We start from the raw sequence: 71765 nt of genomic DNA, 5'->3' as shown, positions 1-71765 counted from the left end.
GAACCTGTTTAGCATTGTTTTATGACTACAGTGGACGCTCGGGTTGCGAACGTGATCTGTGTGGGAGGCACGTTCGCAACCCGCAGTGTCCACAACCCGCAGCGCCACGTCTGCACACGCGCCGGTTGCGATTCGGCGCCTCTGTGCATGCGCAAAGCATGATTTAGCACTTCTGCGCATGCACAACCGCCGAAACCCGGAAGTAACCCGTTCTTGTACTTCTGGGTTTCGACACGTCCATAACCCGAAAAAAACGCAACCTGCAGCGTCTGTAACCCGAGGTATGACTGTACTATTAAATGTACCTTTTGATTACATAATATGGAAGACGGAAAGTTGCCCCCCAAGAGATCCTATGGATATGGGGTGTGTGTGTAGGGTGGAATTCTGACTCAGTGTTGTCTTGTGGGCGGCACCTCTCTCTCCTGCCTCTCCCAAAATAAGGCAGGGTGGCAGGATGATCCGTGACTCAGGAGCTCAGAGGATGGTTGCAAAGCTGAGTGACTCACAGCTTGGCTGCCAGAATCCTACCCTTCTCCCAGGGACCACCTCCTCCTTCGGCACTCGTCCTTCTGTGTGGCACAGTTCTGGTCTTCCTCCCTTCCCACTCCTCAGTGACGTCAGGACAACTGCTACATCAGACAGGCATTCGGCGTTTTATTTTCACCATTCACCGCCAATTAAGGAGAACGGAAACAGCATTTTAAAAAGCATCAGGAGAGAGAGAAAATTTCAGTGGAATTCTCGTGGGTGTGGTGAAAGCCTTTCCTTCCCCTTTTCGATGCACTTTGAGGTAGAATCGTAGACTTGGAAGGGAGCTGAAGGGTTGTCTAGTCCAACCCTCTGCAATGCAGGAATCACGGCTGATTTCAGTCCTATGAGACTGAAGGGTGTCTGTCAGTGTCCTTTCTTTTGCTTTGTAATAATAATAATAATAATAATAATAATAATAATAATAATAATAATAATTAATAATATATTTATATATTCCCTGCACATCTGGCTGGGTTTCCCCAGTCACTCTGGGCGGCTTCCAACCGAATATTATAAACACTACAGCGTCAATTTCCCTAAACAGGGCCGCCTTCAGTTGTCTTTTAAAAGTAAAATAGTTGTTTATTGCCTTGACATCTGCTGGGAGGGCGTTCCACAGGGCAGACGCCACTACCGAGAAGGCCCTCTGCCTGGTTCCCTGTAACCTCACTTCTTGCAGCCAGAAGGCCCTCGGAGCTGGACCTCAGTGTCCGGGCTGGATGATGGGGGTGGAAACGCTCCTTCAGGTATACAGGACCAAGGCCGTTTAGGGCTTTCAAGGTCAGCACCAACACTTTGAATTGTGCTTGCAAATCATCTCCCTACTGGCCTGGAACGTATCACGAGATATCCACCCCCATCGTTCAGCCCAGACACTGAGGTCCAGCTCTGAGGGCCTTCTGGCTGTTCCCTCCCTGCAAGAAGTGAAGCTACAGGGAACCAGGCAGAGGGCCTTCTTGGTGGTGGCCCCATGGAACGCCCTCCCATCAGATGTCAAGGAAATAAACAACTATCGGACTTTTAGAAAACATCTGAAGGCAGCCCTGTTCAGGGAAGTTTTTAATGTTTGATGTTTTATCATGTTTTTAATATTCTGTTGGGAGCCACCCAGAGTGGCTGGGGAAACCCAGCCTGATGGGTGGGGTATTATTATTATTATTATTATTATTATTATTATTATTATTATTACTGCTCACATGAAGGCTTCTTCAGATCAGAAAGGACAAGAGGTTTGGTTTATGTGTAATAAATCAAACGAAGAAGCAAAAGGACACAGTGTAAAATATGAATAAGGCAAGGCAGAGGTCGAGGTCGGCAGAAGGACAACACAGAGCAATGATAGTAGGTTAACACGCCCATTTTACAGATGAGGAAAACTGCCTGACTTGTCTCGGGGTCCTCCAAAGAGTTAGTAGCTGAGTTATGAGCTTCCAGGTCAACCTGCAAAACTGGACTTTAAATAATTATTATGCAAAACTGCATTCCTCTAGAGGGGTTTTCCCCAGGCCCGTAGCACACAAATAAACTCTGAAAAATTCCCTGCGAAAGAAATTGCCTGCAACCATCTAGGCCCCAGGAAATGAAGGATTCCTGATGGCAGGGGAGCGAAGGGCCTCTGTCCTCATTCCTTACTCCGAAACCCAATCTCTGAGATGCCAACAGGTGCGAGGGAAAGTGATCTAGGGTGCAAGCTGCCGTCCCACAGCCGGGGAGTTCTGTGCAGTCTGCCCGGCGGGATGCGGCGAGGAATTTTGTTTTTGCTGTCCAGCGTTCAGTCTCCTCCGGAGGCGATGAGATTGGCTATTGATCAGAAGATCTGGTCCAGCCTGCTCCTGAGCCTTACACAGAAACAGGGTGCCCAACACCTCAGAGGTGTCATCGCTTTGCGGTGGGTGCAATTAGTGCCAGCACCGTCCGTTAAGAGTTTGGGTGTAATCTTTGATACCTCCCTTTCCAAGGCGGCGCAGATTGCAGCTATAACAAAGGTGGCACTTTTTCATCTCCGCCAAGCTAAGCAGTTGGCTCCTTACCTCTCACGCCCTGACCTAGCCACTGTGATCCACACGACGGTCACCTCCAGACTGGATTATTGTAACTCGCTCTACGTGGGGCTGCCCTTGAGACTGACCCAGAAACTCTAGCGGGTGCAGAATGCCGTGGCGAGACTCCTTACAGGGTCTTCGCCACAGGATCACATTCACCCGGTGCTATACCAGCTGCACTGGCTCTTGGTGGAGTACAGGATCAGGTTTAAGGTGCTGGTTCTAACCTTTAAAGCCCTATACGGCCTAGGACCCTCGTACCTACGGGACCGCCTCTCCTGGTATGTCCCACAGAGGACCTTATGGTCTTTAAAAAAACCATCTTGGAGGTCCCAGGCCACAGGGAGGTTAGGCTGGCCTCAGCCAGAGCCAGGGCTTTTTCAGCCGCGGCCTCGATCTGGTGGAACGCTCTGTCACAAGAGACTAGGGCCCTGAGGGACTTGACACCTTTCCGCAGGGCCTGCAAGACGGAGCTGTTCCACCAGACCTTTGGCCAAGGCACAGCCTGACCCCCTCTCTCCTTCTGTAATCCTCACAGAACTCTAGTCCAATGCTTGCCATTAATTTGATTTTGAATTGATTTTAAAATGAATTGATTTTAGAATGCTGTGTTACTTTTATTGTTGTTAGCCGCTCTGAGCCCAGCTTTGGCTGGGGAGGGCGGGATATAAATAAATTATTATTATTATTATTATTATTATTATTATTATTATTATTAATTTATTTTTATTATTCATTGGCTATTGCAGGGTAGAATGCCAACTTCAAATCAAAACACGAACTTCAGTGAATTTGTTTAGTCCTTCAAAAAAACAACCCCCCCACACATATTCCAAGTTAGCAGATGTCCTCAACAAATCTTGTGGCAGTGAGTTCCATAAGTTAACTACTTCTTATTTGCTCCTGCCAGGGCCAAGCTTTCCGCCTCCATAGTTTATCTATCAGTTGTGTGCAGAAGAGCGTTCTGATTGCACCCAATCAATGCAGACAAGCCCCTGCCGACCTAGTAAATTTTAAATCAGCACACCAAACGCCCAGATTTCTTTGTCCATCTTGCAGACAAGGAGATGCATCGGATGCTTTTGAGTCAATGGGCCTTGGAGAGTGGGAGTGTTTTTAAATGAAGAAAGTAGATATTTGTATCCAGCAGAGATCGTGGCTTCTGGCTAAAATTAGACCCATTGATCCTTAGGCTCCAACCCAGCAGTAAGCTGATCTCAGAGGAAGTCTGGGAAGAATTTTCCATCCCTCAACAGCATCTGGGGAGTCACAGGGGGTCAAACAGGAATGTCTGCACTCTCTGGTCTGTGGGGTGGGAGTCAGGACAGGATTTGACAATATGAGGCAGGGTTCGTACCCAGAGCTCCTTACAGTGCCAACTGTGGAGTGGAGGGCAAGTTAACAAACTGTTGTGGTTTTGGTGGGGTCAGTCTAGATGATTCCCTGAGTCACTTCCAGTTCTTGGAAGTTTCTACCCAAATGTGATTTTGGTTTTAAACGCATTGTAAGGAGTCTGTATGGGAGTATAGTGTATTTAAAAATGGGGCATCAGAGTTTTAAGGGGGCTAACCAGGCTGGGATAGCTGGGATAGCAGGCTTGTTGGGTTTTGAATGTCTTATGTAGATTTTTAAATTCTGTTGTTCTGTATGGGACAATGACAATAAAGATTATCGTATTATAGTATTTTATCGTATTTGGGGTCCTGTACCCAGAAAGGCATAGGACGCGGGTGGCGCTGTGGGTTAAACCACTGAGCCCAGGACTTGCCGATCAGAAGGTTGGTGGTTCGAATCCCCGCGACGGGGTGAGCTCCCGTTGCTCCGTCCCTGCTCCTGCCAACCTAGCAGTTCGAAAACATGTCAAAGTGCAAGTAGATAAATAGGTACCGCTCCGGTGGGAAGGTAAACGGCGTTTCCGTGTGCTGCTCTGGTTCGCCAGAAGCGGCTTAGTCATGCTGGCACAGGACCCGGAAGCTGTATACCAGCTCCCTTGGCCAATAAAGCGAGATGAGCGCCACAACCCCAGAGTCGGACACGACTGGACCTTATGGTCAGGGGTCCCTTTACCTTTACTTTACCTTTACCCAGAAAGGGTTAGAATCTAACAGGAGATTCCATTGCTGACTTAGTCACATAAGTTTCTTTGTAAGACACTGGCCTTAACTGGCCACTTATATAATAATAATAATAATAATAATAATAATAATAATAATAATAATAATAATAATTTATTATTTATACCCCGCCCATCTGGCTGGGCCTCCCCAGCCACTCTGGGCGGCTTCCATAAAAACCAAAAATACAGTAAAATATCACATGTTAAAAACTTCCCTGAACAGGGCTGCCTTAAGATGTCTTCTGAATGTCAGGTAGTTGTTTATCGCTTTGACATCTGCTGGAAGGGCGTTCCACAGGGCGGGCGCCACTACTGAGAAGGCCCTCTGCCTGGTTCCCTGTAGCTTTGCTTCTCGCAATGAGGGAACTGCCAGAAGGCCCTCGGCGCTGGACCTCAGCGTCCGGGCAGAATGATGGGGGTGGAGACGCTCCTTCAGGTATACTGGACCGAGGCCGTTTAGGGCTTTAAAGGTCAGCACCAACACTTTGAATTGTGCTCGGAAACGTACTGGGAGCCAATGTAGGTCTTTCAAGACCGGTGTTATATGGTCTCGGCGGCCGCTCCCAGTCACCAGTCTAGCTGCCGCATTCTGGATTAGTTGTAGTTTCCGAGTCACCTTCAAAGGTAGCCCCACGTAGAGCGCATTGCAGTAGTCCAAGCGGGAGATAACCAGAGCATGCACCACTCTGGCGAGACAGTCCGCAGGCAGATAGGGTCTCAGCCTACGTACCAGATGGAGCTGGTAAACAGCTGCCCTGGACACAGACTTAAGTGTCCTCATCAGCATCCCAAAAGAATGCGCCATGTTGCAAGCATTATAACAGGTGAATAGGTGGGCATTTCTTCCACCTAACTCACCTAGGTGCTAGGTGGGAGACAAGACCCAGTGTATGTGTGAGACCTGAGCTGGAAACAGGCAGGAAGCTGGAGGCACAAAGGCCTTTTTGCTCTGTGCTGGATCTAATGGAGAAGCGAGATTTGTCGGGGTGTTATTGCTGATAGCCCCTCCATATAATAATAATAATAATAATAATAATAATAATAATAATAATAGTTCATTATTTATACCCCACCTATCTGGCTGGGTTTCATCAGCCACTCTTGGTGGGTCCCAACAGAATAATAATAATGTGACAAAATATCAAATATTTAAGTCCCTAAAAAGGGCTGCCTTCAGATGTCTTCTAAAAGTCAGATAGGTGTTTATTTCCTTGACATCTGATGGGAGGGCGTTCCACAGGGCGGGCGCCACCACCGAGAAGGCCCACTGCTTGGTTTCCTGTAACTTGGCTTCTCACAGCAAGGGAACTGCCAGAAGGCCCTCGGAGCTGGACCTCAGTGAATGATGGGGGTGGAGACGCTCCTTCAGGTATACTGGGCCGAGGCCATTTAGGGCTTTAAAGCTCAGCACAAACACTTTGAATATTAGTGAATCATAATATGCAAAACTGTGTTATGGTAGGGGAAATCGCTTTCAAAAATTTATTGGGCAAAACCACACACAAATAGGTAGGTTTCCCACAGGCTTTTGGTGGGCCACTGTGAGAACAGGATTCTGGACCAGATGAGCTGCTGGCCTGATCCAGAAGAGTTATTCTCAGCGCTATTTTCCTAGAAAAAGAGATGCTGGAGTTCACTATGAATGCCTCCCTTGTTCTCTTAGAATGGCAATGGTGCCTACCTGAGAGGTGCCAGAACTGAGCTCTGTTGAGTTCCGGTGGAATAAAAAAGCCCTGGCTGCATTTATGTTATGATACTTTTGTTAAGAGAATAAAATGCAGGTTACTTTTTCTGAGAACTTCTTTTTTTTAAAAAAAACCCAAACAAAACCTTATGCAGAAAATAGCTTGAGGCTGAATTTAAGATTGAAGAAAATGGTGTTAAGATTGGGAATTAAAAGAGAGAGAAACCAAAATTAACAGATTTATATGTATCTTTCTATTACTCCTGTCCTCCCTGAATTTGGAGGATATAAAAAGTGGAAGGTCCATGATTGCTTTGACCAGTGTTTTTTGTTAGTTAGTTAGTGTTTTTTTTAAAAAAAACAACCCTCAAAAACTCCTCTCTGTGTATTGGGGGCATTGTGGCACTGGGGTATGTGTGTGTGTGTGTGTGTGTGTGTGTGTGTGTGTGTCTGTGTTTAACCCTTTCCTTCCATCCCATTTGCTCAACCAAATTCACACAGAGAGACACATCAAACTGCTATCAGCTCTACGGGTGGGTGAGGGTTACATGATACGATCCTGCAATCCCCTGCTGTAGAAGGACTTTGCACCCAGACCGGCTGGGTTTTGCAATGGGTATCTCTGATCTCAGCTTTGCAGAACTCACAGGCTCCTCTTCCCGCCTCCTCAGGAGCTCTTTAAGTGATCAGAGGAAGGAAGGAGAACCTGTTTTTAAAGTCCCCAAGTTACGGTAAGAGGAGACTTCAAAGGGAAAGGGAGAGTGATGGGCATCCTTCAACACCCTTTCCTCCCCATGGCCAGAGGCAAGAGCTCATTCTTCCCAATGCAACATGTTTTGAACTGGTCGCATGACGCGGTTTCTGGACGTCTTCTTGCCGCATGCCAGGAAGGCTAATTAGGTTGTTTGGGTTTATGATGTGGCCTCGTGCAATCAGCACTTTGAAAGAACAAAGTCATCTGCAAACATTGTCCTAGAAGGAGCGTGGATGAAGGATAAACATTCTTAGGATATCTGACAGCCTTCTCACTTTGCCAGTGACACCATGTTTCCACCCCATAGCTATGCTACTGAGAAAATGAGTCTGAATTCCTGGACAGTCTTGACGACAGAGAAGGGATCAAACAGGACAAAATTAATGGACTACGCAGAATTGGATAAAATGACAGGAAGGATTCGAAGCCTTTCGGGACCAGAGATTTACAGAAGATTGGAAGAAATTATTTGAAGAGCAACTGTAATCAACAAATTACGCTAGTTTTGTAATGAGAAATATATGAAAGATTGCAAAGAAGAGAAAGAAGAGAGATATTAGTTATGAGATTTAAATGTAATAGTGAAGATAAGAAATGTAAATTAAGTAATTAGATTGGAAAATTTTCAGATGTGATTGATGGATGTCAAAAAAAATGTATAAGATGCAAAAATATGTTTAATTATTGTTGAAAATGTTATGTTGAAAAACTAATTAAAAATTTATACAAAAAGAGAGAGAAGGGATCAAACAGAAACATCAAGCGACTAGTCCCCATTGTTGCATCCTTGAATTCTGAGAATGCCTCTGGCTTCCCTGGGCAGAGGTGTGTGACGTCACAACACAAAACACATTTTTTGCTTTGCCTGCTCTTTCCTCTAGCCTTCCACTGGCATGCGGCCCCTGGAAATTCCCTTAAAAATTAATGTGGCCCTTGCGTCTGAGAGAGATTCCGCATGGCTAAGGAAGGTGCACAGATTAAGACTTGGTGTCAGGCAATTTTGTACATAAGAGATACTTCGGCCTGCCTTGACCACATCAGTTCACTACCCCAGCTTGGTGACCTACCCCAGCTTGGTCACTCACTCTCAGTTTAACCTACCTCACAGGGTTGTCGTTGTGACAATAAAATGGGGAGGTGGAGAATGATGTATGCCATTATTATTATTATGTGGTTCAGCTGAAAGGCAATGGCTCCGTTGCAGCTTGCTTTGCTGTCTTGAAGCTCACGGCCCGGACTTGCCTCCTGTTCCTGTCCTGCCCCTTCTGGGTCGCTGCCAACAGGAGCAAAGAGCAGCGAGCCTCATTCAAACCTCCCCTCCCAGCCCAACGCATTCTCTGAGCCAACTTCGGCTGCAAATATTGGGGATCAATCCTAAGTACAATTCAAAGATCACAATTCAAAGTGTTGGTACTGACCTTGAAAGCCCTAAACAGCCTCGGTCCAGTATATCTGAGGGAGCGTCTCCACCCCCATCCTTCTACCCGGACACTGAGGTCCAGCTCTGAGGGGCTTCTGGCGGTTCCCTCGCTGTGCGAAGCCAAGTTACAGGGAACCAGGCAGAGGGCCTTCTCGGTGGTGGCACCCGCCCTGTGGAACACCATCCCACCAGATGTCAAAGAGAAAAACAACAACCAGACTTTTAGAAGACATCTGAAGGCAGCCCTGTTTAGGGAAGCTTTTAATGTTTAATAGACTATTGTATTTTAATATTTTGTTGGAAGTTGGCCAGAGTGGCTGGGGAAGCCCAGCCAGATGGGCGGGGTATTAATAATAATAATAATAATAATAATAATAATAATAATTAGTGGAGTTGCCTCTTTGGGGTGCATAGATTTCCCTCTTTCATCCAACTCTTGATTCCTGAGTTTATGAAAGCAAAGAAAGGATTGGGAGAGCTCTGGGATTTGCCCTCCAGAAAGGATGGAGCAAAACCTTGCTTTGTGTTCATTATACTTTCTAGCAAGTGAAGGCGGGTCCCGTCAGGGCAAGTGGAGCGCTGGCCTGTCAATCTCAGCCTGCTCTCAACCAGCCTCGCCTGCCTGTCAGTCCAGGGGCTGGTGGTGTCAACTGCCAGCTTCCCTCTGCAATGTTTTGGAGCAGAGGGGAAGTGTGGTGTAGTGGTCAGCGTGTTAGGCTAGGACCTGGGAGACTGGGGTTCGAATCTCCACTCGGCCATGATGCTCACCAACTGACCTGGGGCAAGTCACTGTCTCTCCACCTAGTCTACCTCGCAGGATTGTTGTTTTGATTAAATGAATGGAGAGAACCATGTACATCACACTGAGGTCCTTGGAGACAAGGGTGGGAGGGAAATCCAATCAATCAATCAATCAATCAATCAAAATGTACAGGCACTGTTCCTCTGATTTTGGGGAGGAGGGGGAGAAATGGTTTCAAAAACGGGACAAGAAACAGGTGGTGATAGGTTTAAGAACAGGGACCAAAAAGCTGGAAAAGCTTGTTGAAACAAAAGCGTCTTCAGTTATTTCCAGAGTGCAGATAAATACGGGAAAATCAGAGGCTCACTATGTCAGGTTCCTATTGGAAGACCGGTATCGGTGGTTGCAAGAACCAATGATCCCTATCGTTAAGTCTGAACAAAATGCTTGTTTAACCTGGAGGTAGGCTGTCTGAATTGTGCATTGCTTTGTAACTATTTGTTCGGTCTCTGGACCATAATAAAGATTGATTGATTGATTGATTGATTGATTGATTGGTGCCTGTCCTGTCATATCTCACAGGGATGGTATTCCATAGTACCAGGACAACCTCCCTAAAAGCCCGGCTCCAAGTTAACATCCAGTGAGTTTAGGAGGCCATCTCCTGCAGAACGCAGTTAGTCCTGGGTATATACAAACTGGGCTCTGAGATCTTCAGGGGAAACCCTTCTATCGGTCCCACCACTGGCACACTTGGTGAGGATGCAGAATAGGGCCTTCTTGGTGGCTGCTCCCAGACTCTGGGACTCCCTCCCTGGAGAAGCCAAACTGGCTCCCTCCTTTTCCTTCCACCAATGTGTGGTGTAGTGGTTAAGAGCGGTCGTCTCATAATCTGGGGAACCGGGTTCGCGTCTCCGCTCCTCCACATGCAGCTGCTGGGTGACCTTGGGCCAGTCACACTTCTTTGAAGTCTCTTAGCCCCACTCACCTCACAGAGTGTTTGTTGTGGGGGAGGAAGGGAAAGGAGAATGTTAGCCGCTTTGAGACTCCTGAAGGGGAGTGAAAGGCGGGATATCAAACCCAAACTCTTCTTCTTCTTCTTCTTCTTTTCCAGGAAAGGGCTTCAAATAGTGCTGTTTTACTCTCTGTAGTTTAATAGATTTGTTTTTTTACCTTGTTCTGATCCAATATTATTATTATTATTAGTAGTAGTAGTAGTAGTAGTAATTTGTACCTCTCCCATCTGACTGGGTTGCCCCAGCCACTCTGGGGTTTTTACACTCTGGGGTAAACCCTTCCCTTTTATACGCCGTTAGCTTTTTTTGTATTTTTATCGGCGTTTATTTTTACTTTGTTCAAGCTGCCTCGAGCCCCCATCTGGGACGTAATTGATGGACTGATTAATTACATTTAAGGAACGAGGTGGTCTCTCAAGTAACCCAGCTGCCCAAGCTATTATGTTCGTACCAACACCTCAGATTTGGCTTGGTAAGAGATTGGCAGACAGTGGACTCAATGAAATCACATTTTGTGTGTGTGTGTGTCTGTGTGTGTGTGTTTGTGTATCGCTTCCTGGCCGGCTGTTGCCTAGATGGGACTTGTGCAGCACTTCTCTGAGGACGGAGGGGGGGAGAGGGAAAGCGAGGCTGCAGGAAGCGCTAATGTGTTTCTAGCTCCAAATACGCCCTGAGTGCATTAATACAGGATTTCCCTCGGCTGCCTTTGCAACCACGGCCAAGTCATACTTGGCAAGTGGTCAGCGAGCACAGCCAACCTTTATGGAGGAGCTCAGGGGACACAGATTTCTGGCCCAGACAGGGGCAGAGGAGAACAGCAAAATTTCAGGGCTGGGTTACAACACAGGGCGAGGTCTTGGGAGGGTGCTAAGCTGCGTTGCGGAGCTCCCACGCGGCTCTGACTCACAAGCCAAGTCTCTGCAAGCTATCCTCCGAAAGCTAGTGCGGTGTAGTGCTTAGAAGATTGGGCTGGAGGTTCAAATCCCGACTGAGCCATGGTGAAAAGGTACCCACTATAGAGGAACGGCTAGTGAAAAGCTATTGGACTCGGTTCAGATGGCAAAGTGAACATGCTTAAATAGAGAAAAAATCATTATTGACATATATTCAGGATTGGAAACTTCCCATGGGCTTTTTTCATGAACGAGAAAACCTGCAATTTTGGTATTTGAAGATTGAGAAAATACTGGTTCACAAGAGATAGAGTGGTTGGGTTTTAATGAGTTGGATACTATATTTAGCTGCAGGACAGAGAACCGGAAGTCCTTTAATCTCTCTCTCCGCCTCTTCTTTTGTTTTCTGTCTTTTGGTCTCTCCTTTTTTCTGTTTTTCCTTTGTTCTTAACTAGATTAAGTGGTGTAATATAAAAATATGTTTTGCAATGAGCATCAACTTTTGTACATTTTTGAATAAGTATCAATAATTTTTTTTAATCCCAGTTTAGCTATGAAGCTCATTGGTCGGCCGTTGGCCAGCTGCTCACTCTAAGCCTCACCTCCCTCATTGTAAGTATAAAATGGGTAGGAGGAGAACCACGCCTGCCACCTTGAGCGCCTTGGAGATGTTTTGGACTACAACTCCCATCAGCTTCATGGCCGTGTGGGGATGTGAACTCTAGTCTCCCAGGTCCTAATCCGACACTCTAATCCAGTGGTTTTTCCCCCAACCTTGGTCTCCAGCTGTTGCCGGACTACAACTCCCATCATCCCTAGCTAGCATGGCCTGTGGTTATGGATGATGGGAGTTGTAGTCCAACAGTCGCTGGAGACCCAAGTTTGAGAAATGCTGCAAAAACACTCCACAATCCTGGCTCTGTTTTATGCTTTGTTTTTAAACGAAAGCTGGGAATTTGGGGGGTTCTGCCGCCACCCCTGTGGACACTCCAGCCCCTATCAGTTTTGGAGGTGCAGATCAATTTCTGCAGGCCCCCTGGCCACCAATCCTGATTGTCCGGTGGTGGAGTTTATGCTCTCATTTCTCTCTTTCCCTCCCTCTCTGCGCTCCCTCCGGGTCCATTCTCAGAAATGAGATAATAAGGGCCGCTTCTCACAGCCTGACCTTTCCCGCTAATGCCTCTCGAGCAACCGTGAGCCAGGGAAAACCTTTCTCTTTCCCCAAAAGCGGGTTTCTGCCAGAGGCCCACGGCTGAAATTTCAAACGGGGGCACGGCGGCAGGCTGGCACAGAAGGGATTAGGCAGAGGGCAAAACAGGCTTTGCTGTTTTTAATGCGCACTTAGCAGATTTCGTACGAGGCATATTTTGGTCTCCCCTATAAGCTCAGCTCTTGGGACAGAAGCATTTCCCAACCGAACCACAGAACTGTAGTCAGAAGGGACCCTAATGGGCCATCTAGTCCAACCCCCTGTATGGAAGAATCACAGCTAAAGGACTGTATGAACAAAGGAGACATCCCTTTTCCCTTGCCTCACTATGCGTGCTGTCCTGGATTTGGGGGGAGTTTATCATTTCACAGGGACGTGGTCCACAGGGACGCGGGTGGCGCTGTGGGTTAAACCACAAAGCCTAGGACTTGCCGATCTGAAGGTCGGCGGTTCGAATCCCCGCGACGGGGTGAGCTCCCGTTGCTCGGTCCCTGCTCCTGCCAACCTAGCAGTTCGAAAGCACGTCAAAAGTGCAAGTAGATAAATAGGTACCGCTCCGGCGGGAAGGTCAACGGCGTTTCCGTGCGCTGCTCTGGTTCACCAGAAGCGGCTTAGTCCTGCTGGCCACATGACCCGGAAGCTGTACACCGGCTCCCTCAGACAATAAAGCGAGATGAGCGCCGCAAACCCACAGTCGGCCACGACTGGACCTAATGGCCAGGGGTCCCTTTACACTTTACCTATCATTTCATCCTTTAACTTTCACTGGATCACGCAGAGAGATAGCAAGGAACAACAAGGCACTTAATTTGGCCAGCCAACAAGTCATGAAATAGTATGCCAGCTTTGGAGTTCCACAGAAGTCTTCTTCAACAGGCTAGATGTTTTTAAAAAATGCAAGCGAGTAGCAGAAAGGTAAGGCAAATGTCTGCTGGCATTGGTCAAGCCATGTGGGGAATAGGTTTTCAAATTGTTTTGTGTTTTCTTAATAGCAACCACCACCACCACCCCCAAAATATGGTGCTGGTTTTAACTTTTAAATCCCTGGGTGATTTTTGAGACCTGGTTATCTGGAGGATCACCTTCCCTGTTTAGGGAAGCTTTTAATGTTTAATAGGTTATTGTATTTTAATATTCTGTTGGAAGCCGCCCAGAGTGGCTGGGGAAACCCAGCCAGATGGTCGGGGTACATATAATAAATTGTTATTATTATTACCTATATAAGCCTGCCTGAACTTTAAGATCAGCATCAGAGGACCTGTTCTGTGTCTCGATGTGATAAATGGCACATACCCAAAGGCAGTGGCTCTTCAGTTGTGGATCCACACCTTTGGAACTCCCTTCCTAGGGAAATATGCACAGCCCCTTCATAAACATCCTTTAACTTGTTTGATTTTTTTAATGCTTCTTCTAAATTAATGGATTTGATGGCTATTTTATGCATTGTTATTATTGCTTTGAATTAATTCGCCTTGGATGGGCAACGGGCCCTGAAAGGCAGGTTGTAATTCATATTTATTGAGAGCAGAGAAGAAAAGTGCAGAAATGAGGGGTGTCAAAATAATAATGAAATATCGAAATATCATGTCCTGTTCCATCACGTTTGTTAGTTAATAAATTTGTTAGCTGAGATTCCTGCATTGCAGGGGGTTGGACTAGATGGCCGCTGGGTCCCTTCCAGCTCTGCAAGTCTATGATTCTAACACAGCAAGAGTCGCTATGCATTTTGATTCATAATGTGAATTAACACAGCAAAATTGGGGCGATGGTGCTAGCACCAATTTCTTTGGGCCATTGTGCTTTTTGGGAAAACTTGCAGTGAAGGCCACCAGTTTGGATGAGTTTGAAAGAGGGTTCGGCAAATTCATCGTAAATAATAGTAATAATTTTTTATCTATACCCCACCCTTCCCGGTTCAGAAAACCAGGCTCAGGGCGGCTAACAACAAATTTAAAACATTTAATTGATGCAACAAAAAAACCGCATAAAATGCAGTATAAAACGTGAATAACAATAAATTCAGAATTCAAAAATCAATTTAGGGGGGAAATCCACTCAATAAACATTAGATGATCACTAGGGCTAGCTGGCTAAATTAGTCCTATTTGGGCCAGTGAGGAGACCAGGGCAGAATTAGCTGTGGGATCCCAGAGTGGGTAATCTTCATAAAAAGGGGAGAGGGAGGGAAGGAAGGGGAATAAAAGATCAGGCTAAGTTCAAATTGAAAGCCAGGCGGAATAGCTCTGTCTTACAGGCCCTGCGGAAGGAGGTTAAATCCTGCAGGGCCCTAGTCTCATGGGACAGAGCATTCCACCAGGTCAGAGCCATCACTGAGAAGGCCCTGGCCCTGGTGGAGGATAATCTGACTTCCTTAGGGCCTCTAAACTATGATTCATGGACCTTAAGGTCCTCTGCAAGGGCATACCAGGAGAGGTGGTCCCGTAAATACGAGGGCCCTAGACCACAAAGGGCAAAGGTCAAAACCAGCACATTAAACCTGACCCAATACTCGACCGGGAGCCAGTGCAATGGCTTTGCCTCCACGGCTGGAGGTAGCAATGCTTTTGAATATCAGTTGCTGGAAACTACAGGAGAGGAGAGGGACGCGGGTGGCGCTGTGGGTTAAACCACAGAGCCTAGGACCTGCCGATCAGAAGGTTGGCGGTTCGAATCCCCACGACGGGATGAGCTCTCGTTGCTCGGTCCCTGCTCCTGCCAACCTAGCAGCTCAAAAGCATAAAAGTGCAAGTAGATAAATAGGTACCTCTGCGGCGGGAAGGTAAACGGCGTTTCCGTGTGTTGCTCTGGTTCGCCAGAAGCAGCTTAGTCATGCTGGCCACATGACCCAGAAGCTGTACGCCGGCTCCCTCGGCCAGTAAAGCGAGATGAGCGCCGCAACCCCAGAGTCGTCCGTGATTGGACCTAATGGTCAGGGGTCCCTTTACCCCTTTACTTTTACAGGAGAGGAGAGGGGCTCTTGTGGGTTTCTGGTTGGCCACTGTGAGAACAGGATGCTGGACTAGATGGGCCATTGGCCTGATCCTGCAATCTCTTCTTGCATTCTTCAGAAGCATAGTATATCAACAGCAGGAGGCCTAGAGGCTTGCCATGCTGGATGTACAAAGGTGAACAGTCAGGCTTGCACTCCTCCACAACATAGGGAAGGAGGCCAAAGGATTTTTGCTTTTTTCCTCAGTAGAGGTGGCATCAGAGACTTGCCCTCTCTCCAAATACTATCCATTCATCCATTTTTTGTTCGGATTTTAATCCCAGCTGTGCAGGCTGGCTCCAGAACCGCCCCCCTCCCTCCTGCAAAGAGGGCTTATTTTTAAACACAAAAGCATCCTTCCCCAACAAGTCCGTTCCAATATACCCTTTTCCTGCTGAGGTTACATGCGTTCAAGCGGGTGTGTCTATCCGACGGGAAGAGAGAAAGAGATAGAGAGAGGCAGCAGGCCATTCTTTAAAGAACAAGACTTTAATGCAAATAAGTTGACAGGGTTTTTGTTTTTCTCCCCCGCCTTTCCCTTGCTAGCTAAACTTCACAACCGTGGGCACAAAATAATATACAAACTTGGAAAGAACAAATACAAAGAAACATTATATAAATAACAAGTTTGGGCAACTTCATTGCAAACAGGCTCAGAGTTTCGAAATACAAAGAGAAGGAGTTGCACTCATACGCGCGCACACACACACACACACACACACAATAAAAACGTAGCCAAAGTTGGGGAAGGTGACTAGAGGCAGGTGGCTGCATTGCTAAACATCCTGGCCAAATTCTGTTCCTGCCGGACTGTTACAGATCTGTATCCACCAGAGACAAAGGACCTGTGGCTATCAAGGTATTGCTGGACTACAAATCCCATCAGCTCCAGCCAGCATGGCTACTGGGGAAGAATGATGGGGGTTGTAGTCCTGGAAACATCAGGAGAGCGGCAGGTTTGCCTGGTATAAACCCACTACTGATGGCTATCTTCTGCGTCAGGTCCTGGAGAAAAAGAATTGCTTTTTTTCATTTTTCAGTCTGGATGTCTTCACCCTCCAGCTTTTCCCTGCTCCCTGAGTGTCACCTGTATGGGACGGGGCAGCTATTCTTTATTAGACAGGAGACCCACTCTAGCCAAAGTGATGAGCACCAGAATTGACTCCCCTTCCTAACAGGAAATCCTATGGCTGAACAAGACTTGAGACAATTGGGGGGGGGGGCAAATACCACCCTACCAGAAACTGTGGGTCCCAACACTTTCCCAGTGCGTTCTTCGGCTCACCTCTCCAAAGGGGAGTTCGCAGCCCCCCATTCATATTGTAGAAGAGGTGAGATAATCACACATAAAACAACATCCAGTTATGGAAACATGGTGGAAGCAGAGGAGAGCTATTATCTGCTTTGAGCTCAAGCCTTCGGAGGAGAATAGGTGCACAAACACCAGACAGGTGGAAGCACACCTGCGAACGGTTCGCAGTATTGGAACACAGTCAAAAGAGCTGTGCGTTAGCCAGCTGCATCCTTCAAGGAACAGGCAGGACAGCGAGCGTCCCCAAAACATGAGGAGATTCAGTCCATGCCCCTTCAATGTCCCTTTATTGCTCAGTTGGTGACTGGGAGAGAAAATTTTCTCCCAGGAGAGCCTGGACAGAAAGGGAGCCTTTGTTTTCTGCAAACAATTCAGAGGGGTCCACGGTCTGATTTAATCACCAAATGAATTTCTCAATTATGTTTCTTTAAAAGGGGTTTTAAGAAGACGTGTATGACCCAAGTCACCTCTGCAAAGGTTTAGGATGGCGAAAATTAGGCTTAGGATTTTTGGGAAACCTGGTGGCTGATGACAGCCAGTTTATTCCACGTTCTCCACCCCGGCAGAGAGCTCTTGCTTGGCAAGCATCAGAAACAATAGGATATGGACGTGGATGGTTTGATGGAAGACTTGGCGCCACGTGCCCCCAAGCACAAGCTGTTGGAAACAAGGGGTTTTCCCTAAAGCCTGGGGGGAGAGGTCCACACACCTTCCTGGCTAACAACACAGACCCCTGAACCCAGAAGACATCTCCACATTACCAAAGGGTTGCAAAAGCAGTTGATACATCCTCAAGGATGCTATCAGCACCCCATCATTCACTCCCCTTTGTTTTGGACACCTTGAGACCAGACTCTACTGGGTTGCCCAGTCTGGGTCTTTGGGGAGGGGGAACTTCCAGGGCAGAATGACACCACAGGTCAATGGGTGCTTGGCTATTTCCTGGGCTTGCAGGCCCAAGCAGGTATTTCCTGGGCGCCTGCAGAAACAGCTTGCATTCTTCGGCCTCTCTCACAATAGACCCGGTGGGGCTTTTTTCAACAGCCCTCTCAGCCGTTAAGATTTCCATTGTTAACAATCCCATTGTTGCTTCTGCAAAAGCTTATCCCTGTCTGCTCTGTGCTGCACAGATTCCCAAGGCTTAGCACACAAACAGGTGCGACCAAGACCTTGGGAATTAAAACAGCAATGTCTGGCTTAAGAACTGACTGCACTTGGTAGCACAGGACCCCCACATTTTCAGAGCACCACCACCACCAAACGTGGGCAATGGTCAGTGCGGATGGGAGTTGGAGTCCAGCAACACCTGGAAGTTTGCAGATCCCTCCTCCAATGGGTTGCTTCCTCCTGTTGTAACAATGCCCACATATTCAGGGGGCTCCATCCTTATGGAACCCCTACAGGACTTGGCAAGAATCTAGCAACCTGCTTGCTCTGGGCTTCTCACTCCTGGAAAAGACATTCTAATGAACTCTCTTCCTTTTGGAGATTCAGAAGGAGCCCAGATACTTCTCTTCCCCAGGTGGATTTTCTGCAGGGATTTAAATTATGGGACGCCTCATCAGAACCACCCCGCTACCCCAAGGCAGACCAGACATTTCTCAAAAGGAACACGCACAAAACCCATGCAACAGTTGCCAACGTTTTCCCTCCAACAGTAAATATCAAAAACACACACTGAAACACACACAGTGGGGTGGGGAAAGTTTGTTTGTTTTCCTCGCTTCCTGTTGGAGCCCGCCAAAGTACCGCTATACGTTGGATACCTTTTGGGACTCTCTGGCTTGTCGTAGTCCATACAGCCACTTGATGACCCGGGCGTTGCGCTCGATGATGGAGATGCCGTAAGGAATGCGCTCAGCCTGCCTCTCCTCCAAGGTGACCGCGCTGCGGCGAGAGCGGGTCCCCTCCGAGCTGGCCGTGCTGACGCTGTGGAACTTGACGGACACAATGTCCGAACTGGCCCGGGTGAAGCGCTCCACCTCCACGTCCCCCATGTCCTCCGGGTCCAGGCCACAGTAGTTGAAGAAGCGCTCAAGGTCCGCCGTCGCCCGGGAATACCGGTCGCTCAGGTCCGATTTGGAGCGGTGCAGCAAGGTCTGGCGCCTGGCGCTGTCTGTCCGCAGCTCGCTGCGGGGGCTGGGGGAGCTCAGGGGCCCGGCGGACAGGATCTTGGCCTGCGCAGGGGAGGAGGGGATCGGCGTCAGCTGGATACTGGGGACCACCCTCGCCCTCAAGGCCCCGCACGGCCGGACGTCCACCCTGCGCACGGCGACCGTGCTGGAAGGCTTGGAGGAGGCCGAGCTTTGGGACAGCTTGCTCATGCCTTCCGCCGGGTGGCCCTTCTTCCTTGGGGTATCCGGGAGGCTCCCGGGGCTCCAACCCTGGCCTCCTGCCCCCCACTTGTGCTCTGCGGGGCTCTTCTCCGGCTTGGGGAATGACAACGGGCTGTCGCAGATGTTGATCAAGTTGTTGAGGATCTCCAGGTTCAGGGAGGTCTTGGCGGCACCGCGTGCCTCCGCCCGGCGTCCTCCTTGCGGGGTCTTCCGGCTGGGGGTGAGCATCACCCGCCGCACCCCTGGGGTGAAGAGGGGCTGCTTGAGGAACAGAGCCCTCACCGGCTCCTGTCTCGTGCTGGCCACTTGCTGGCTCTTGACATACTTGGCCTTGTCCGCTTCCAGCCTCTCCACTGCGCTGGGCTTCTTGGAGGCAGCGCTGGCCGCCGGCCGCCGGAAGTACTCAGGACCCTTGTTCAGGATTCGGAACGGCATGGCCGAGGTGAAGGGGGCAGCGGCCGGGACGCCTTTCATGGCGTGGCTGGCTTGGAGGGTCTCCACCGGCATGGCACTCACCGCAATGCTTCTAGACCACCGCCGTGTCCCGTGGCAGGGAAGGGGTTGTCACATGCCACAGAGGGCAGCCCGCCCTGGAAAAACGCCGCTCCGGCTTGCCTCCCTGCTCTCGATCAACAGGAGTCCGCAGCTGGCCTGACACTTTGCTGCGGAGAAGGAAAAGAGGGCAAAATCAGTGGCTGAGACCCGGCGGGCTTCCTTGACCCTGCAGGTCTTTTCCACCCCTCCTGGCACAGCTCGAGTGCTGCTGTCGCTGCTCCAGAGCCGGGATTTCTGTGCTGTCGTCCCTCAGACAAACAGCACCCGGCAGACAAAGGCAGGAGCTGGCGCTGGGCAGAGAGAGCTGAGCGCTGAGCAGCCTATTTCAAGGCAAGGGACCGCCCACCGCTTTCAGACCGGGCTGTCCCCGCTGGCCAATCGGAGAGGAGAGAGGCACTTCAAATGGGGGCCTCAGCCTATCAGGAGGAGCCTGGGGAAAGGGAGGGAGGAGGGAGGCGAACTCATTGAATGAAAATAGCCCTGGAGAAAGAAAATCAGTTCCCGTCTGGACCTCCTGCCAGCTCCAGCCTCCACTCGGCTATTATTATTATTCCCTACCCTCCTCCTCCCACTTCCTCCTGCCTCCCCCCTTCCCAACATCACCTGTGCTCTTTCCACATACTGGGATGCGACAGCTTTAAGAGAAGGGAAGAACAAGCGGAGGAAGGCAGCGTCATCATTAGAAGATAAAAGCCTTGCTCCCTTTCAAATGTTACTAGATTCGCGTAGGTATTATCTGCCAAACTCCCAGTACATCACGCAGAGCAATGTTCTCCCCAAAGACCAGATGAAGGAACAGATGATCAGCCACAGCTTTTCCACAGGGGAAAGGAGGGGGGGGATTGTTGCAGGAATTTATGTATAGGTTGGGGGTGGGGTTTGCCCCTCCAGCAGATATCCTGCACATGCAGCCCACTACCAAAATCAGCACAATCGCTTTTGTGACTTTTGTGATTTGTCCCCACAAAACACTTCATCGCAGTTTCTTCCTAGCTATTCAAAGGGCCTCTGCTGCACAATACCAAACGTAAGAATTCACTGATCAATGTCTCTATGTACTGGCTCATTGGGAAAACTTCAGAAATTCATATAGACACGTGAGCTCAGCTGCTCAGCAGCCCCTCTGCCTGAGTGATAATTCCTGGCATCCTGATACCTGAGTGCCAGACAGGTAGCCATTCCAGAAATAACAAACCCAGATGAAGACAAAAGGGTGTGATTAACTTGGCTGGGAAACAGGGAAATGTAAATATCTCTTTTGTTACACTTGATGGGTGTTTGGTGGAGGGCAAGGAGAACCATGGGGCAGGGTCCAGGATGCTCAGATTACGGCCACTAGACCTCCCCTTTCATGATGTAACTGGGATGTATGAATGATGTAGTTGGGGGGGGGTAACATGGGGATTAGCAGCTAATAAAAGTTGGGGTCTTCTTTTGTTCTGGGCTTCCATTTTGTTTCACCTGGTGGCAGGTGGGAGTCCTATCGCGACAGTCTTCAATAAAGACCAAGCCTACTGGTTGCTGTTTTGCTCTGGTATTCCTGGCTGGTGTCCTTGTTTTTTGTCCAAGGGAGCCCTCAGATTTCTCCATTAACAGGATAAATAACACCCCACGTGGGGAGTGGGGCAGCATCTCCCAGACCCTCACGCAGCGATGGCACGCTCCCTGCTAAGTACACAAGACAAGCACGGCTGCAGGAACAGGCCGGAGGGCCACTGAGAGCCCAGCAACCTGTTCTTCCAGTGGCCAGACAGATCCTTGCAGTCCAAAATCCCAGGCATCTCCAGGGAGGTCTAGGAGAGACCCTGGTCCTGGAGGGCTGCTGCCAGCCAGTGTGGACAATACTGAACTACAGGGGCGAAAGGTCTTATTCATTATAAGGAAGCTCCCCAGCGTCCCTATGTTCCAAACAGCTGGTGGGCACCAGTTTGGGGAAGCTTGCTTTAGAACAAAGAGGGGAACGGGGAAGAATTGAAAACCACCTATTTTCTGGGTGATGCTAGACCAGGGGTCAGCAAACTTTTTCAGCAGGGGGCCAGTCCACTGCCCTCAGACCTTGTGGGGGGCCGGACTATATTTTTTGGGAGGAAATGAATGAATTCCTATGCCCTACAAATAACCAAGAGATGCATTTTAAATAAAAGGACACATTCTACTCATGTAAAAACATGCTGATTCCTGGACCATCTGCGGGCCAGATTGAGAAGGCGATTGGGCTGGATCCGGCCCCCGGGCCTTAGGTTGCCTACCCATGTGCTAGACAATCCTCTCTTGGCTACCCACCTCCCTTCAAATCGGGATTTTGATTTTGTTACGTGGCTATACAGGTACAGTACAGATCTGTCTCGTTTTCTGTATTCATATTCATGAATATATTCATCCTGAATTGTGGCTGGGGTGGCATGATAGGGGGGAAAAATCAATTCACAACATCAATTCTTGGGAGCTACAGCTGCCCTCCCAAAGGGCACACTCTGTTTAATGCTGTAAGATTACAGAACAATTTTTGCATAAAAAAATCCAGTGTTTGAGAGAACAGGCGAGCGCAGGGTTGCAGGCAATTATGGACCAGGAAGAAGAAAGAGAAGATGATTTTCTACCCACAGGGTGGCAGGAAGTCCCAAAGGCTCCCCCCCCCCCCCCGTTCTGTCATATGTGATAGTGAATCGCACACACAAAAGCATCGCCCAGACCTGGAGCCTTTCTTAACCCAAAGCGACTTCTGCCTTCTCCTCCCTCTCCCCGCCCCCAATCCTCGCAAGAGAGGCATTTTAAACAGTTTGCAACTGCTCTGGGTACCTCATTAGCCAGAAGGATTAGCAGCAGGGGTTGCTCAAATGTCTGGCAAGGGGGAAGAGAGGCTCATCAAAAGCTCAGGAAATGGCTGGTAGGCAGTGCTGGGCTCTCCCCATATGAGGGAGTGGGGTGTCTGCTGATCTGTCCACCCCCGCACCCCGCACGAGCTGACAAAAAAACCCACGAACGGCAATTAAGAGGGAGCTTCCATAAGGCCAAAAGATATCTGGCCATTGCTGCAAAAGAGGTTGTAGAACACAATGCAGATACCCTCTACATAACCCCAAAGAATTTGGCTTTTTATTTTTAAGAGAATGGTGCTACTCCTCATGGTCACACCGTTTCCACTTTCCCCCAACAGTATTTTTTTTTTAATAAACAAAACGCCATGTACCCAAGGACAAGTTGTAGTATTGTGTGACAATGAGATGCAATACGTCCTATGGTTGCTGGGGTGCCCTCCCAGGGGAAAACAGGAGCTTGCCAACAAAGGTCCGTATAGTAAAAGCTATGGTTTTCCCAGTAGTGATGTATGGAAGTGAGAGCTGGACCATAAAGAAGGCTGGTCGCCAAAGAATTGATGCTTTTGAATTATGGTGCTGGAGGAGACTCTTGAGAGTCCCATGGACTGCAAGAAGATCAAACCTCTCCATTCCTAAGGAAATCAGCCCTGAGTGCTCACTGGAAGGACAGATCCTGAAGCTGAGGCTCCAAGACTTTGGCCACCTCATGAGAAGAGAAGACTCAGGGAAAGACCCTGATGCTGGGAAAGATGGAGGGCACAAGGAGAAGGGGACGACAGAGGACGAGATGGTGGGACAGTGTTCTCGAAGCTACCAGCATGAGTTTGACCAAACTGCAGGAGGCAGTGGAAGACAGGAGTGCCTGGCGTGCTCTGGTCCAGGGGGTCATGAAGAGTCGGACACGACTAAATGACTAAACAACAACAACAACAACAACAACAACAACAACAACAACCACCCTTACAGGAACAATCAAACCTATAAGAACTACACTTTCAGATCAGTCCAAGAATCCGTGCGACCCAACGTTTGGCTTCCCACAGTGGCCACGAGCAGATGCTACCAAGGAGAGCACAAGGAGCGCAGGGAGGGAACAACTTCCCCCCTGTTATTTGCTCCCTAGCTATTGTTATCCAGATAGACTGCCTGTGAGCCAGGAGGTTCCATTCCATTGTGATGTTTTCATTCCCTTGTGCTTCTACCCTGCCCTTTCCCCAACGTGCTCAATACATGCTTCTCTCCCGCTTTTATCCTCACAACAGCCCTGTAAAGTAGGCCAGTTGAAGGAGAGAGTGGCTGGCCAAAGACCACCCAGTGAGCTTCATATCTCAAGGAGGATTTGAACTCGGGCCTGGTCTGAAACCCGGCTATTTCCAAAGTGGATGGCGCTACCCCCTTCTTAGTGGCAGGGTTAAATAAGGGGTAGCAAGAGGGCAATGGGGTGCTGGAGGTGTCAATGATTTCAGACTTTGAGATGCTAGTATCACCAGATCAGGTTCATGAGAAAACCATAGAATCATAGAAGGGACCCCAGGGATCATCCAGACCAACCCACTGCAATGTAAGAATCTCAGCTAAAGCATCCATGACAGATGCCCACCCAACCTTTCAAGCCCTAAATGGCCTCAGCCCAGCATCCCTGAAGGAATCTCGCCACCCCCATCGTTCAGCCCGGACACTGAGGTCCAGCTCTGAGGGCTTTCTGGTGGTTCCCTCACTGTGAGAAGCCAAGTTACAGGGAACCAGGCAGAGGGCCTTCTTGGTAGTGGCACCTGCCCTGTGGAACACCCTCCCATCAGATATCAACTATCAGACTTTTAGAAGGCATCTGAAGGCAGCCCTGTTTAGGGAAGTTTTTACTGTTTGAAGTTTTATTCTGCTATTAGTGTTCTGTTGGAAGCTGCCCAGAGTGTCTGGGGAAACCCAGCCAGATGGGAAGGTGTACAATTATTATTATTATTATTATTATTATTATTATTATTATTATTATTATTATTATTAATTACCTCTGCTTAAAAACCTCCAAGGAAGGAGAACTCATCACCTCCCGAGGGAGTCTGTTCCACTGTCAAACAGCTCTTCCTGTTTGGTTAAATTGATTAAACTAAATAGTTTTAACTGGATTTTGAATAAATGCGCAATTGATGTGCAACTGTTCCGAATTTTATTGTGTTATTGTCTTCTTTAGTAGGTCATGCCAACAGCTCTTTTGAATAACGCTTTTTAGGTAGGACAGGGGACAGTGGGGCGAGTTTATGGAACAAACCAAAGTAGCAGTGGCCTGAAAGAGTTAGCGAACCACCGGTCTAACCACCACATCGCACTGGCTCCTCTAAGGGCGAGTGGCAGACAGTCCATCAAACTGCCTGCCGTGCATCTAGCTCAGGGGTCAGCAAACTTTTTCAGCAGGGGGCCGGTCCACTGTCCCTCAGACCTTGTGGGGGGCCAGACTATATTCTGAAGGGGGGGGGATGAACAAATTCCTATGCCCCACAAATAACCCAGAGATGCACTTTAAATAAAAGCACACATTCTACTCATGTAAAAACATGCTGATTCCCAGACCGTACGCGGGCAGGATTGAGAAGGCGATAGGGCCATATCCGGCCCCCGGGCCTTAGCTTGCCTACCCATGATCTAGCTCATTTTGATAACATCTCCACCCAAAGGCATTTTGGAGAGGGAGCCCCAAAGCAAACTAGGTAGTTGCTGGGAGAGCCAGGATTTTGTGCTGCTGTTAAGCCTTATTTAAGTCTGGTTTAGCAAGCCTCTTCGGAGAATATTTCAGGCCTTCAACAACGGGCTTTCTTCCCCCACTCCACCAGAAGCCACGTCTTATCTCATGTCCAGGAAAGGATCTGTGCAACTCTATCGGTGAGTAACACTTTGGGAAATTCTGACAGCACCCGTCACGGTGGAGTGGGGGTGATGGCACACTGTGAATTTTCAGCTTTCCATAGAAGGAAGGATCATAGAATTGTAGAGTTGGAAGGGAACCAGAAAGTCATCCCTGCAATAAAAGAATCCAAAGAAAAGAGAAGGGATTCAAGACACACACACACACCCCACTATCCTCTTTTGAGGCTCACCTGTCTATTCAACAAACAGGAAAATTTAAGGACGTTGAACAGGGCACAGCCCGTAGCAGCGGCAGGAATCCATGAACATGAAGAGATTAGAGAATGTGTGGCCTTGGGTTATCGATCCTTTGGCGGGACGTTTTCAGCTATCTGATGGAGCGTCTCCACCCCCATCGTTCAGCCCGGACACTGAGGTCCAGCGCTGAGGGCCTTCTTGCGGTTCCCTCACTGGAGAAGCCAAGTTACAGGGAACCAGGCAGAGGGCCTTCTCGGTGGTGGCGCCCGCCCTGTGGAACGCCCTCCCAGCAGATGTCAAAGAGAAGAACAACTACCAGACATTTAGAAGACATCTGAAGGCAGCCCTGTTCAGGGACGCTTTTAATGTTTACTGTATTATTGGAAACCCACAAGCAAGATTCGAACACAAGACTCCTCTCCCTGCCCTCCTGCTGTTTCCAGTGACTGATTTTCAGAAGCATTACTGATTCTGACCATGGAAGCAAAGTATAACCATTGAGGCTGGAGCCCACTGATATTTTTCAGCAAGATGCCTTGCGAGGGTTTTTGGCGGTTCCCTCACTGCAAGAAACGAAGTTACAGGGAACCAGGCAGAGGGCCTTCTCGGTGGTGGCACCCAATGTGTGGAACGCCCTCCCAGCAGATGTCAAGGCAATAAACAACTATTTTATTTTTAAAAGACAACTGAAGGAAAGTTTTTAATGTCTGATGCTGTATTGTAAGCTGCCCAGAGTGGCTGGGGAAACCCAGCCAGATGGGTGGTGTATAAATAAATTATTATTATTATTCATTAAGCCAGACTTTTCCAGACAACAATTCCAGGTTCCCTCATTTAATATGGCACTTGTGCCTGGCCTGTTTGTAGCAATACTCTCAGACTGAAGATTCGCCACTGCAACATCCGGTTTCCCACAGCCGTCAGTCACATGGCGCTGGGAACCCCACGTGAAGAATGTGAGAACATCAGAACAGCCCCTCTGGATCAGGCCAAAGGTCCGTTCTGAGTCAGCTTCCTGTTCTCACAGTGGCCCGACCAGAGGCCTGTGGGAAGACCGCAAGCAGGACATTGGGGGATTCTTATATAAAAAAAATGTTTTTAAACCCTCAAAGTTGCTTACAAATAGCTAAAGTAATAAAATCAAGAAAAATCTGCAACCCTGCTTTAAAATACGCAAAAGTTAAAATACTAAAATGTATTAAAACCACTTCCCCTTTCTCAACATCTGGGTTGGCGTGTCTAAACAAGAATGTTTTTAGCAGGCACTGAAAAGAGTAGAGTCGTACCTTGGATCTCAAACGCCTTGGCTCCCAAACAAATCGGCTCCTGAAAGATCGAAACCCGGAAGTGAGTGTTCCAGTTTTCGAATGATTTTCAGAAGCTGAACGTCCTGTTCCGGGAGTCGAACGGACTCCCAGAACGCATTCTGTTCAAGAATCAAGGTACAACTGTACAGTGAAGGCGGTCAGTTGCTTCTCAATAGGCAGGGATTTTGTAGGCGCTGGCCTCTGAAGGAGAACTATTTGGAAATGATTTACAGATGGTATTTAACTCTGGGGAGGTCCCAACTAAAGTAGAATGGCAACTGGTGGAATATGCACAGCTTGCGGATCTAACTTGTAGAATAAGAGAACAAGAAGAACATTTGTTTAAAGAAGATTGGAAAAATGTTTACTGTATATATGGGGAGGAACTGTGTACACTTGAAAACATTGGCAGCATTAAGATCATAGAATCATAGAATCATAGAATCATAGAGTTGGAAGAGACCACAAGGGCCATCGAGTCCAACCCCCTGCCAAGCAGGAAACACCATCAGAGCACTCCTGACATATGGTTGTCAAGCCTCTGCTTAAAGACCTCCAAAGAAGGAGACTCCACCACACTCCTTGGCAGCAAATTCCACTGTCGAACAGCTCTTACTGTCAGGAAGTTCTTCCTAATGTTTAGGTGGAATCTTCTTTCTTGTAGTTTGGATCCATTGCTCCGTGTCCGCTTCTCTGGAGCAGCAGAAAACAGCCTTTCTCCCTCCTCTATGTGACATCCTTTTATATATTTGAACATGGCTATCATATCACCCCTTAACCTCCTCTTCTCCAGGCTAAACATGCCCAGATAGATAAATTCAACAGTGATAAATTCAACAGTGTGAATAAGTTCTGCTGGAAGTAATAATGGAATAGTTTAGTTTATATAAAATATGCAAGGATTTATGCTACGCAAAATGAACCATGGAAAGAGAAGAAGGGAAGTCGCTGATATTTTAAGGTTGTCTAAATGAATCACTGCAGATGGTGACAGCAGCCACGAAATTAAAAGACGCCTGCTTCTTGGGAGAAGGGCAATGACAGGCCTAGACAGCATCTTGAGAAGTAGAGTCGTCACCTTGCCGACAAAGGTCCATATAGTTAAAGCTATGGTTTTCCCAGTAGTGATGTATGGAAGTGAGAGCTGGACCATAAAGAAGGCTGATCGCCGAAGAATGGATGCTTTTGAATTATGGTGCTGGAAGAGACTCTTGAGAGTCCCATGGACTGCAGGAAGCTCAAACGCATCCATTCTTAAGGAAATCGGCCCTGAGTGCTCACTGGAAGGACAGATCGTGAAGCTGAGGCTCCAGTACTTTGGCCACCTCATGAGAAGAGAAGACTCCCTGGAGAAGACACTGATGCTGGGAAAGATGGAGGGCACAAGGAGAAGGGGACGACAGAGGACGAGATCGTTGGATAGTGTTTTCGAGGTTACCAGCATGAGTTTGACCAAACTGCGGGAAGTAGTGGAGGACAGAGGTGCCTGGCGTGCTCTGGTCCATGGGGTCACGAAGAGTCGGACACGACTAAACGACTAAACAACAACAACAAAATGAATATTCTAAATTGTAAAACAGAAAATTTAATAAAAAACACACACACAGTGTAGGCACTGCCACACCAAATGGTCGATTCCTTACAAATGTAGAATGGGCACTATGTGGCACCTATAGTAGTGTCAGTTCCACCAATCAAACCACTAGCAAGAAATCAGTCTTTTAGTGGACAGCGTCTCCACTTTGGAACTCCCTGCCTGTTGACATGACGCAGGTGCCCTCCCTTTACTATTTTCAATACCTGCTTAAAACACTTTTGTTTAGGCGGGCCTATCCGGACATGCAAAAGGTGGCATGCGTTTGAGTCTCTTTTTAACTTGCTTTTGCTTTTAATTATATTTGGGGTGTTTTTATTGCACTTGTTTTCAACTGCCTTTCATTGATAAACTTAATGGGTGTGGTTTTGCAAACTGCCCGGCGGCGTTATTGCAACATTTCCAAACATGAAATGAAATAAACAAATCTGCCACCGAAGGCAGTTGCCTCACTCTGCCTAATGGTGCAGCCGGATGGCCCTGCTCAGGCGGATATTGTTCCGGCACATGGGAGTATATTATAACTAATAGCCATGGATAGCTACTAATTTGTCAAATCCCCTGTGGAAAAGAACAGTGGGGAACAGCCTGTAAGCAAAATGAAAAGGTGAAGAGAGGAAGAAGAGGGAAGAAACGAATTGAAGTTTGTAGCAGCTGCTTCTAGGAGCCAGAGCATTTCAGCTGGAGAAGATTTGGGGGTGCAATCCTAATCCTGTTTGGCTGGGAGCAACTGCTACCAAAGGCAAGAGGAGTTATTTCTGGGTAGACATTGTTAGGATGGTGCTGTTCAGGGCCGGATTTAGGTTGGATGTGGCCCTCCGCTACTGAAGGTCATGGGGCCTTTTATATGTCCAGCTGTCCTTTGTCAACAACAAATTGTCACTGTTTTTTGTCTTGAATATATGCTACATGGTAATTTATGGACCTAATAGGTATCTAAATCCATTTACACGTAACAAAGAGGAGCCTACACAACACAAAACACTGTTGCTGTATGTAGGTTTTATTTGTTTTTTATCTTATATTTTGGAAACGTACATCCATTTTTTCCCTTTAAATTTTCTGGGGGGCCCCCAAGAGAGTGGGGCCCTAAGCTATACAGTGGTACCTCTGGTTGCAAACGTGATCCGTTCCGGAGGCCCATTCACAACCTGAACAGAAAGATCAGGCTTTGCTTTTTTCCAAAATCCTGGTGTGGTCTCGGTCTTTTCCTGACTGGTATGGAACCTTCAATCGCACTCCTTCCGGGGTCCCGGTCCTCCTTCTGAGGCAGGGACCCCTTGGGGAGGCAATTAATTCTTTATTTCAAACGCAACCCGCGTCTGCGCGGGTCGCGATTCGCCGCTTCCGCGCATGTGCGTGACGTCATTTTGTGCGCCGAAACCCGGAAGCAACCCGTTCCGTTACTTCCGGGTCGCCGCGGGACGCAACCTGAAAATGCGTAACCTGAAGCAAATGTAACATGAGGTATGACTGTAGCTTGTTTAGCTTATACATAAATCCAGCACTGGTGCTGTTAGACCGGAAAACATAGCACGTTTTTTATACTGAGTCAGTCAGTATTGTCTTCACTGACTGGCAGCAGCTTTAGATGCCCTTGGGGATTTAACTTGGATGCTCAAGGGGCCTTACTCGGGTCTAAAAAGGTTAGACTCAGACTGTTTCCCCCACCCCACTGCCATAAAGATCACTTATCTTGGGCCCATCATTCCCTTCCTCTCCGCCTAACCAGCCTCGCAGGGTTGTTGTGAGGAAACCAGCCTTGAGTGCCTGCCAACCCCGGAGTGCCTTGGAGGAAAGCGGAGATAAACAGGTGATCAAATAATAGTAGTGCACAAAGTATAATAACTACATGGCTCAGGTGTGCAGGTCTGAGTAGCATGGGTTGGCTCGTCATTGTAATAACCTTGGAGGTGGTGACACCAATTCTTTGCGCTGTTCTCTGCATTGTTTATGAATCAGCGCCTGGGCAATAGAATAGAACCACACTGCAGGTGTGTCGCTAGGAGCAGTCCTAAGGAGCATGGGTCTCAAATCTTTTTCCAAGTCACCCAAGTTTTGGGGAGTAATTAATTCAGAGCCTAGGACTTGCCGATCAGAAGGCTGACGGTTCGAATCCCCGTGAAGAGGGTGAGCTCCCATTGCTCAGTCCCTGCTCCTGCCAACCTAGCAGTTCGAAAGCACATCGAAGTGCAAGTAGATAAACAGGTACCGCTCTGGCAGGAAGGTAAATGGCATTTCCGTGCGCTACTCTGGTTCGCCAGAAGCGGCTTAGTCATGCTGGCTACATGACCCGGAAGCTGTACGCCGGCTCCCTCGGCCAATAAAGCGAGATGAGAGCCACAACCCCAGAGTCGGTCACGACTGGACCTAATTGTCAGGGGTCTCTTTACCTTTACCTAATTCAGGGGGAAATGAACTGGGGGGTGGTTAGTGGGTAAGAAATTGATTTTTTGCGGAGGGTGGGTAAATTAATTTTAGCTGGTTTTATCTACAGATGATTAGGGGGAAATGAACGGGGAGAACTGAAGGAGAATGTAATTTACTTCAAAGAGGAGCTCCTAGGGAAATTCATTGGGGTATATATGCTAAGGGGAACGGATTTTGGGCAATCTGGAGTGGGGCACAAATTAACTGAGGAAATTTTCCCTGGGAGATCTGGATGGGGAATTAGCAGGCTTTCCGTGATTCATTTAAAGATATGTGATCCTAACCTCAACAACCTGGGAGCAAGTCCCACTGAATTCAACAGGACTTACTTCTGAGTAGATATAACTGAGTAGATACTTCTGAAATTGGACTGAAAACCTGCATCTATACCCAGAGGTTTACACTTGCAAACTATATGCAAATCTGTGCCTGTTGCCCAAATCTTTTAAGTATCTGGCAACACCCCTGCGGTATAGTCCCATCCCAACCTGCTGCTTGCAAGTTGCTTGGAAAGGGTGGTGGAGCAAAGGTGTTCCTTGCGTCCAAAAGCAAGGATTTCCCCGGAATCCATCAATTAATTACAGTATTGCAAAAAAAACAACACCACCCCAAACCCTGCAGTTTAGTAAGAGGTTGAATATACCTCTCCTGTCAGCCTGGGATACAGTCTTAAGATTGCAACAGGAGAAGAATGTCTACGTGTCATCCCAAGGGTGTTTGGAACGTGGGAGGCTGAAACTATCCTGCCCTCTGGGTTTGGGAAGAAACATGTCGGCAGGCCAGGCTCCTCAAGACTCAACCATCAAACTGACAACAGGCATTTGCAAGGTCATGCTATGCCACCAGCAATTCGCACAACCATCTGTTTTTTTATAATAATAATAATAATAATAATAATAATAATAATAGATTTATTACAGTGGTACCTCAGGTTACATACGCTTCAGGCTACATACGCTTCAGGTTACATACGCTTCTCCGCTAACCCAGAAATAGTGCTTCAGGTTAAGAACTTTGCTTCAGGATGAGAACAGAAATCGTGCTCCAGCGGTGCGGCGGCAGCAGGAGGCCCCCATTAGCTAAAGTGGTGATTCAGGTTAAGAACAGTTTCAGGTTAAGTACAGACCTCCGGAACGAATTAAGTACTTAACCCGAGGTACCACTGTATTTATACCCCGCCCATCTGGCTGGGCTTCCCCAGCCACTCTGGGCGGCTTCCAACAAAGTATTAAAATACAGTAATGCATCAAACATTAAAAGTTTCCCTAAACAGGGCTGCCTTCAGATGTCTTCTAAAAGTCTGGTAGTTGTTTTTCTCTTTGACATCTGGTGGGAGGGCATTCCACAGGGCGGGTGCCACCACTGAGAAGGCCCTCTGCCTGGTTCCCTGTAACTTGGCTTCTCGCAGTGAGGGAACCGCCAGAAGACCCTTGGCGCTGGACCTCAGCGTCCGGGCAGAACGATGGGGGTGGAGACACTCCTTCAAGTATACTGGACCGAGGCCATTTAGGGCTTTCAAGGTCAGCACCAACACTTTGAATTGTGCTCGGAAACGTACTGGGAGCCAGTGTAGGTCTTTCAAGACCGGTGTTATGTGGTCTCAGATGAATGAGCCTGACCTCCGGGAAGCTGCCATATACTGAGTCAGACCAACAGTCCAACAAGCTCAGTATTGTCTACACTGACCGGCAGAGGCTCTCTAGGGTTTCAGGCAGGGGACAAGGCCAGCCCTAATCTGGAGCGGCCATTGGGGGTTGAACCTGAGACCTTCTGCAGGCAAAGCAGATGTATCTGACTTCTGCTGAGTCAGACCCATCTAGATCAATACTGTCTGCACTGACTGGTAGCAGACCTCCACGGTTTCCAGACAAGGGACTTTTCCAGTTTCAATCATTCTCACAATAATCCATGATAAACTGGTCACACCTGGCGGCTGGGGGAGGTCTTAGTCAGGCTCAGCTGGCCTGTGGTTTCTGACAGCTCACTAGGCACGGTCTTTCTATTTCCACACCCAGGACTAGCAACTTGAAGCAGAGGAGGAAAAACTGCTATTCCCAGGAAGGTGAACTCTAGGCCCAAAACCACATGTGGGATAGACACAGTTGTGTGTCTTCGTTTCTCAATTTGAACCTTTTCCCATGGGCCTGTATGTAATAAATAATAATAATAATAATAATAATAATAATAATAATAATAATAATTTATACCCCACCCTCCCCAACCAGAGCTGGGCTCAGGGCAGCTAACACCAATAAAATCACAGTAAAAACATAATTGGGGGGGGACCAATTTAAAATACAATTAAAATGCAATTTATAATGCAGCCTCATTTTAAAAGTAGCCCATAGATCAAAACCATAAGGGGAGGGAAACATAAGGGTCAGACTGACTCAAAACCAAAGGCCAGGAGAAACAGCTCTGTCTTGCAGGCCCTGCGGAAAGATGTCAAGTCCCGCAGGGCCCTAGTCTCTTGTTACAGAGCGTTCCACCAGATCGGGGCCAGTACTGAAAAGGCCCTAGTTGAGACCAATCGAACCCCCTTGCGACTTGGGACCTCCAAAGTGTTGTCATTTGTGGACCTTAAGGTCCTCCGCGGGGCATACCAGGAGAGGCGGTCCCGTAGGTTCGTGGGTCCTATATATTGCAACATAGAAAGCTGTCTATTGTATGAAGCTACTGGCTGTGTGTTCTGATTCTTTGGGTGGTTCCTGATGGGGTGAAAGTGAATTAAATCGGGGTGGGGGTTAAATATGGCTTGGCATTTTGATGACAAGTGCCGTATTTTTTGCTCTATAAGACGCACCAGACCACAAGACACACCTAGTTTTTGGAGGAGGAAAACAAGGGAAAAAATATTCTGAATCTCAGAAGCCAGAACAGCAAGAGGGATTGCTGCGCAGTGAAAGTAGCAATCCCTCTTGCTGTTCTGGCTTCTGGGATAGCTGCGCAGCCTGCATTCGCTCCATAAGACGCACACACATTTCCCCTTACTTTTTAGGAGGGAAAAGGTGAGTCTTATACAGTGGTACCTCGCAAGACGAATGCCTTGCAAGACGAAAAACTCGCTAGACGAAAGGGTTTTTTGTTTTTTGAGCTGCCTCGCAAGACGATTTTCCCTATGGGCTTGCTTCGCAAGATGGAAACGTCTTGCAAATTTGTTTCCTTTTTCTTAACACCGTTAATACAGTTGCGACTTGACTTCAAGGAGCAACTCATAGAACGCGGTGTGGTAGCCTTTTTTGAGGTTTTTAAAGACTTTGGTGATTTTTGAAGCTTTTCCAAAACTTTCCCAACACCGTGCTTCGCAAGACGACAAAAATCGCAAGACGACAAAACACGCGGAACAAATTAATTTTGTCTTGCGAGGCACCACTGTAGAGCAAAAAATACGGTATATTGCGTGGACAGACATTGCTAAAAGCAATGAAGGTTCGAGAAGTCCTGATCCCATAATAAACACCCACCTCAAAGCAGCCTCTGCATTCTACTAGGGTGGTGGGGTTTGGATGCTGAGATCCAGGTTCAAATGTTCGCTTAGCCATGAAGGTCAGGCAGATGCACCACTTCCTCAGACCAACCCCTACCTCACAGGATCAGTGTTGGGCTGAAATGAGAAGCTGACGGAAGAGTTCTGCAGAACAGCAAATCCTTCATCACATCCCAATGACAGCTTGCCAGAGTTCCTGAGGAGGAGCCACGCCACCTCTGGGGTTTAGGCATGTCCTAGGATGACTCAAGAGCCTAACCTGCACGGCGCCTGGCGAACCAAATATGGAAGAGGAAGTCCCAAATGGGGTGAGAAAAGGGAAACCACAGAAGCCAGATCCAAGCACAGGCTGTTCAGGAAAAGATTGAGCAACCAGCAAAGTACTGGAGAAGTCAGGACAAGAAATAATAATAATAATAATAATAATAATAATAATAATAATAGTAATAGTAATAATAATAATAATAATAATAATAATAATAATAATAATAATAATTTCTACCCCGCCCATCAGGCTGAGTTTCCCCAGCCACTCTGGGCAGCTTCCAACAAAACACTAAAATACAATAACCTATTAAACATTAAAAGCTTCCCTAGCTGCCGCATTCTGGATTAATTGCAGTTTCCGGGTCACCTTCAAAGGGAGCCCCACATAGAGCGCATTGCAGTAGCCCAAGCTTGAAAAGCACAGCTTCTGCTTCCTGTTCATTTACTCAAGCACATGTCCCACCCTGTCCCAGAGGCTCGAGGTGAACAGCAAAACATCTATTATGAAAACAGAAATTAAACCCATCCTATACCCTAGGAGGCTGCTCTAGGCTCCTTTGGAAAGAAGGACAGGATATCATTAATATCATGGGACGAATGACGAAAGTGGGGCCTGCAGTAAAGGGTGGACTTTGGGCTCTCCAATTCCAGCCGGGCTCTGTGGGACACGAAAATGTGGCACCTCCCGCCTTTTGCACTCCATTCCACAGCATTGTTGGGGTGTCCCTGGCAGTGTGGCCCTCCTTGAGGTCAAACCGGTCAAGCTACCCTGAAACCGCCTCTGCAAAGTGCTCCTGATCAGGGTTCCAGCCAGCCACATCAGGAAGCTCCATTCCATACTTCCACCCTCCTGGTTTTCCACCTCCCCTGCCTTCCCAACTATGAGACCCAATTTGCCAAGTCTGCTCGCTTATGTGTTTGCACAAAGTTTTGGGGAGGTTAGACACAGGTTTTTTGGGGGAACATCTGTTCTTATTTGTTTGCAGGGAGGTTATATGACAGGGCATCAAGCAAGCCTTATCCCAAACTTTGTATTATGCACACACATCCCTTTTAGCGGATTCTATCTATCATCTAGCTAGCTAGCTAGCTAGCTTTCCTTTCTTCCTTTATTTCTTCTGCAAATACTGGTGCTTTCCTGAGGCTGCTGATTCATAGAATCATAGAGTTGGAATAGACCACAAGGGCCATCGAGTCCAACCCCCTGCCAAGCAGGAAACACCATCAGAGCACTCCTGACATATGGTTGTCAAGCCTCTGCTTAAAGACCTCCAAAGAAGGAGACTCCACCACACTCCTTGGCAGCAAATTCCACTGTCGAACAGCTCTTACTGTCAGGAAGTTCTTCCTAATGTTTAGGTGGAATCTTCTTTCTTGTAGTTTGGATCCATTGCTCCGTGTCCGCTTCTCTGGAGCAGCAGAAAACAACCTTTCTCCCTCCTCTATATGACATCCTTTTATATATTTGAACATGGCTATCATATCACCCCTTAACCTCCTCTTCTCCAGGCTAAACATGCCCAGCTCCCTTAGCCGTTCCTCATAAGGCATCGTTTCCAGGCCTTTGACCATTTTGGTTGCCCTCCTCTGGACACGTTCCAGTTTGTCAGTGTCCTTCTTGAACTGTGGTGCCCAGAACTGGACACAGTAGTCCAGGTGAGGTCTGACCAGAGCAGAATATAGTGGCACTATTACTTCCCTTGATCTAGATGCTATACTCCTATTGATGCAGCCCAGAATTGCATTGGCTTTTTTAGCTGCCGCGTCACACTGTTGGCTCATGTCAAGTTTGTGGTCAACCAAGACTCCTAGATCCTTTCCTCTCTCTTGCTGCAGAAGCGGGGATGGCGAGGCTTACGAGTGACACACATTATTGCCTTTCTGCTTTTCTGAAACCAAAACAGTTCAAAAGCAAAACAGCAACTCCTAGTCTCCACCCAAAAAACCAGACAGGAGGAATTTCAAACCAAACAAACTTTTGTTATGCAGATTAAAAAATGCCGATGAAATTAATCACCTCTGTTTCAATCTGGGAACCGAAAAGCCTTCTGACCATAAGAGCTAATCACCAAATCATTTATTGGGTATGGAAATTCCACTGTTGGTGTTTTACAGCTCCTATTTTGGAAATGTGATGTTTGTTGGGGTTTTTTTGCCATTTTTTTTTTTAAATAAAAGCACAGAAGTCAGATGATCATCTGTCAGGAATTTTAAAGCTGTGTTTCCTAAATCACAGTGGGTTGGACTTGAATGTGTGGAGCAGAATTGGGGAGGGGGGTTCATTCACAAAGAGACCCCACTTGTGTGGCGTTATCGTGCTTCCCCTCCACAATATTGATCTCCCCCATACTCTTCCATCATAAAAAACCCCAAGTACCTAGTCCTCATGGTTGAACTATTTCTGTTGAGAAACACTAGTGAAATAGCCTGGCTCCCTTCGGTCCCAGGCAGGACTTGTGCAAGTTAATTATCACTTTCTTGAGCACGTTTGTTCTTCCCACCCATGGCATGAGCTCTTCCTGGGCTCCCCTGATAACAAGTTTAACTGGTTGAGAGGCCTTGAGGTGGAGGCTATTCTGGGCAGAGGACACACAAGAGAATTGGTTGTGGGGTGTTCGTCGCTGCGGAACTGAACCTTGCCGGGTTGTTCAGGGGAAGGAGAAAGGCGTGGTGAATTTTCCCCCCATTAATGGAATGCATTATTACTACGTCAACATGGCACTTTTTGGAGCAACATAGGCAGGATTTTTTAAAAAAAGGAGGCGGAAAAAGCAGTATCTGCCCCAAGGCGCTTCCAGTCTGAGGGCTGGGATGAGAGCCGAGGACAGAGAGAAAAGCAACGATAGCAACTATTCTGAGCAGATACGGTGGTGAGGTCTGAATATTCATTTCAGCTGGAGACAGAAGGGGCGGGTGCCCTTTGGGAGTGGAGTAGAGGAAGGCAGGGAGTCCATAGAGTGGGTGGAGCCACAGCCAATGAGAGGCAGAGCCAAGGAAGTAGTTTTGCCCCCGTCCTTGTCCCTGCCAAGTTCTACAAGCGTGGCCTGCCCGCTCGTGAGACAAAGCGAGGCAGTTGCCTCAGGCGGCAGCAAGAGCTGCTCAACGGAGGAACAGTCTCCCTTGGAAGGTGAAGGGCTCTCCTTCCACGGAGATTTTTAAGCAGAGATTGAATGGCCGTCTGTCATGGATGCTTTAGCTGAGATTCCTGCAATGCAGGGATTGGAAGACACAACCCCTTCCAACTCAATAATTCTATCCATTTCTTGCTCGTCACGGGGTTTGGGTTGGGTGTTCATCAGTACACAGATGACACCCAGCTCCACCTCTCTCTTAAATCAGAACCAGTGAAGGCGGTGAAGGTCCTGTGTGAGTGCCTGGAGGCGGTTGGAGGATGGATGGCGGCTAACAGATTGGGGTTGAATCCTGACAAGACAGAAGTACTGTTTTGGGGGGACAGGAGGTGGGCAGGGGTGGGGGACTCCCTGGTCCTGAATGGGGTAACTGTGCCCCTGAAAGACCAGGTGTGCAGCCTGGGAGTCATTTTGGACTCACAGTTGTCCATGGAGGCACAGGTCAATTCTGTATCCAAGGCAGCTATCTACCAGCTCCATCTGGTACACAGGCTGAGACCCTACCTGCCCAAAGACTGTCTTGCCAGAGTGGTGCATGCTCTGGTTATCTCCCGCTTGGACTACTGCAATGCGCTCTACCTGGGGCTACGTTTGAAGGTGACTCGGAAACTGCAATTAATCCAGAATGTGGCAGTTAGACTGGTGACTGGGAGAGGCCACTGGGACCACATAACATACTGGCTCCCAGTACGTTTCTGAGCACAATTCAAAGTGTTGGTGCTGACCTTTAAAGCCCTAGACGGCCTTGGTCCTGTATACCTGAAGAAGCGTCTCCACCCCCATCGCTCAGTCCAAACACTGAGGTCCATCTCTAAGGGCCTTCTGGCAGTTCCCTCATTGCGAGAAGTGAGGTTATAGGGACCCAGAAAGAGGGCCTTCTCAGTAGTGGTGTCCGCCCTGTGGAACGCCCTCCCTTCAAATGTGAAGGAAATAAGCAGCTATCTTATCTTTAAAAGACATCTGAAGGCAGCCCTGTTTAGGGAAGTTTTTAATATTTAATGCTGTATTGTTTTAACACTCAATTGGAAGCCGCCCAAAGCGGCTGGGGAAACTCAGCCAGATGGGTGGGGTATAAATAAATTATTATTATTATTATTATTATTATTATTATTATTATTATTATTCAAGTGACTGGCCCTCATGATCATCGGTAGAGGCTTCCTATCTTCTCCCCAGCTCCCCCCTGCCTTCAAGGCGCATCTCTTGCAATGTGTTTGCAGAGGCTCAGAGCAGAGCGACAGGAGCTGGGCGGGAAGATCTAATCTACAGAGGAGGCAGAGAAGAAGTTTCTGATGAGCCATTCCAGAGACACCTCTAAACTTTCCGCACCCTCAGCGCCTTTTGGGTGCAGCTTGCGTTTCTGTGCCTCCCACATCTTTTCCTTATTTTGCAAACACCGTGTCTTCAAACAGGGTGAGCCAAGGTGCTAAATAAATCCTGAAATTATAAGATGATTAAAAACAGCACGCACCGTTTAAATATAGACGCGGGGTTTGCAAAATAAGATGTCTGTGCAAATGTGGTCCCTGTGCTGAATCAAGGATTAAACTCCTAGTTCTCATTGGCACAGGGGAGATTCTGCCAAACGGTGTGTTCTAAAGACCGGTCCTTGCACCCAGGACGGGCTCCTTTGCCAACCTGGTGCCCTCTAGATGTTTTGGACTACAACACCCAGTCCTGGCTTGGGCTCATGGGAGTTGTAGTCCAAACCATCTGGAGGGCACCAGATTGGCAAAGGTGCCTGCCCTAGGTGCCAGGCATGAAGATACTCCAAGGAAGACGATTTGCCCAGAAAGCAGAGTCCCAAGCTACCACAAATCCGACTGCCGAATGGAGGTCCTTTGGCCTTCATTGTGTTTGACTACTCTGTGCTGGGCCTCATAATCTGACTGTCCGAGAGACGTCCTGACTCCTGTTCTTTTTCGTGCAAACAGAGAGGTATCATTCAAATTCGGTACCGGGAAATCGCAAACTGCTGCCTTCCAAACAAAGGCTGTTAATCAGTAACACTGATTCTTTTTTTAAGTGTTTGTCTCAGCATCCATTTCCTCGGTTTGAAAGCTCTTTTCTGATCTTGACTTGCATTTATTTGAATTTTTGAAATTGGGATGTCCTGGGAAGAAGCACCAATGTTCTAGATGGAGAAGACTCGAGCAAATGGACCGACAGCTTCGGTTATTAAATTCATGGGGAACAAATTCAGAGGTCTACCAATACCTATTAGCTATGAAAGTTCAAGACTTATTACACTGACTGCTTAAAGGCATTTTTGAATTATTATTTACTTGTTGAAAACTCTTGTTAATGTATTAAGGAAACTCCATGTGCAGAAGCAGTCTACCACTGGGAATAGGGTGCTGCAGGCAGACAAAAGGGGAAGGCTGTTGCCTTCATTTCCCTGCTTGTAAAGGTAAAGAAAAAGGGACCTCTGACAATTAAGTCCAGTCGTGAACGACTCTGGGGTTGCGGCGCTCATCTCGCTTTATTGGCCGAGGGAGCCGGCGTACAGCTTTTGAGTCATGTGGCCAGCATGACTAAACCACTTCTGGCGAACCAGAGCAGCGCATGAAAACGCCATTTACCTTCCCGCCGGAGTGGTACCTATTTATCTACTTGCACTTTGTTGTGCTTTCGAACCGCTAGGTTGGCAGGAGCAGGGACTGAGCAACGGGAGCTCACCCCGGCGCGGGGATTCGAACCGCTGACCTTCTGATCAGCGAGTCCTAGGCTCTGTGGTTTAACCCACAGTGCCTCCCACGTCCCTTCCCTGCTTGTATCCTTCCCTAAATACTTGGGAGTAGGGGTTAAGTCAGATCCCCGGAGTCCTCACAATGCATTCATTGAGCATTTGCCCTGCTTTGCTTGTAGGAAGGTTAGATGACGCTGTGTCTAAGCCAGCGTTATCCTGCACTTTCCAGTGTATCATTTTTCTTCGCTGCTAAAAAGCCTGATCCTCTGGGGGAATCGGGTTTGTTGTGCAAGCGCTCCAAACCAACCACAATTGCGCAAACCTGAATTTCCCAACGTGCGGCGGAATCTCACCCGAAAATACCAAGAAAGTCTGGAAGCTCCAGGGGGGCGCGTTGGGGGCTGTTTCAGGATGGAGGGAGAGAAGAGGCCTCCACACACCCAACTTTGCTATCAGATAGAAGAATGTTGGAACTAAAAAGAAAGAGAGGTCGTCACCTATTACATCAGGGAGGTTTTGGCTTCAAGGAGTATCTGGGAATGTTTGACCACAGTCAAATAATGGTGAGGAACGGCTCATATTTCGTCAGCCAACTGCCTGGAATTACTGCAAATAACAGGACGGGACACAGGCAATTCAGTTTTTGTTGGATTCACTAATTACAATGGGCCTAAGTGAGTCATGCCTGTTAATTTCAATGAGCCTACTCTGAGTATGAGTAATGCTGGATACAACCCATTAGCGCTAATTCTCCCTGCCTCGTGCTTAGGCTCCTTCTCATGGTTTTTAGGGGAAGGAACAAGATCTCAAAGGAAAGGATCACAGAATTGTAGAGTTGGAAGGGACCCAAGGGTCATCTAGTCCAACCCTCTGCCACGCAGGAATAATCAGAATCAGGGGTGGTAACACAGTTCACCAGCCTATTTTCACAGCTCTTTTTTTCTATTTTCTAGGCGCCCCGGACATCAGAACATAAGAAGCGCCTGCAGGATCAGGCCAATTGCATCCTGTTCGCACAGGAGCCGCCAACCAGATGCCTGTACGAAACATGCAAGCGGGATTTGAACACAAGACCGCGGAATACCAGCAACCAGAAACATTTCTGCCTCCAATCATGCAGGCAGGGCCTAGCCATGACTGATAGCCCTCTCCTCCATGAATCTGTCCAATCCAACCAACTAGGCTGGTGGTTATCATTGCCTGCTGTGGGAGGGAGTTCCACAGGTTAACGACACACTACGTGAAGAAGTCCTTTCTTTTATCTGCCCTGAATCTCCCAACTTTCAGCTTCCTTGCATGTCCAGGAATTCTAGTGTTGCGAGAGAAGGAGAAAAGCGTTTCTGTCCACTTTCTCCAAGACATCCTGCTTCACCCTGAAGCACAAGGCACAAACTGTCCCCTTACCCAGTGCCATAGCTACAGGGGAGGGCCAGCCGGGTTTTTTTTGCCCTGGGTGAAGAAAGGCGCCATTGAGGCTCCCAGCCTGTGTGTGCGCACACTAATAATAATAATAATAATAATAATAATAATAATAATAATAATTTATTATTTATACCCCACCCATCTGGCTGGGTTTCCCCAGCCACTCTGGGCAGCTTCCAACAGAATATTAAAATACAATAGTCTATTAAACATTAAAAGCTTCCCTAAAGAGGGCTGCCTTCAGATGTCTTCTAAAAGTCTGGTAGTTGTTCTTCTCTTTGACATCTGGTGGGAGGGCGTTCCACAGGGTGGGTGCCACCACTGAGAAGGCCCTCTGCCTGGTTCCCTGTAACCTCACTTCTTGCAGGGAGGGAACCACCAGAAGGCCCTCAGCGCTGGACCTCAGTGTCCGGGCAGAACTATGGGGGTGGAGACGCTCCTCCAGGTCTACTAGACCGAGTCCATTTAGGGCTTTAAAGGTCAGCACCAAATGCACGTGGGGGTTGCCCCTGCCCTGACCCACCAGGTGCCATCCTATGCCATTGAGACACTACTAGGCTCCACCCCAGTCTCAGTTGGCCCCACCCCTAAGGTCTTAGGCTCCGCTCACCACATCTCAGGTGAACTGGCAACCCTACACCTGCTCTGTGTGGGTTGACCATATTGTACTTCCTATTATATCTGCACTGTATGATTCTCTCCTAGATCAAGCCCACCCCAGCATGGTGTTCTGCATGTTGCCCCCTTTGAGAAAATCCCTTTGCAGGCTCCCCACTGCTGCTGCTCTAACTTCACAAGCCACCCGCCAGCAGTGCAATTCCATGCATGCTTACTCGGAAGTCGTCCCCACTGTTCTCAATGGGCCTACTACACCCTGAAAGTTTACGCTTGCAGCTTTGGTGTCATCACACAGCATCCAGTTCAACTATGGAACTCCTTGCCACAGGAGGCTGTGACAGCCAGTGAGATTGGGATGCTAGAGTAGATACGCCATTGGCCTGATCCGGCCGTCTTGTCTTATGCTCTTATATGGATTTGATAATAACAGTGTTGCTCAGCAATTATTCCTCTGTCCCACATCTGCCCGGCTTATCCTAATTATAGTGTGGCTCAAGAAAAGCACCTCTGAGGTGCATCATGCCAGAACTGCTGGCTTGTGTCGAACAACAACAACCACCTTTATAAAGCAATGTAGGTAACTTTAAACAGTGAGCCAAGTTACGCGGCCAAAACAAGCAAAGGTGCAAATGTTTCCTCCCTCAGGAGGTTCCTCTTTTAGAAACCTACAAGATCTATGGTGTGAAAGAGGAAACAACACACTTCTGGAATCAGTAATGCTCAATTACCGTATTTTTTGCTCTATAAGACTCACTTTTTCCCTCCTAAAATGTAAGGGGAAATGTGTGTGCGTCTTATGGAGCGAATGCAGGCTGCACAGCTATCTCAGAAGCCACAACAGCAAGAGGGATTGCTGCTTTCACTGCACAGTGATCCCTCTTGCTGTTCTGGCTTCTGAGATTCAGAATATCTTTTTTCTTGTTTTCCTCCTCCAAAAACTAGGTGCGTCTTGTGGTCTGGTGTGTCTTATAGAGCGAAAAATACGGTAATAAGCAAAACCTGCAGAGCCTCTCATATTCTTTGGACAAAGAAAGGAAACAAGCCCCCGTTTTTGGGATCCCTTGGCCAGCACCCCCCTAGCTAATGAACATTGCAAATTTGCGCCACTGCAGAATATATTTCCTTATTTACTGGGGAAAGTCCGTTTTTTAACTTTTTAATAGGTTTATTGCAGTAAACCACTGTGATTTAAAAAATAAATAAATCATACAGAGGTATACAAATATTTTTATACACAATAAATAAAACTCTGCTCACACATTCAAACACCACAGCATTTTATGCTTCAGAGTGTGTGCCTCTACACAACCTGCACTAGTAATAATGTCTGCAGGGTTTCATTAATCAGTCAAGCAAAATTTTTAGATCCGGTACCAAAGGGAAGACGGTGCTATTTCACCAGTTATATCGACTCAGAGGTGGTACAGAGAGGGACTCCTTTGCAGGTCAAAAAGGACACACTCTGGTGCCACAACACACGACCTCGCCTCGCGGGAAATAACCCTGGGAAATGTCTCTTCCTTTCTTCCAATATCCACCTTTGAGGCTTCCCCAGTCCACCATACATATCCGGCTGTTGTCCCTAAGTAAACCAAGCTGCGCGCCTTTGCTTTGGAAAATGAAAGCAATTAAAACAGAACAAAATAAGGCTAAAAGTCTACAGCTGCCCTAAACGAATCGAAGCCAGTTCCTTGCCTGGTCTCTCCTTCTGACCAGGGTCTCTTGGCCAGAGAGATCTTTCCCAGCCTGTTCACTGGAGGCGATGAATAGCGACCCTCCTACCGGCGGAGCGCACTCCACCACTAAAGAAAGCGCCTGCGCTATATCGGTTGAATTTCTGCCTGCCGCGCCGCAGCTGAAGCCCTGCGAGAGATGTACTTTTTGGGGGGTGGGGGCGCGGACTGAGGAAACGGGAGCCTTGCGCTACTCAAAAGAACCATCTGGCTTCGAGCCTCTTGGGACAGCTGCCCTTCCGGTCTCCTTCCCCTCCCCAGATTATACCTCGCTCTCAAAACTGATCAACCAGAGAGAGAGAAAGAGAGTCCTCCCAAGGGCTGGCATTTTACCTGTCCCAGGTGAGGCTCTTGGATTCCAGAGAACCGACCGACCGACCAGCCAGCCAGCCAGCCAGGAGCTTCCCAGTAACAAACTGCTCGCTTCGGTGCAGGCGCGCGTTAAACTTAGCCAGCTGACCTGATGGCTCAGGTAACCTCATTGCACAACTTCCTGTTTACACTCACCTGGGGAATTTCCCTTCCTGTTCTCTCTCTCTCTCTCTCTCTCTCTCTCTCTCTCTCTCTCTCTCTCTCTCTCTCTCTCTCTCTCTCTCCGCCTGAGAGCAGCAAGAAATCTGCGCATGGGGGAACCAACTGGCCGCCCCGTTCCCACGAGACAGTGCGCAAGGGGCGGCCCCACTTGGCGTAGCCAAGCTCTCCTGTGTCAGCGCCCTGCGGGGATGCGCGGCCCCCTGGGGTCAAAGGGGCTGGACTTTGGAGGAGGTTTCCCGGGATGGGGAGTGGGGGGAGGTCCCCGCCAGCTGATCTGCCGGGCGCGCCCGCCTCGTTCTCCAGCTGATGCGTTCAGACAAGCTGAACATTAAAAGACAGACGGCCTGACCCCCGCCTCTCCCCACCTCCGCCTCCTGCTCCCTCTTCGCCCTGGGCGGATTGCGAAGCGTGACCTAGAAAGAGAGAGGAGGAAGGCAGATCTCGGGCGCAGCAAGGAATGGCCCCTCCGACATCCATCCCCGGGGATCTGGGGAGAGACAGGCGTCCGGAAAGCCGGGCTGGCTAATGGGAAGCGTGCGCGACCTTTGCGCGCAGCGGAGCGAAAGATAAGCAGGTTGCAGCGTCCAGGAAAGGGGCGCCTAGTCAGCTCAGCTGATGAGTGCTATTATTATTATTTTATTTTATTTTATTTTATTTTATTTTTTATTTTATTTATTAAATTTGTCTTTTGCTTTTTCTTACCCAGGGCAACCCAAAGCGACTTCCAGCCAACCACAGAGACATTAAAATCAAGGAGGGTAAAAAAATGAAATAAAAAAAACACCACACCAACTTCTAACAGGTTTGGGGTTGTTGTTGTTGTTTAGTCGTTTAGTCGTGTCCGACTCTTCGTGACCCCCTGGACCAGAGCACGCCAGGCACTCCTGTCTTCCACTGCCTCCCGCAGTTTGGTCAAACTCATGCTGGTAGCTTTGAGAACACTGTCCCACCATCTCGTCCTCTGTCGTCCCCTTCTCCTTGTGCCCTCCATCTTTCCTAACATCAGGGTCTTTTCCAGGGAGTCTTCTCTTCTCATGCGGTGGCCAAAGTATTGGAGCCTCAGCTTCAGGATCTGTCCTTCCGGTGAGCACTCAGGGCTGATTTCCTTAAGAATGATCTTCTTGCAGTCCATGGGGCTCTCAAGTCTCCTCCAGCACCATAATTCAAAATTATTATAGTATATTGCTAGTATATTGATCTGAGTTATTTGCTGCATTTATAGCTTGACTTTCCTCCAAGGAGTTCAAGGTGGCGTATCAAGTGGTTCTTATTTTGCTTATTTTGTTTATATCCTGCCTGTTCCCTGGACTGGGGCTCAAGGCGGCTTGGGCAGATTAAAAACGAGATGAATGAGATGCAGTAAAAGATCATCATTAGGAAATAATTAAACAGGTACAGAATTAAGAAGAAGAAAAAAACCACCTGTTGAATTACAGATAATAAAAGCCCTATTTGAAAGTCCTTCTCTTGGAAGAGCAACAAAGCCTGCAGGAATACTTCTTCACCTGCCGGCAGAAGGACAAGAAGGAAGAAGCCAATCCAGCTCCTCTAGGAAGGAAGTTCCAAGGGCTAAAGACCATGAATTGGCATGGCCAGAAAATGCAGGAGGCTCAAGAGAGTCACTGCAGGTCAGTGCAAACAATACAAGGCTTGATGAGCCGCGGGTTGGGCTAGATGACCTTTGGGGGTCCCTTCCAACTCTACAATTCTATGATTCTAATAATATATTACAATTTTAATAACATCATGGTTTTATGTTGCCAACTGCCCTGTGATCACTTGGGAAGGCAGGCGAACTAATGCCAGAGTACTGGAAGAAGCAAAGATCACCAGCGTCGAAGCAACGATTCTTCAACATCAACTTTGTTGAACTGGTCATGTTGTGCGGATGCCTGATGATCGTCTTCCAAAGCAACTACTCTATTCCGAACTTAAAAATGGAAAGCGTAATGCTGGTGGTCAACAAAAGAGGTTTAAAGACTCTCTCAAGGCAAATTTTAAAAAATGTAGTACAGTGGTACCTCTGGTTGCAAACGGGATCCGTTCTGGAGGCCCGTTCGCAACATGAACAGAACGCAACCTGCGTCTGCGCATGCATGAGCGGCGAAACCCGGAAGTAACCCTTTCCGGTACTTCCGGCTCACCGCAGGACGCAACCTGAAAACGCTCAACCTGAAGCAAACGTAACAAGAGCTATGACTGTACAAACCCTGACAACTGGGAAACACTGGCCTGCAAGCGCCCCAATTGGAGAACAGCCTTTACCAAAGGTGTCATGGACTTTGAAGACACTCGAACTCAGGACGCAAGGGAGAAACGTGCTAAGAGGAAGGCACGCTTGGCAAACCCTCACCATGATCAACTCCCTCTTGGCAACCAATACCCCACTGTGGAAGGACATGTGGGTTCAGAATTGGCCTCCACAGTCACTTACGGACTCACTGTTAAGACCGTATTCTTGGAAGACAATCTTACTTGGCTACGAGGGATTGCCAGAGAAGAAGAAAAAGACCATCTTTGGATGAAAGGAGAAATATACAGTAAATTTAATAAATAACAACAACAACATTGGAAGCTGCCTTCATAGAATCATAGAATTGTACAGCTAGAAGGGACTCCAAAGGTCATCTAGTTCAACCCCCCTACAAGACAGGTTCGGATCCACAAGTCTGAGCCAGACCATTGGTTCATCTTGTGCAGTACTACCCACACAGGCTGGCAGCAGCACTCCAGAGTTTCTGGCTAAGAGTCTATACTACCTGGAGATCCTGTGATGGATCGAAGCTGAGAGTTTTTACGTGCAAAGCATGTGTGCTGCCACTGAGCCACAGCCCTTCCTCAGCTTCTGGCCGGCAGTGAATGGTGCTTTTCAAGAGAGTTTCCCACCTGGCCTTGCTAGGAACATTTGTGTCTGTGTGGGGGGAGGGGGGGATGGTTTCAGCAAGGAGGGGAAAAAGACTCTCCATTTCTTGCAGAAGCTTCGCAGTCCACGTGGAAGACCCGCGGCATACACACAAAACACACACACACTGTTCCACATTCTTGCTACCCTGGCAGGCGTCCAGCGCTGGCACCAACTGCCAAGCCCACAACCCAGTGCTCAGTCCGACAAAGAGTCCTACAAATAAGTCCTTTGTTCGGGGAATCAAATACAACGCAGCCGTTATCGCGCCGAATGCTTGGAGGGGGCGTCTTTGCTGCCGTGGGTGGGGGAAGTTAGGCCGAGGGAGAGGAAAACCTGTCTATATAACCCCTAAGATGGGAATACTCAGAGCAGCCCCAGCAAGAAGGGGGGAAATGAATTAGGCCACTCTGTTTTGCACTTTGAAATGTGTCCCAGGAGGGGTTCTGCTCATCTGACTGTCTCGCCAGAGTGGTGCATGCTCTAGTTATCTCCCGCTTGGACTACTGCAATGCACTCTACCTGGGGCTACCCTGCTGGTAAGGCTCGCTGACCTCCCAGAAAACAAAAAAAAATCGACCTTTTCCTGTTAGCCAAAGATCATAAGACGACCCAAATGGTCACCAGATTCTGTGTACAGATCTGTAGGCGCAGACCATCCCCCAACTCAAACTACCGGTAGTTCGTTAAGAAAATCCGCAAACTCGGTTCCATGGGTGACTCTGGGTCATCTCTCAGTGGTAGCTTATCTTAAAGTTTTAAGTGTCTATACACTTATCGCATTTATAAATTTTAAACTTATTGTTGTACATTGTTTTAAATGTTTGTTTTCCTTCTGGGATTGTACCTCCAAGTGTGTTTTATAAGCTGGTCTCTGACTGTAATAAATTATCTATCTGTCTATCTATCTATCTATCTATCTATCTATCTATCTATCTATCTACCCATCTACCTACCTACCTACCTACCTGGGGCTACCTTTTAAGGTGACCCGGAAACTGCAACTAATCCAGAATGCGGCAGCTAGACTGGTGACTGGGAGCAGCCGCTGAGACAACATAACACCAGTCTTGAAAGACCTCCATTGGCTCCTAGTATGTTTCTGAGCACAATTCAAAGTGTTGGTGTTGACCTTTAAAGCCCTAAATGGCCTTAGCCCATTATACCCGAAGGAGCGTCTCCACACCCATCGTTCAGCCTGGACACAGAGCTCCAGCTCAGAGGACCTTCTGGTGGTTCCCTCCCTGCAAGAAGTGAGGTTACAGGGAACCAGGCATAGGGCCTTCTCGGTAGTGGCGCCCGCCTTATGGAACATCTTCCCATCAGATGTCAAGGAAATAGACACCTGACTTTTGGAAGACACCTGAAGGCAGCCCTGTTTCGAGAAGTTTTTAATGTTTGATGTTTTATTGTGTTTTTAATATTCTGTTGGGAGCTGCCCGGAGTGGGGGCTGGGGAAACACAGTCAGGTGGGCAGGGCATAAAGAATTTATTGTTGTTGTTTAGTCGTTTAGTTGTGTCCGACTCTTCGTGACCCCCTGGATCAGAGCACGCCAGGCACTCCTGTCTTCCACTGCCTCCCACAACTTGGTCAAACTCATGCTGGTAGCTTTGAGAACACTGTCCAACCATCTCATCCTCTGTCATCCCCTTCTCCTTGTGCCCTCCATCTTTCCCAACATCAGGGTCTTTTCCAGGGAGTCTTCTCTTCTCATGAGGTGGCCAAAGTATTGGAGCCTCAGCTTCAGGATCTGTCCTTCCAGTGAGCACTCAGGGCTGATTTCCTTCAGAATGGAGAGGTTTGATCTTCTTGCAGTCCATGGGACTCTCAAGAGTCTCCTCCAGCACCATAATTCAAAAGTAGTTGCTGGTAGCCACTGGAAATTGTGGATTTGGCTTGCAAATGGTTAACGGCAGCGCGTGCTGCTCTTGCCTCAAATTCTGTCCTTCCTGCGTTGCCTCTCTTCGCTTTCCACTACAAATTGGCCATGGAAGGCCCAGATCGCCTGCTCAAAATCTTTCCCAATCAAACAAACATTGGTGCCCGTCAGAAACTCTGCTTCGGTTTTGAGTGTTGAAACTTCAAAGCTGGAAAAGGTTCTTGGGTGAATGATAACCATTGAGCAACAGCAAGCAAAAGGAAGAGAGGGGAAGCTCTGTGGGTTTTGCAGGGGTGGGGTCTTATCTTTATAGCCAGCCCCACTCTTCTTACACACAGCTCGGTCACCCTTCCTTCGTCATACTCTCTTCAGATCATCTCCTTTGCTGACAAAACGATAAGCTATGCAAAGGTTGGCAGACAACTGCTTTCCTAGGGCGCAACATGTTTTCTGCGCCTCCACAGCACTCCTCTGCAAGCGCAGAATCCATTACCTGGAGAACCATCCTGCTTTTGTTACATTTCAATGGATTGTGCAAGTTCCTAGACCTCATGGCCGCCACGCACAGGAATGTCAAGGATCCGGACACTGTGATTACCAGCTGTTGCCACGTCCGCCGCCCTTTTCTTGAGGAGTGGCCGTTTGTTAGAACGTAGGAAGCCTTATGTCGAGCCAGACCGTTGTTCCATCTAGCTCATACCACCTACACTGACCGGCAGCAGCTCCCAAAGGTTTCAGACAAGCCTATCCAAACCTGTGGAATATTGACATTAACCAGGCTTTTAGCTAATCGTTGATTTTAAGTATTTTATACCTTGGTTCTCAAACTTAATCTGTTCCAGAAGTCCGTTCCAAAACCAAAGTGTTCCAAAACCAAGGCACGCTTTCCCATAGAAAGCAATGCAAAATGGATAAATCCGTTCCAGACTTTTAAAAACAACCCCTAAAACATCCATTCAACATGAATTTTACCATCTAAAAAGACCATTGATCCATAAAATGAAAACAATAAACAATGTACTGCAGTCACACAATCAAACAATCAGTAGCTGAACTGGGTTCCACACAGTCACAAAAACGAAAGAGCTGCAAAAACAAAAATGCAAAATAAACAGCAAAAACAGACAGACCTCAGTGTGACACTCAAAACGGAGCACGTTCGGCTTGCGAAAAAAGTTCGCAAACTGTTAACAGTTACTTCCGGATTTGCCGTGTTTGGGTTCCAAGTTGTTTGAGTACCAAGGTGTTTGAGAACCAAGGTATCACTGTACTCTGCACTGACTGGCAAGATTCCAGGCTAGGATCTCTCCAAGTCCCAGCCCACCCTGGAGATGCTGGGGACTAAGCTTGGGGACTTCCGCACGCAGTGCAGATGTTCTGCCTTGTCGGTGGCCCATTCGCAATACGGTATGTGATACATGGCTCCTGCATTGCAGAGTGTTAGACTAGATGACCCTTGGGGGGTTACTCCCAACTGCACAATTCTATGATTCTGTGCTTGTAAAGTAAGACACCACCCCACCCCCCCCCGCCCGCCAGGAAGCCCTCTGCACCTAATGGGCTTAAGGGGTTTTGTTCTAGTTAGCCTTCCTTCTAATTGCTGTTAAAGGTCCACAAATGGCAACATTTTGGAGGTCCAAGGTCGCAAGGTGGTTTGATTGGTCTCAACTAGGGCCTTTTCAGTACTGGCCCCGATCTGGTGGAACGCTCTGTAACAAGAGACTAGGGCCCTGCGGGACTTGACATCTTTCCGCAGGGCCTGCAAGACAGAGCTGTTCCACTTGGCCTTTGGTTTGGACTCAGTCTGACCCTTATGTTGCCCTCCCCTTATGGTCTTGATCTATTGGCTACTTTTAAAATGAGACTGCATTTTAAATTGCATTTTAACCTGTATTTTGGGATGCAGGTGGCGCTGTGGGTTAAACCACAGAGCCTAGGACTTGCTGATCAGAAGGTCGGCGGTTCAAATCCCTGTGACGGAGTGAGCTCCCGTTGCTCGGTCCCTGCTCCTGCCAAACTAGCAGTTCGAAAGCACGTCAAAAGTGCAAGTAGATAAATAGGTACCACTCCGGCAGGAAGGTAAACGGCATTTCCGTGCGCTGCTCTGGTTCACCAGAAGTGGCTTAGTCATGCTGGCCACATGTCCCGAAAGCTGTACGCCAGCTCTCTCGGCCAGTAAAGCGAGATGAGCGCTGCAACACCAGAGTCAGTCATGACTAGACCTAAGGTCAGGGGTCTCTTTACCTTTAAACTGCAATTTATTTTTATTATTATTATTATTATTATTATTATTATTATTATTATTATTATTATTTTAAATTGGTTCCCCCCATTATGTTTTTACTGTGATTTTATTGGTGTTAGCCGCCCTGAGCCCGGCTCTGGCTGGGCAGGGCGAGGTATAAGTAAAATTTATTATTATTAATAGTAATAAAGTCAGCCAGGCTTTCTTTCCGATGATTTCTCGAACGAGATCATGGCAAGGTGATATTTGCAGGTGTCAGACTCTTTGGAAGATTTAGGCTCCTCTGAAAGATCTTTGGTATTAAATATCAGCAAAGCAAGCATTGCAAAACCTGGGAAGAGAGCGAGCGAGAGGGCGGGATCCTTGTGCAAGAATGGTCTTGACTTGTAAAAAACGGTTGTGCATCAATCATTTTTTATTTGTTCACAGGCTGCAAAATCCTAAGCAAGCAACTTGGAACAAGCATAAGAATACCCAGCAGGGCTGGCCCAATACATTTTGGCACCTCCAAAATGGTGTTCCAAAATGGTGTACCACTCCCACTCCTGGCCAGGGAAGAACGGGTACCGGCTACCGTATCTTTCGCTCAATAAGGCACATCGGACCATAAGGCTCACCTAGTTTTTAGAGGGGGAAATCAAGAGAGAGAAAATTATTTTTCCCCCCCAGCCCCAAAGAGCAAAGAAGCCAAGACAGCGAGTGCGATTCATCCCGCTCGCTGTCTTGGCTTCTTTAGCCGCGCGCAGCCCCTCCAGCTGGGAGAGTCTGCGCGTGGCTATGGGAATTCCCCCACCTCCCGCAAAAGCCCACAGGAGCCGCACACCCTTTAAGGAGCGCGCAGCTCCTGTGGGCTTTTCTACGAGGAGGGAGAAGGGACTGACTGGCCACGTCAGTCCCTTCTCACTCCTGGGGAAAAGCCCGCAAGAGCCGCGCGGAGCTTGCGTGCGGCTCTTGGGGGCTTTTCCTGCCTGTCTCCCCCCTGCATTCGCTCCATAAGACGCGCACACATTTCCCCTTACTTTTTAGGAGGGAAAAGGTGTGTCTTATGGAGCGGAAAATATGGTACACCAGGAACAGTGGAGACAAGAAAGATTTGCATTGGAAACTGCTGCCCTGGTGGATTCTACCGCCTGAGGCAGTCCCCTTGACTCGCCTCTTGGGTGGGCCGGCCCTGGTCCCCATTGTAAGTGGGTTGATTAAAGCAGGGATCAGAAAACTTTTTCAGCAGGGGGCCAGTCCACTGTCCCTCAGACCTTGTGGGGGGCCGGACTATATTTTCAAAATAAAATAAAATAAAATAAAATAAAATAAAAATGAACAAATTCCTATGCCCCACAAATAACCCAGAGATGCATTTTAACTAAAAGGACACATTCTACTCATGTAAAACACGCTGATTCCTGGACTGTCCGCGGGCCGGATTTAGAAGGCGATTGGGCCAGATCCGGCCCCCGGGCCTTAGTTTGCTGATCCATGGATATAAGCATTCAGAGCAAAATCTTTTTTCTTTTTTTTTAAAAGATATTTATTAAAATTTTCAAAGTATTACAAAATGAAAAAAGAAAAAAGAAAAATACAAAATAAAAATAGTTTTAAAAAAAACAATTCCATCTTTCCATCACTTATCTTTCATTTGCTTGTTTCCCGGACCTCCTCACACCTCCCTTTTTTGTATTCCAATTCAATTTATAAGTTCAGCAAATCCTTTCCCTCTTTGTTTATCCTAGTCTCTAATCTTAAAATATTGTAACATTAAATTTTTACCTGTTAATAATCCATTTTTTTCATATTCCTTATAGCGTTATAGCTAAAAACCACTTAACTTGTTATCCAACATCATTCTAACATTCATTAATTTTACAATATTTCTGTAGATAGTCTTTAAATTTCTTCCAATCTTCTTCCACCGACTAGCATTCAGAGCAAAATCTTGCTTCTCCAACATCTTTTCAGGCCTTGTACAGGAGTGAATTAGTATACACCAGTGATTCCCAAAATGGGAAGTTCCCCACCCCCAAAGGGATGGGGGGGGTGATATTTTGTGGGGTGGGGCGCTAAGAGGCAAGAGGGTGGCTCTGGCCATGCCAATAGCTATCTGTGATGGCCTGGGATTCGGACTCAGAGGCTGAACCTGAGGGATCCCAGCCTGCACAGGAGTCCCCGCCTCCAGAACCAGCTGAGCCGGGGCGGGGGCTTGAGCCTGAAGGGTCCTCACCTGTGCTGGGTCCTCAAGTGCAGGCACCAGCTGAGTCTGCTCTGGCTCCTGAGGTGATGGAGGACCCATTGCCTGCAGGTGCTCCACTCTCAGGCCCGTCAGAGGAAGCGGAGGTTGCCTCAGGGTCCTCCAGCCTCTCCTGAGCTGCAGAGGCTCAGGGCAGAGAGGCGGAGGGAACTAAGTTCCCGCAAGAGGAGTGCTCACCTCCAGGCCAGGAGAGGCGAGTCACCTGTGGACCAGGGCAGTGGCGTAGCGTGGGGGATGCAGGGGGGGCTGGCCGCACCTGGCGCAACATCTGGGGTTAGGGCAAATCCACGGGTTAGGGGGCGCAAATCCACGGGTTAGGGGGCGCAAATTACTTGCCTTGCCCCGGGTGCTGACAACCCACGCTACGCCACTGGACCGGGGCCACCCTATGCCTTGGGGCAGATAAAAGCCAGCACACTATCAAACTTTGAGAAGCTTGTGTCACTAGATGAAGTTCATCAGTTTCGTTGTGTGACTTAAATGGAGCAGTTTGAACTGGATTTTGCTCAATTCCTACTGGTTTGAATTTTACTGCGTTGTTGGGGAGACACCCCTAAACCCAAGAAGTTAATGAGTGTCAGAATCTAGGTAATATTGGGGAGAGGAAAGGGAAATGCAAGCTACAGAACTGTGTCAGACAAGGAATTCCTGAGTTATGCAAACCGCCCTGGCAAGCTTTTATAAAACAATAGCCATGCATTTACACATCAAAGGGGCTCAGGTCTGTGCAAAACAGGGGTTGCCAAGGTGACAGAGAGAGGTGTGAGGTGACAGGAAAAGTGTCCTTTTACTGCAGGTGTGCTGGGAACAAGAGGGAGGACAAAGTGCACATTTCCAAGCACAATTCAAAGTGTTGGTGTTAAAGCCCTAAACGGCCTCAGCCCAGTATACTTGAAGGAGCGTCTCCACATCCATCGTTCTGCCCGGACACTGAGGTCCAGCTCCGAGGGCCTTCTGGCGGTTCCCTCCCTGCGAGAAGCCAAGTTACAGGGAACCAGGCAGAGGGCCTTCTCGGTAGTGGCACCCGCCCTGTGGAACGCCCTCCCACCAGATGTCAAAGAGAACAACAACTACCAGACTTTTAGACGACTTCTGAAGGTAGCCCTGTTTGTTGTTGTTTAGTCGTTTAGTCGTGTCCGACTCTTCGTGACCCCCTGGACCAGAGCACGCCAGGCACCTCTGTCCTCCACTACTTCCCGCAGTTTGGTCAAACTCATGCTGGTAACAATGTTCCCTGTTTAGGGAAGCTTTTAATGTTTGAGGCATTACTGTATTTTGAGGCATTTTAATATTGTGTTGGAAGCCGCCCAGAGTAACTGGGGGAACCCAGCCAGATGGGCAGGGTATAAATAATAAATTATTATTATTATTATTATTATTATTATTATTATTATTATTATTATTCTCCATGAGCTACTGGACAGACCAATCTTGGCTTGGAGGATGCACTAAGAGACCAGGAGCCATGACTGGCTGCTGCTTTGGAGCCGAGCTTGCTGAAGCTATAGGAGGAGCAGTAGAATTCACAGAATTCACGGATTCATAGAGTTGGAAGGGACCACGAGGGTCATCTAGTCCAACCCCCTCCAATAAGGGAAACTTTTGCTCAATGCGGGGCTCAAACTCACAACCCTGTTATAATAATTTTAAGGTCTCAAATATAGAATAAATATTCACAAATGCACACATATCTGAATATATCAACCATGATGTGCCTGAAATGGTATAAGAGAGCAATCTTGAAGCCATTTGGACTCTCCCAATGACCTCAAATATTCCTCTGCAGTAAGGGAGGCAAATGGGGAAAGCCATCCCATGGTCTTTTTGCTTGCAAATCCTGTCTTAAGGGCGTATTTGTGCATGAATAGGGTGAGCCTGTGACCCGGATTCAGGAACTAAAATTTTAACCATCATGAAAAAATGGCCAGGCTGCCCAGGTAATGCAATCAGTGACCATTATCAGATACCCTGGCAGACAGGATTTTTGCTGTAGACCGCCTCCTCTGCTGTAGATCGCCTCCTTCTGTGATGTATGTATGATGTTTGGGGGGGGGGGTCTTGGGCTACAGGGTGGGCAATTTCAAAAGTTTGTATAAGGGCTTGTGCACCATTGTTCAGGGTTCTCCCTCCTGTGTGTGGTGTGTGGGGATAGTGTTGCAACAGTTCCTTTAATAAAGATCAGGCTTACTAGCCACTTTGCTTCTCAGTATACTCCGGTTGCCTGTTGTCTTTGTCCATGGAGTTTTCTTGACAGAGATACTGGAGTGGCTTGCCGGTTTCTGCTCCAGGTGGATCATGTTTGGTCAAAACTCTCCACTATGACCTGTCCACCTTGGGTGGCCCTGCACGGCATAGCTCATAGCTTCTCTGAGTTATTCAAGCCCCTTCGCCACGGCAAGGCAGTGATCCATGAAGGGTACAGTGATCCATGAAGGGGAGGAAAGCAATGACAAACCTAGACAGCATCTTAAAAAGCAGAGACATCACCTTGCCAACAAAGGTCCGTATAGTTAAAGCTATGGTTTTCCCAGTAGTGATGCATGGAAGTGAGAGCTGGACCATAAAGAAGGCTGATCGCCAAAGAATTGATGCTTTTGAATTCTGGTGCTGGAGGAGACTCTTGAGAGTCCCATGGACTGCAGGAAGATCAAACCTATCCATTCTGAAGGAAATCAGCCCTGAGTGCTCACTGGAAGGACAAATCCTGAAGCTGAGGCTCCAAGACTTTGGCCACCTCATGAGAAGAGAAGACTCCCTGGAAAAGACCCTGATGTTGGGAAAGATGGAGGGCACAAGGAGAAGGGGACGACGGAGGACGAGATGGTGGGACAGTGTTCTCGAAGCTACCAGCAGGAGTTTGACCAAACTGCGGGAGGCAGTGGAAGACAGGAGGGCCTGGCGTGCTCTGGTCCAGGGGATCATGAAGAGGCGGACACGACTAAACAACAAGTCCTCTCCTCCACGAATTTGCCTAATCTTTCAAAGCCTCCTGTGGCAGAGAGTTCCCTATGCACTGCGTGAAGAAGTGTTGTCTTCTCTCTCTCCTGAGCCACCTCGAGCGAAATACGAAAGCTGTGCTCAGCCAGGCAGAAAAGCATGCCTGGATCTGTTTGCTCCAAAATAGCCTGACCTGCTTTTGCTCCTGGCTGCACATTTTCACCTGTTGGAGTGAGCTTGGTCCAGAAGAAGCCGGCTGGCGGAAGGTGCAGCTGTCCTCACTCTCCACGGGGCTCCGTCCTGTCTGCCACTCACTTCCTGAGGGATCTGCCCTGACACGCTTCTCCAGGATCCGAGCTGTCCTCTTTTGAGCTCAAGAGAGCCTGTCAGTCATGCGGCTGTGCTGCCCAAACAGCCTCGCCCAGCCTGGGAATAACCCAGGGATGATTGAGAGGGGCCAAACCCTGCAGAGGAACTTTCAGATGCACACAATAGTAAACACACGCAAACACACACACACTGACAACGTCCTTGAGAGCAGGACTGGAGCCGCTCTGAGATCTGGGACAAATGCAGCTCAGGCAGGCCTGAACGAGATGCGATGGTTGGGTTTTATTTACTTTTTAAAAAATGAAGATTGCATCACCCGGGTGGACTGAATTAACAGGATCAGTGCAGGTATGGGGGGGGAGGTATGGAGGACCCCACCTGCATTATACATTTGGGGCAAGATCTTTTCACTTTACTCCCCAGCTGCTGTCCAGATGAACTGGAGGAAGATAGAGCAAGAGGTCTCAAGGCTCCTTGCATTTTGCCCCAGAACCTTTTATGCGATACTAGGCAGCGCTGTATAGTTAAAGCTATGGTTTTCCCAGTAGTGATGTATGGAAGTGAGAGCTGGACCATAAAGAAGGCTGATCGCCGAAGAATTGATGCTTTTGAATCCTGGTGCTGGAGGAGACTCTTGAGAGTCCCATGGACTGCAAGAAGACCAAACCTCTCCATTCTGAAGGAAATCAGCCCTGAGTGCTCACTGGAAGGACAGATCCTGAAGCTGAGGCTCCAAGACTTTGGCCACCTCATGAGAAGAGAAGACTCCCTGGAAAAGACCCTGATGTTGGGAAAGATTGAGGGCACAAGGAGAAGGGGATGACAGAGGACGAGATGGTGGGACAGTGTTCTCGAAGCTACCAGCAGGAATTTGACTAAACTGCAGGAGGCAGTGGAAGACAGGAGGGCCTGGTGTGCTCTGGTCCATGGACTCACGAAGCGTCGGACACGACTAAATGACTAAACAACAACAAAGAAATGTATATTAAGTGAAAAGATTGGAAAACTTTCAGATGAGATTAATGGAAGTCAAAAATTGTATAAGATATAAAAGTATGTTTAATAATTGTTGGAAATGATATGTTAAAAAATTAATAAAAAATATAAAATAAAATAAATTTGTGGGTTTCCAGCCCCTTCATGGGGAATTTTGTGGGTGCTCAGGCACCCAGGGCCCCAGGGAGTTGCCCCCTATGGCAAGAGGGCATCAGAGGAGGGAGGGAAAGAAAGAGGGATAGAGACCAGTACTGCCCACTGGAATGTAAAACACAGGATCAGTCAATGACAACATTCCTAGAGTGTAGGTGTTAGAACATGGGGAGGGATGTCTGTCCAGCAAGCAGGTAAACTTCCTGGGGACAGACTTCCTCCGCATGTGACCAGAGGTGGGTGTGGCCTCACCTGTGCAGGTAAATGATAAAAGCACAGGGCAGGCAGCCATCTCTCTCTCTCTGCCATCTCTCTCTGCCATTTTCCTTCGATGAAGCAACATCTAAGAATGCCCTCTTGGCTCTCAGCCAAGAGAGGAGGAAAGGACTATCTTCCTATAAGATAGATTCTAAATGTATTTTACCTTTTTAACCCTGTCTGCCTTCTGGGATCATATTGTGAACAGAACGTGAGTAAACTCTTTTATACTTTTATAAAGACTGTGTCGTGTCTTGTATTTTAAGAGGGAACAAAGGGGAAATTACCAGAGTAATTATTATAGAGGTTCTAGCGAAACTGTGCAGACGTTACCGTTGCGAACTTAAAGGGGAATGTTATAAACTCTGCTGATTTTTTGGGAACTTGTTAGCACAAGTTGGATTAGGATATAATCTCACAATATATCCTCTCCTGCACCCCTGAACATTCCCACACCCACAGCACCTTGACCCTCTTTCAAAGCACCCCAGGGTGCTGCAGCACCCTGGTTGCAAACCACTGCTATACAGCATCGAGAAAGATGTAATTGCAGGAGCTCTTGATTGGCTCTGCTGAAAAACCTGTGAGCTTTGGCTCCTCCCCTTCCATTCCAGTCCATCACCGCAAGAGCTCTGCTGGTACAACTAAGATATTTGTGCTGGGCCTGGGGGTAACCAGTGCAACGCAGTCCAGGTCCAGTCCAGAATCCGAAGGTTCCGCTAGGAGTCAGTCTGACAGGGCCAAGGCAGGATACAAGGCAGGAAACCAGGCAAGGACAGGTGCAGGATCTAGCATACAGCAATGTTGCTCCCGCAACTTGGGGAGAGGTCCAACAGCCTTTTATATTTGTCGGGGTAGCGGCCAGTCCTGATCCCCTGGCGACTCACCTCCCTGTTTTGCCCGAAGGCGAGCACTCCTCCTGCGAGTACTCAGGTCTCTCCTTCTCTCTGACCTCAGTCTCTGCAGCTCGGGAGACGTCGGTGGGTTACTAGACCCAGGGGCCGCCTCAGCCTCCCCTGACCCAACTGGTAGTGGAGCAGCTGTGAGTGATGGCCCAGCTGAAGGCGATGAGGTAATCCCCGCATCTGGAGCCAGGGCAGGCTCAGGCCCGACTCGGCCCAGCTGGTGTTTGTTGCAGGGGAACCTGTGCAGACTGGGGCTCTTCAGGATCAGGCCCCAGACTTGGTTCAAGTGATGCCTGAGGCAAAGGATCCGGTGCAGACTGAGACTCTTCTGGATCCGAGTCTGAGTCCCAGGCCATCATAATATTGTGCCTACACCTGTATTTTTCCTTCTCCCTCCCAGTCCCTTTTCCTTTTGTGCTGTGGCTCTTCAGTTGTCAGCCTGAGGACATGGAGTTTCCTTTATCACTGAGATTTGTAAGCTGCTCTGGGGAGTTTTGTTTTTGTTTTTTTCCTGGAGAATGGGATAAAAATGCTTTCAGTGTCATTGAGTTTAAGATTGCAGTCAAAGCTTGCACTTTGCTTTGAGCGGGGAATCCCCCATTGCTATCAAAGGAGACTTTCTTCCTAATACAAATACAAGCGTCAGAGGAGGGATTTTCCTCATGTCTAAGAGAGGAGTGCCAACTTTTTTTTTTTTAACTGGACCTTGTTCCTGTGCATCTTGAACAGCAGAATGAGCCGATGAACATGCTATCTCCATCCAGGAAAGTTTCACCTGCTGATTTCTAAGGAGCGAGTAGCTGTTAGAGGCATAGAAGCAGGACAGCTTATTTTTCCTGATCATTTGGCATTATAATATGTAGGCCCAGGAGCAAATGAAGACAATATTTCCAGGTCAGTTGGCAGTCCTAGGCAGAGATAGGAGACAGTAGGAGCACTTATGTGGAACTGTGAGTGGGGATTGCTGTGGTGGGGAAAATGCTCTCTGTACATGATCAGAGGCATTTCCCTTCCTATTATGGCTGGACACCTGCCGAGGACCAAGTTCCAACAATGAAGAGTTACAAGCTTGGTGGATCAGGGGAATGCTTGGAATGTACTGTATCTTGATTTCAGTAAGGCTTTTGACAAAGGCCCCTGTGATATTCTTGCAGAGAAGCTGGTAAAATTCGGGATGCATGAAATAACAACTACAACTATCTTTATTACGGTCCAGAGACCCAACAAACCATTACAAATCAATACAGAGTTCATACAGCCTACCTCCAGGTTAATCAAGCACTTTGTTTGGAATATAGGGCTCATTTGTTCTTGCAACCACCGATAAAAACTTTGCCACTGCCAGCGTTCTAGCTTTTGTCCAGTCTTCCAGTAGGAACCTGACATAGTGAGCCTCTGACTTTCCCGGGAAAGGCACCAGCAAGGGTAGTATCAGTTCAGCTCATACTTCGCACAATGTAGCAAAATATGATCCATGGAATCGATGTCCTGAGCACACGAGCAGAGTCTGTCCTGGTAGGGAACTCCTCTCAACCTACCATCCAGCACTGCAGAGGGGAAGACATTCAGTCTGGCTTTGATGAAAAGCCTTCGATAGTTAGGTACTGACAAGTTTTTGATGTAAGATGTTAACTCAAAGACATACCCATATTGAACTCGTGCATGAAATTCGGGCTGCATGAAATAACAGTTAGGTGGATTTGAGCCAGTGTGGTGTAGTGGTTAAGAGCGGTGGACTCGTAATCTGGGGAACCGGGTTCGCATCTCCGCTCCTCCACATGCAGCTGCTGGGTGACCTTGGGCCAGTCACACTTCTTTGAAGTCTCTCAGCCCCACTCACCTCACAGAGTGTTTGTTGTGGGGGAGGAAGGGAAAGGAGATTGTTAGCCACTTTGAGACACCTGAAGGTGAGTGAAAGGTGGGATATCAAATCCAAACTCCTCCTCTTCTTCTCTTGATGACTGACCGAACCCAAAGAGCGCCCATGAATGGTTCCTCAACATCCTGGGGAAAAGTGACAAGTGGGGTGCCACAGGGTTCTGTCCTGGGTCCGTTGTTGTTCAATGTCTTTACAGTGGTACCTCGGGTTAAGAACTTAATTCGTTCCAGAGGTCCGTTCTTAACCTTAGGTACCACTTTAGCTAATGGGGCCTCCTGCTGCCACCGTGAAATTTCTGTTCTCATCCTGAAGCAAAGTTCTTAACCCAAGGTACTATTTCTGGGTTAGCAGAGTCTGTAACCTGAAGCGTCTCTAACCTGATGCATCTGTAACCCAAGGTAAAGGTAAAGGGACCCCTGACCATTAGGTCCAATCGTGGCTGATTCTGGCATTGCGGCGCTCATCTTGCTTTATTGGCCGAGGGAGCCGGCGTACAGCTTCCGGGTCATGTGGCCAGCAGGACTAAGCTGCTTCTGGTGAACCAGAGCAGTGCACGGAAACGCCATTTACCTTCCCGCCAGAGCGGTACCTATTTATCTACTTGCATTTTGACGTGCTTTCAAACTGCTAGATGGGCAGGAGCAGGGACCGAGCAATGGGAGCGCACCCTGTCACAGGGATTCGAACCACCGATCTTCTGATCGGCAAGTCCTAGGCTCTGTGGTTTAACCCACAGTGCCACCTGCGTCCCCATAACCCAAGATACCACTGTATAAACGACTTGGACAAAGGAATTGAGGGGATGCTCAGCAAATATGCAGATGACACCAAACTGAGAGGGGTAGCTAATGCTGCAGAAGACCAAATCAGGAGTCAAAGTGACCGTAATAGGTTGGAGAACTGTGCCCCCCCCCCCCGAATTCCAGTAGGGACAAATGTAAGGTTTGACACTTAAGCAGAAAGAACCAGCTGCATAAATACTGTATAAGACAACTGGCTTGCCAGTGGAACATCTGAAAAGGATCTAGGGGTCTTAGTGGACAAGCTTAACATGAGTCAATAGTGTGATGCACCAGCAAATAACCACAACAAATGCTATTCTAGGCTGCATCAAGAGAAGTCTAGTGTCCATTTCAAGGAAAATGATAGTCCCACTCTATTCTGCCTTGGTCAGGCCACACCTGGACTATTGTGTTCAGTTCTGGGCACAACAATTTAAGAAGGATATTGACATTGCAGGGGGTTAGACTAAATGACTCTCAGGATCCTTTCCAATTCTATGATTCTATGAAAACAGATTGAGAGTCAAAATCCTAGGATTTAGACCTAGTGAGTCATGATGACTCAGATTAATCCTTGAGAATGAGAGAGGGATATAATGGGTGGGAGAGAGAGAGAGATTTAAAATGAGGACCAGAAGCTTGCAAATGCTCCAAGCATGTGACAGTAGAAAGGCTTAAGGTAACTACTTGTAACAGACCACTATTCCACAAACCTGTGATGACTTGACTGAAGTTATGGTTGCCAGACGTCCCCGTTTCCCGGGGACAGTCCCCGGATATACAAATCTGCCCCCGGACCAAATCTGTCCCTGGATTTCATTTAATGTCCCCAGATTTATATTTTAAGTGTTGCAGATTTATTAGTAGGGAATGAATGTTGTGTGATTGGTTCAACGGCAGAAGACACATCATATGGGGACTTCTGGCAAGGCAAAATGGCGGGTGCCACGGCAGCAAGCAGCTCCTGAAGCCAGCCAGAGCCAACTGTGGTACCAGGCTGGCTCCACGCTGCTGAGACTGCTGCTGCTGCCAAGGGGGAACCGGGGACGCCCAGCACGTCAACTGGGGGAACCGCTGATGACCCCCCTCTGCAACCCAAACTGAGCCAGGAGTGAGAACACCCGACCACCCAGCCACCCGGCCAACTGCCCAGAAGCACTCTGGGGCCAGGAAAACCCTGGAGCCAACACAGGGAGAAGGAGGAGAGGAGAAGGAGAAGGAAGAGAAGAAGAAGAGTTTGGATTTGATATCCCGTTTATCACTACCCGAAGGAGTCTCAAAGCGGCTAACATTCTCCTTTCCCTTCCTCCCCCACAACAAACACTCTGTGAGGTGAGTGGGGCTGAGAGACTTCAGAGAAGTGTGACTGGCCAAAGGTCACCCAGCAGCTGCATGTGGAGGAGTGGAGACACGAACCCAGTTCACCAGATTACGAGTGCATCGCTCTTAACCACTACACCACACTGGCTTCGGAGAGGGCTGCTTAAAATGGTGTCCACTCAAGCGCTGCTGTCATTGGCACCAACAAAGCCTAGCCCCTTTCCTCCTCTAGACAGGGCAGGAAGAAGCCAGGAGGAGGGAGGGAGGAGGTGTGTGAGGGAGAGGGAAAGAACACGCCCACTGGCTATCCACATGGTGATTCCGGGACTGTCCATGGGATGGATCCAGAAGGCAATTGGGCCTGATCTAGCCCACGGACCTTAGTTTGCTGACCCATTGACTAGATGAAGCTTTGGTCTGAAGCGAACCACCAAGTTCGCCCCCCCCCCCTTTGCTCATGGGTGCTTGTGGAAAACATGCAATAATTGGTGTAGATTGGGGACATTCGCAGGGAAACCAAAATGCTTGTTTACAAAGCTATTGTACTACCAACCTTACTGTATGCCTGTGGAACATGGACCACTTATAAACGCCATCTCCAACTCCTCAAAATATTTCATCAAATCTGTCTCCGAAAAGTTTTACACATCACTTGGGAAGACAGGCGAACTAATGCCAGAGTACTGGAAGAAGCAAAGATCACCAGTGTTGAATTCTTCAACATCAACTTCGTTGGATTGGTCATGTTGTGCGGATGCCTGATTATCATCTTCCAAAGCAACTACTCTATTCCGAACTTAAAAATGGAAAGTGTAATACTGGTGGTCAAAAAAAAGAGGTTCAAAGACTCACTCAAGGCAAATCTGAAAAAATGTAGTATAAAGACCAACAACTGGGAAACACTGGCCTGTGAGCGCTCCAGTTGGAGAACAGCCTTTACCAAAGGTGTCATGGGCTTTGATGACACTCGAACTCAGGATGCAAGGGAGAAATGTGCTAAGAGGAAGGCACGCTTGGCAAATCCACACCATGATTAACTCCTGCCTGGGAACCAATGTTCCCACTGTGGAAGGACGTGTGGATCCAGAATTGGCCTCCACAGTCTCTTGCGGACTCATTGTTAAAGCTGTGTTTATGGAAGACAATCTTACTCGGCTATGAGTGATGGCCGGAGGAGGAGGAGCAGGAGGAAGAAGAATTGGGTATTGCAAAGAGATGGCCGTATCTGATAAGTCATATATTTTCCATTAACCTCCCATTCATCTATAGGTAAGCTGAACTGTGAAGTTCTCTCCTTGAACCACAGACTCTAAGATGGGCGAGAATCTCAATTCTCTGGCCTTTCGGTGATACTTGGGAAGGGCTGTTTGCTCACCTTATCCTATTCATCCTCTTGAAGGTCTTCCCACCCGATTATTACAGCTCGGCTCCTTTTTCTTCTCAGAGCAGTGGCCATAAAGCAAGGCACCTTGGCATTACTATCAGCAGGGAACTGCAGAAACTCCCAGGTGGACTTTATGTATTTATTTTGTAATAGGGGTAGAAGGGGGGAAGGGGGGGCATTTATTGCCCAGTTTGACGCTAGTCACCTTGGCAAGGTATGGCAGCCCCTCTCCACACACACCCCTCTTTCCCAAGCCCACCCCAATTCATCTTATCTGGGTGTTAATGCCTGTTAATGCCTCCAACACTTTCAACTTATCTGGGTGTTCATTGCAGCCCAGCCAGTTTCTATTACAAGAGCCAAGAGGTTAACTCTTTCAGTGCTTGTCACAAGGAGCATTTGGGCTCCCTGGCCCTCAATGACATTTTTTATTATTATTGCTTTATTAGTTAAAAAAAAAGAAAAAACAGTCAACAAACAAAAAACCAAAGAATAATGTTGTTGTTTAGTCATTTAGTCGTGTCCGACTCTTCGTGACCCCCTGGACCACAGCACGCCAGGCACTCCTGTCTTCCACTGCCTCCTGCAGTTTGGTCAAACTCATGCTGGTCGCTTTGAGAACACTGTCCAACCATCTCGTCCTCTGTCGTCCCCTTCTCCTTGTGCCCTCCATCTTTCCCAACAGCAGGGTGTTCTCCAGGGAGTCTTCTCTTCTCATGAGGTGGCCAAGTCTTGGAGCCTCAGCTTCAGGATCTGTCCTTCCAGTGAGCACTCAGGGCTGATTTCCTTCAGAATGGATAGGTTTGATCTTCTTGCAGTCCATGGGACTCTCAAGAGTCTCTTCCAGCACCAGAATTCAAAAGCATCAATTCTTCGGCGATCATTATTTTAAAAAATAGAGAGAGAAAAAGAAAGCCTTGTTGTATTATCTAAGTTCCTGGATATTGCAATGAGGGCTCCCTGTCCCACCCACCCCCAACACATCTATTCCTCCTACGAATTCCGGGATCAGAAACCAGGGCGGCTTTTGTAAATCCAGGGCTGTCCCTGGAAACAGGGCCGTCTTAAGCATATCCGGCGCTGTGGTGCAAAGCTCCCTCTGGCACTCCCCCCCTTCCATAGTAGAGGCGAGTGAGGGCGGCCAGCTGATTCTAGGGGGTGCCACGTCCAGCCTCTGCCTCTTCCCTGGTGCCCTCCAGAACTTGGTGCCCTGGCGCCTAGTGCCACTAACCTCTATGGGCAAGACGCCCCTGCCTGGAAAATAGGGACACTTGGAAGGTCTCCTTTATGTCATCGGGGGCCTACCTGTTATACCCAGTCGAAAGGCTTTGGGTTGAATGAATGAATTTTATTATTACGGTCGCAGACCAGTTCCGACTCACTTGCAATATCAGAAAAATCATAAAAGAAAAAATAGTTTTTTTAACATATCATTTCCAACATCCATATAACATAATTTCTTATCTTAGACAATATTTTTGACTTCTGTCAACTCCTCTGATGATTTTTCGCTCTTTATCACTTATTCTGCATTTCTTAATTTCTCTATTACTCTTAATTAACTAATAATTCTCCTCATAGTCTTTCTTGCAATATTTCAAATTGCAATTACAATTCATTACAATTACTTTTCAAATAGTTTGGTTATTTACTCGTCTTCTAAGAATCTCTGGTCCTGCAGGTTTCGAATCCTTCTTTTTCTCTCTCTAAGGGTCAGTTTCATGGGACGTGGTTTGCCCTTGTCAAAATGTTAGTAAAATTTAAATAATAATTTCTTATTGGGTTGGGCTAGATGACCCTCACGCCCCTTCCAACTCTTAAGATTCTATGATTCCTAAATGATCACTGCCAATTTCTTTCTTTCCTTTCCAGGCTTGGCATCTGTGCCTTGATGAGCTTTTCTAGGTCAGAGACATTTCTGAGCGTCCTTTTTTTGCATCGTGCTGACATCTCTGCGCTTGGGAAAATCATCACCACTTGCCATTCTGCTTGTTGTGCGCTCTCGTGGAAAGAAGAAGAGGGAAGCTGTCACAGAGAGAAAACAAGAGAACATACATCTCCCCACGGCCTGACCTGTGGGTCCCTTGACTCCCGGAATAGAGGAAACAGAAAATATCACATCACTGGGGAAAGGAAAGACTAGGCTCTTAATTTAGGAGTCAAGTCTATTGACATTCCTCAGCAAGTCACTCTCAGGGTATCTTCTTAATGTTTAAAGGTAAAGGACCCCTGACCATTAGGTCCAGTCGTGGCCGACTCTGGGGTTGTGGTGCTCATCTCGTTTTATTGGCCAAGGGAGCCTGCGTACAGCTTCCGGGTCATGTGGACAGGATGACTAAGCCGCTTCTGGCAAACCAGAGCAGCGCACAGAAACGCTGTTTACCTTCCCGCTGGAGAGGTACCTATTTATCTACTTGCTTTTGAACTGCTAAATTGGCAGGAGCTGGGACCGAGCAATGGGAGCTCATCCCGTTGCGGGGATTCGAACCGCCGACCTTCTGATCGGCAAGCCCTAGGCTCTGTGGTTTAACCCACAGCGCCACCCGCATCCTTAATGTTTAGGTTGCTCCTAATCCCAAAATCAACCAGCCTGGGAATCTCGGATGTGTTCGTGCTCCCCTTAGCATTAGAGATTTAAACTTGGCAGGGATTCAGAAGTAAGCTGGAAATAGGATCGAGGAAGGATAAACAGGAATGTGTGTTTTGCTTTGGAATCAAAGCAGGTCTGTGCTTCAAAACCACTGGCAGACTTCCTAGGACCTCTGACATCTCATTCAGATTTACTGCAGGAGAGCCTCTTGTGGTTTGAGCAGCCTGACAATGAGTGTCCGGTATCCTCACCACATCTCTCTTATTGCAACATTTTAATCATATCCACACTAAATCATTTCCTGTAATTTCGTCTAATCTGGCAGCGCTTTACAGTCATACCTCGGGTTACAGATGCTTCAGGTTGCTTTTTTCCCGGTTACGGACACACCGAAACATGGAAATACTGGAATGAGTTACTTCCAGGTTTTGGCGGTTGTGCATGTGCAGAAGCGCTAAATTGCACTTTGCGCATGCGCAGAAGCACCGACTCATAACCCGTGCATGCGCACACGTGGTGCTGCGGGTTGCGAACACTGCGGGTTGCGAACATGCTTCCTGCACAGATCACGTTCGCAACCCGAGCATCCACTGTAGTTGTAAAACAAGGCCTGCTTAATCTGGCATATATTTTATTGCCCCACTTATTTATCTTCCACTTAGCTCAGTGGCAGAGCACCTGCAGAAGGACCCAAATTAAACCACAGAGCCTAGGGCTTGCCAATCAGAAGGTCGGCGGTTCGAATCCCCGCGACGGGGTGAGCTCCCATTGCTCGGTCCCTGCTCCTGCCAACCTAGCAGTTCGAAAGCATGTTAAAGTGCAAGTAGATAAATAGGTCCCGCTCCGGCGGGAAGGTAAACGCCGTTTCCGTGCACTGCGCTGCTTCGCCAGAAGCAGCTTAGTCATGCTGGCCACATGACCCAGAAGCTGTATGCCGGCTCCCTCAGCCAATAAAGCGAGATGAGCGCCACAACCCCAGAGTCGTCCGCGACTGGACCTAACGGTCAGGGGTCCCTTTACCTTTATATTACTTATACCCTGCCCATCTGGCTGGGTTTCCCCAGCTACTCTGGGCGGCTCCCAACAGAATATTAAAAACACGATAAAACATCAAACATTAAAAACTTCCCTAAACAGGGGATGACCTTCAGATGTCTTCTAAAAGTCAGATAGTTGTTTATTTCCTTGACATCTGATGGGAGGGCGTTCCACAGGGCGGGTGCCACCACCGAGAAGGCCCTCTGCCTAGTTCGCCTTAACCTCACTTCTCCCAGGGAGGGAACCGCCAGAAGGCCCTCAGAGCTGGACCTCAGAGCCGGGCAGAATGATGGAGGTGGAGATGCTCCTTCAGGTATACTGGCATCTCTCGGTAAGACTGTGACTGTCACCTGTCTGAAACTCTGGAGAGTCACTGCCGAACAATGTGACTCACTGCAAGATAGTTTGGTATGCTTGGGTGTTTCATGGTAACTCACGTGCCATGAATGTATTTTCATGGCATTAAGACTATAAAACCCATGATGCAGTGCACCTGTGAGCGAAACACCTGCAGGCGTGAAAGCATTCAGAGCCTTGAGTCGAAATGAGCAACTGAAAAAGGCCTAGAAGAAAGGAAGTCAGGGTATAAATAGAATGAATGAATGAATGAATGAATGAATGCATCAATAAATAAATAATAGGATAAACAGAGCCATCTGAAATTCAATTAGACAAATTGATTTTCCATGGAAATTGCTCCCAAGAAAGCAAGATTCCTCCTGTGGGCTTCAGCAGAAGCCTTGGATAAAAGCTCCTTGCAAATGGAGATAATCTCCGAGAGGAAGGCGATTGTTTCTGCTGCAAAGTGAGCTCTGTCCATTGCAGGATCGAAAGCCTTTTCCATCTGACTTTGAAGTCATTAAGTCACGTCTCGCCCCAGTGAGCTCCAGCCAGCTTGACCTTTTCTTTGTTTTATATCCAGAAATTAAAAACAACCAGCCCAGGTCCTGTGACATTATTGGGCCCTCCGGGAATGTTCCTGCAAGGTCTCTCATCATTGCAGCTGGTCATGTTAAAGAAGCATGAGGTGCCCATAACTCTTAGAGCGAGATTTGCACGTGACTCACCAAAGCAGCACTTCCTCAAGCTGACGTTTCCTGGTCTGTGACTCCATTTTGAAAGCCCCACTAAATGATTTCTCACTGTTTCTGGCTACGCCTACAGGCTTGCTGGAGAAGAGAGGGTACCTCTGAGAATGTACAAAGTGACAATCCCCAGAATGGGTACTTCTCTGAGTTTATTGAGTAAGTCACCCTGGAAGTTGAAGAGCCTCTCAGCTCCTTTCGCAAAAGTCAAGTGCAGCTGAGAGGTGGAGGCGTGTTTACTTGGGCGTAAGAGCTAGCGGGCTCAGTAGGGCTTGCTCTCAAGTAAGTGCGCATAAGAACACAGATTTTGAGGGGGTTCTGTATTCTCACATCTCTAGGATGATCTGCCACAACAGGCTGCTCAGGTGAGAAACATGAGCTCTTAAAACAAGCCCCGAATGACCACATCCAAGCTGGCTGGAGCTTGGGGAGCTGTATTCCAAAACCACTGGAGGGCACCAGGTTGGGAATGGCGGCAGCAGCTAATAGACACTCGCTATCAGTGGTGATAGAGAAGCATGAAACATACAGAAGCAAAAATGAGTGTGGGAGAATTCACCATCCATTCATCTAGCTCAGGCCTGTCCAACCGGTCGATTGTGGGCTGTCCGTGGTAGATCCAGGTAAATCGTGAGATCTCCATCGATCAACTCAAAAGCTCAACAACTGTGATCTTCCTCCCTAAAAGAAGCTCAACAGCTCTAATCTCCCCCCCTAAAAAAAGGATAAAAACTTTGGTCATCCTTTCGTCCCCCAAAAAGCTCAACAACTCTGGTCAATCCAATGGGTTGATCACTGCCGGTTTTATTTATTTATCAATCAATCTATCTATCTATCTATCTATCTATCAATCAATCTTTATTATGGTCCAGAGACCCAACAAATCGTTACAAACCAATGCACAATTCAGACAAGCCTACCTCCAGGTTAAACAAGCATTTTGTTCAGACTTAAAATAGGGATCATTGGTTCTTGCAACCACCAATAAAAACTTCGCCACTGCTAACGTTCTAGCGTTTGTCTGGTCTTCCAATAAGAACCTGACATAGTGAGCCTCTGATAAACGCCGTTTACCTTCCTGCCGGAGCAGTACCCATTTATCTACTTGCATTTTGACGTCCTTTCGAACTGCTAGGTTGGCAGGAGCAGGGACCGAGCAACGGGAGCTCACCCCGTTGCGGGGATTCGAACCGGCGACCTTCTGATCAGCAAGTCCTAGGCTCTGTGGTTTAACCCACAGCACCACCCGCGTCCCATAACCCGAGGTATGACTGTATTATTATTATTTTTAAAAAAACAACACCAAAATATCATAGTCATGAAGAATTGTGATAACTGAATTGAAGATGGAGGGGGGGATGAAGGAGAGAAAGTGAAATTGACAGATGTAGCCAAGTGCCACACAATTGGGAGGGTGAAGCCCTGCTCCCTTTCCCTTTCACCCCCCAACCCAAGCCAAACTATCAGCCCCCCGAGTGGTACCCAAGGAGACTGAAGGACACAATTCTCTCCTCCCCGCAGATCCCAGCCAGAATGGGTCTGAGGGCTGCCTCCGCCTGATCATTAGACGTGAGGCACACTTGCCAGGTGAGAGGTCAAGGTCTGGTCTGCGCCGTCCGCTGACCACAGCACCCCGTCTCGATGACAGATGGAGATTTACCATCATGTTGGAAGGTGGGGACCGGGCTTCCCCCAGGGGTACGGCGCTTTTGTCTCTGGCTGACGACTGTTGCGCTGGTTTTCGCTCATTAGGGAAGCGAACGTCCCTCCCTGCGCCCCCCACCAAAAAAACCCCTCTTCATTTCACCCCCCAGATGGCTGAGCGGTCGGGGCTGCAAAGACACTCTTTTGAGAAGCTAAGATGAGGCACTCAACTGGGCAGGGTCAGGCCAGCACCCTGGGGACCACCGCCTTTTGTCCCCTCCTAACCCTGCCCGGCAAAAGCCCCTCGTCTCCGTCCCCCCCAAGGGATCAGCAGACAGAAGCCTTTCAACTTTCAACTTGACCTGGTCTTTTGGTATGGAAATTGGATGCAAATCGGGCAGGGAAGCAAAGAATGGCTTGAGGTCTCCTGATGCCAGCCGTTTGTTAGCTGCAAATTATTATTAT

General features: G+C 48.1%; 1 protein-coding gene across 1 annotated transcript; it reads right to left on the bottom strand.

Annotated features, from left to right (window-relative positions):
• Window positions 1–15870: 15870 nt before the first annotated feature.
• FAM110A (family with sequence similarity 110 member A) lies at window positions 15871–44666 on the bottom strand. The gene is made up of 2 exons (XM_028735524.2): window positions 44530–44666; window positions 15871–19710 (listed from the first exon to the last, which is right to left on the bottom strand). The coding sequence occupies exon 2, from the start codon at window positions 19553–19555 to the stop codon at window positions 18464–18466; it is 1092 nt and encodes a 363-aa protein (XP_028591357.2). The 5' UTR covers window positions 19556–19710; window positions 44530–44666; the 3' UTR covers window positions 15871–18463.
• Window positions 44667–71765: the final 27099 nt, after the last annotated feature.

Source organism: Podarcis muralis, chromosome 5, assembly GCF_964188315.1.
Source record: "Podarcis muralis chromosome 5, rPodMur119.hap1.1, whole genome shotgun sequence".
In the NCBI taxonomy this organism is placed as follows: Eukaryota; Metazoa; Chordata; class Lepidosauria; order Squamata; family Lacertidae; genus Podarcis; species Podarcis muralis.
This window is presented reverse-complemented; position numbering and strand designations above follow the sequence as displayed.

Bases quoted from the DNA above. Each gene is read 5' to 3' on its own strand.
- FAM110A (XM_028735524.2), bottom strand. From the start codon at position 19,555: ATGCCGGTGGAGACCCTCCAAGCCAGCCACGCCATGAAAGGCGTCCCG.